The 72,089-nt window shown below is 40.1% G+C and overlaps 1 protein-coding gene across 1 annotated transcript; it reads left to right on the plus strand.

Moving 5' to 3' along the window:
• The first annotated feature begins 7,316 nt into the window (after positions 1–7,316).
• Positions 7,317–51,717, plus strand: cables2b (Cdk5 and Abl enzyme substrate 2b). The gene is made up of 10 exons (XM_039800794.1): positions 7,317–7,885; positions 35,560–35,652; positions 42,157–42,234; positions 44,339–44,447; positions 44,621–44,789; positions 46,456–46,553; positions 48,924–49,030; positions 49,161–49,280; positions 50,707–50,791; positions 51,210–51,717. The coding sequence occupies exons 1-10, from the start codon at positions 7,317–7,319 to the stop codon at positions 51,354–51,356; spliced, it is 1,575 nt and encodes a 524-aa protein (XP_039656728.1). The 3' UTR covers positions 51,357–51,717.
• The last annotated feature ends 20,372 nt before the right edge of the window (positions 51,718–72,089 follow it).

A 72,089-nucleotide genomic window follows, 5' to 3' on the forward strand; every position in this document is an offset into this window, starting at 1 on the left:
GGTTTTACCTTCACAGGTGTGCTTTGTCAGGGTTCATTAGTGGAATTTTTTCCCTTATTAATAAAAAAGCAAAGGGTGGCTACTTTGAAGAATCTAAAATATAAGATATGTTTTCAGTGATTTCACACTTTTTTGTTAAGTACATAATTCCATATGTGTTCATTCATAGTTTTGATGCCTTCAGTGAGAATTTACAATATAAATAGTCATGAAAATAAAAAGGAAACGCATTGAATGAGAAGGTGTAATGTACATTATACTTTCAATCACTAGTTTTACAGTTTTTCTCAATCGCTTTGGCACAATCATTTAATGACTATTAAACTTACAGGTCCCATGACATGGTGCTCTTTGGATGCTTTTATATAGACCTTAGTGGTCCCCTAATACTGTATCTGAAGTCTCTTTTATATAGACCTTAGTGGTCCCCTAATGCTGTATCTGAAGTCTCTTTTATATAGACCTTAGTGGTCCCCTAATACTGTATCTGAAGTCTCTTTTATATAGACCTTAGTGGTCCCCTAATACTGTATCTGAAGTCTCTTTTTTATAGACCTTAGTGGTCCCCCAATACTGTATCTGAAGTCTCTTTTATATAGACCTTAGTGGTCCCCCAATACTGTATCTGAAGTCTCTTTTATATAGACCTTAGTGGTCCCCTAATACTGTATCTGAAGTCTCTTTTATATAGACCTTAGCCCATTTCAACCCATCGGTCACAATTGTGACCGAAAAAAATATATATATTTATAAGCCTCTAAAAATGTTACTAGGGAATTTCCCAACACTCTTTCAGTAAATATTGAAATAATAGAGTGTTTCAATGAAATGTGTGCAGTGTCAAATGTTTTGAGTAAATTGTCACATGACCAGAGCTGTTTACTTCCTGGTTGCACCTTGAGAAGAGGATGGCTGCCTCAAAGCTCCCAAATAAAAGGTTAGTAAAGTATGTTAAAATAAACATAGGAAAAAGATTTTTTGTACACATGCTCTTTAAGTTGTCTAGTTATGATATATACATTTGTAATTATTCAAATGTGTTTGGTGTGTTTGCAGAATGAGTAAACATGTTAACGGTCACAATAGTGACCGGTGGGATAGAATGTTGTATCTAGATGCACACATACTTCTATACAAACAAAACTCTTGTCGTATCTTACCTACATTTTTTCTTTATTTTAGATTTACTTTAAGTGAAGTCCTTGACATGTTGGATCTAGGTGACGGCCCAGACAAGGCATGCAACATTGCAATCATACCTCAAAATGAGAAAGATGCCATTATAAGTGATTGTGATAGTGATGGGTCAGATATGGCCTATGAGGGGGAGATGGGCCATTTGCCAGCCAGGATTTTAAATGCACATGCTGAACTGTTGGAGACAGATGATGACCGGAACAAAACTGAGTATGAGCTCCCCCCCCCCCCACCAGCCCTCCCTTACCACGTGTCACCACAGAACATGGAGAGTAGAGGGCTTCTATAAGGCGTACCAGGCAACCAGAAGAGCCAACCTCTTCTTCACCACCGTCTACTGTTGAAGAGCCAAGCTCTTCTAGCCACCAAAGAAATAAGACTGAAGAGCATCCAACGTCCTCACACCAACTGACTGGCCAGTCTGAGAAACCTCCAAGATATCCTAGCCGCCAGAGAAATAAGTCTAAAGACACTCCAAGGTCCTCTGAATGCAAGAATGGCCAGTCTGAGGAACCTTCAAGGTCTTCTAACCGCCAGAGAAGCAAGTCCAATAAAACCTTAAGGTCCTCTAACTGCCAAAATCGTGGGTCTGACGAACCTTCTAGCGGGTCTTCTAGCCACCAGAGGGGCCAGCCAGAAGGGCCATGGGTGTTCAAACGATCAAAGAGGCCGACCACTGTTAGCTTTCCTGAATACAAAGTATACAGCCCAAATGCTGCTGAATGTGTCAAACAGGGCTGTCCTGATACAATGGATGTTTTCATCCTAATGTATCCGTCAACGATAAATGAGGACTCTTCTTGATGGTATACTCAAGAGGGTACATCGTTCCTCAAGTTTTTATGTTCAATGTGAATGAAGTACATGACTGTAATATACATTTTCTAGTGAATGTTGCACTAAAATGTTATGCCAACATTACAATATTGCACAAGTACAATTTAAAATGTTTTATTTTAGTTACAAATAAATGTGTCAATACATGTTATGCTACATGTAATGCTGTTGCAAGTTGTATTCAAATGAATACAAAATGTCTCAGTGTTCATACTGTATCAGTGTGGAAAGTCCCAAGTTCTTGATTTAGTAAGTATTCTGTATTCTGTTTCAGTGATTGCTGTCAGAATACCCTTATTTTAATAAAAAAAAAATTTGAGCAACGTTTAATTGAGAATACGCATATTATCCCACCGGTCACAATTGTGACCGGTAATAAAACACACTTTTTCATCTACTTTCCTTAATTTTTTTTTTTTAATAATTCTTGATTATTTCAAAGGGTGGCTGATAACACATGCTTTGCATATTCGCATGACTGTGAAAAATTTGGGCTTAAATGGGTTAGTGGTCCCCTAATACTGTATCTGAAGTCTCTTTTATATAGACCTTAGTGGTCCCCTAATACTGTATCTGAAGTCTCTTTTATATAGACCTTAGTGGTCCCCTAATACTGTATCTGAAGTCTCTTTTAGTGGTCCCCTAATACTGTATCTGAAGTCTCTTTTATATAGACCTTAGTGGTCCCCTAATACTGTATCTGAAGTCTCTTTTATATAGACCTTACTGGTCCCCTAATACTGTATCTGAAGTCTCTTTTATATAGGCCTTAGTGGTCCCCTAATACTGTATCTGAAGTCTCTTTTATATAGGCCTTAGTGGTCCCCTAATACTGTATCTGAAGTCTCTTTTATATAGGCCTTAGTGGTCCCCTAATACTGTATCTGAAGTCTCTTTCCCTAAATGGTGCAGAATTACAGCCACTAGAGCCAGGATCAAAAAGAACTTTCCTTAGGATGTGCCATTTCTGTGTCTGTAGCTATTGAGGAGGTGAGAGGGGGGGGGGGGCAAGGTGGAGGGTGTGGTGTGGCATTGACCAACTGCCACTTTGCCTGTTTGAAAGCCATGATGTCTCTCTCCTCTCATGGGGGGGCAACCAATTCTCTGGGCGGGCAAAGCAGAGAAAGGGGAGGTAACCTTGCTCCTTATGACCTCATAAGGAGAAGATTCCTGATTGGCCCATCTGAGCTTTTATTTTCTCAAAGGCAGAGCAGGATACCCAGGGCTCGGTTTACACCTATCACCATTTCTAGCCGCTGGGGGACCATAGGCAGGCTGGGGGAACGCATATTAATGTTAAAAAATGAAATGTTCATGCCATGGGACCTTTAAAATCAAACTATATCATATCATATTGTTTATTCGGGACACAAAACAAAAACAGCCTATAGCACAATACAAAACACAGCAAAAGACAGACAAATACAAGACAAAACACATGCAATAAGAAATGACTACAACAGAGTTCCACAATACACAAAAAGAGTGTTTAGATAGTAGTAGGGCTGCAGCTATCGATTCTTTTTGTAATCGATTAATCTAGCACTTTATCGATCGATTAACCGATTAATCGGATCATTTTTTTTTTGCGTTTTTAAACAACCAAAACAAGTAGCGTATAGACTAAAACGCCAATGGTTCCCCAATCTCGAGATGAACCTTACCACAATCAGTGCAGGCTTCACTAGTGTTGCAATTATGCTGTACATGAGATTCCTGAGTACAGCAGGACAGGTGGATACATCAACACTTACAAACATTTGGCTTGCACTGCTCCATCAAGGCCTTTTAAGCAGCAGCATCATGCAACATTGAGTTTCTGCATACTGCTTTTTTTGCTTTTTATAGCAAGTGGGCAGTGCAATTGGGGTGCAAAAAGCTTACAGACAATGAACACACTAAATTTGCGATTCCGCATATTAGCTTGTGCATACATCATACAGTATTGTCTATGAATGTCAGTTATATAGTGCCCTATAAGTGTCTGACCTCATCACACATTTTAAGGACAGTACCAGACAGAGAGAAAGCAGGAAATTACTATTTATATGAACATCTGGTCAGTTGTTCACATCATTTCTCATTGCTTTGGCACAAAATGCATTGAGAAAGCCTTGCAGATCAAGGCATAGCATTCAGCTCATTCAACTTAACCTAGCATTCAGTTGCTATTGAATCATATTACTCTCAAATGCAACTATACACAGGTTCATTGTGTAAATCCCTACATGCAAAATAGAGCAAGCAACAATCACAATAACCTGTCACACATAGTTAGATAGATAGATAGCTAGATAGATCGATAGATAGATGGATGGATAGATGGATATAAATCAATAAAAATGATAGTATAATAACATGTGATATACAGAAGTTATCTCCCCCTTTTACAATGCTGCATTGACCCGTTATCCTGACGGCAGCATCATGACCTTCCCATGGTGCACTGCTTCTCTGTGCCCCGGCCCTCTCCTCTGCCAGCATGGCTGAACATCAGAGAGAGGGAGAGTCAGTACGCCCATGGGCTTTATCGGGATCACGTTAGTCTCCTCTGTCTCGTTATGTAATAGACTAACGCTGTCCGCAACTGCAGCAGTTTTCTATTCATTTATTAGCATTTAACAGCAGGAGCGATACACATTACTGGCTGGTTTTAAACTTGTGGCCTAGATGAAACACGGGCCCTGCAGAGAAATGAAATAATACACGTAAAAACACAGTTATTTCAACAGGATCCGTGCATGTCGAGCACTGGGAGAGAGAGGGAGGAAGAGAGAGAGAAAGAGAGACATCCCATACCATCAAAATACTGTTCGTTTTGACCATGACCACGTGTTTTGGGCTTATTGCACAGCAACAGCAATAGTGTAGCAACTCGTTGGACTGCTTCTAAAGGTCAAATGTCACGATTAAGATTAAGAGTTTCTATGAGTCAAAATGATACCAGGAAATGCTATGAGATCATGTTCAGTTCTTTTATCAGGACAGGAAGTATAGGAGAGAAACTCTGAGGTCAACTTTCTAACTTGAAAGCTGTGATAGGCATTTTATTGTTGGCTTTATTGGGGGAAATAACCCATAATAACCTTTAAGTAAACTGTAATTCAAGTGCTCTGAGAGAAAACTAGACTTCTGCTCCTCCTCTTGGCTCTGGTTTCAGGCTTTAGAAAATGTAGCCCGTGACAAGAGACTTTGGCCAATCACAAGTCATTTCAGAGAGAGAGAGCGTTCCTATTGGCTGTTCTACAAATGCAGATGTGCATGCATGTCCCTTCGGATGGTGAAAGCCCAATTGAATGGCGGAAACCCCCGCTATAACTGCCGAACACTGCAAAGCAAACCCAAAACAGGAAGACAGACTTCTCAAAGAGAGTCTAAAGAGGAGGCTGACCAATATCCGCGAAGCGTTTCATAGAATGAGAGAAAATGTTGCTATCAGTTTAGCCCTCTGCTATGATCCTAAGGTCGCATTTGAAAAGAGATGATTGTGTGTGTGTGTGTGTGTGTGTGTGTGTTTGTGTGTGTGTGTGTGTAGAGCAGGCACTTTGTATAAACTCTATCCTCATCATTGGATTACAGCTCTGTAAGCTCTGCAATCATCCACCCATGTGGCGGCATTTACAATCATATCATCATCATCATCCCTTCTCACACACACACACACACACACACACACACATGCATACACACACACGCACACACATACAGCGATATATAATATTATATATTTTATCTATGTTTAAAATTGCTCAATATTCATATAAGTAATATTTATAAAAAATGTTTTTATAATAATACAAATCATAATTCTTAGTTTTTTAAACCACTGTCCATTATTTGTTTTATTTCCACTGAACTACAGTTGTATTATTGTATTGTAAAAATGTATTTCACAGTTTTATTTTGAAAGCATTTAGGTTAATATAATGTGTAATGTACAGTATGTATAATGGTTGTTATATTCAATACATGTAGTGCTAATTTGGAAAAAAATTCAAGTTTTTATTATTATTATTTTGAATGCACCACAATGTAATTTCTTTATCTCGATCAAACACACACAGCAATTGAATAGCAACTTCATTTGCATTTAAACCCAGGCAAATTCTCTGGTTTGTGATGCTGTCTCCTACGCCTACCATAGGCCTATGATAAAACGTGACATCATGCAAATGAAAAATAAATTTCCAATGAGATCAAACTGATTTGAATGATGTCTTTTTTTGGATTTCCATCCTGCTGTTGTTCCAGCTGGAAGGTCAGGCGTTTTTTTTTTTTTTCATTTGTTGCTCTGCAGAAGCACATGCAGGGGATCAGTGGGTGGGTGATAACAGACTCCCAGTCTGCAGGGATTACAGTGTGTTGTGTCCGGCGGGTTATATTTAGCAGGCTAAAACAGTCATACTTCACAGTGCGGTCGTCCTGCCGAGCTGGCCAGGTGCCACTGGGCCCAGTGTTGGTGTCATTGCAGGGATCAGTGCAGAGAAAATCCACTGAGGTTTCATAACAAAGTGCCTGCAGCCAATCAAAGCTGCTGTCAGGTAGAGCTGCAGTGACAGCTCAGTTAATGCCTCAGCAGCCCTGATACTGCAGAGAGACAGACGCCGCAGAAAACAGGTAACACAAAGAATAAAACACATTATGAAATCATAATATCCGGCTTGGAGCCATATGGTGTCTTTTGTTGCGTAAAAAAAGTGAACCAGCCACCGTGACAGCCACAAATCTAAACCGCAATCCAAATGCAACATTTCATCACTGTGAGAATTTCAGACATACTGTCAATGCAGGCCAAACAAGCAGTGTACTGTACACTGCTATTTCTATAATCCTAATGGATACCTAACTTTTTACAACCGGATTCAAAATGTTTAAAAGTACTACCCCTGTGGTAAAATAAAATCAACTGCATGGCTTTGTGAAAAGACTTTTGACAATATTTAAAAAATAATAAAAAATAATAATAATAAAAAAATATATATAGAGAGAAAAGTAACAGGTAAGTAATTTAAATGCACTCTTCATTTATTTTGATTTGAAACAATGTTATACACTAATAATACCAGTATTTGGCCTTGTACATTCTACCATTTATGGTCAGTATATTTACATTTTTGTAAACTACAGCGTGATGGGACTGGCTTTACACGTCATTGCGTATTCCCGTCTGAGCCAATGAGAGCCGAGGAGAGCGTAAAGCGGTCTCGCGCCGGGTAAAAGGATTTGACAGTTGCTGGTCTCGAGCTCAGAGCTGAGCTGATTTCCTCAGTGGGAAGGAGACCATGGCGGCGGCTGCTGCCTGCGGCCAGCACAGCGCTGCGATAACGGCCGCCGTTAGCGGCAAAAAGACGCATAGTAACCGGGAACACAGTCGGAGGAACCGGGAGAACTCTCGCCGGAGACAAGCCGCTCTTTTGTTTCTTAGTAACATCTCCCTGGACGGACGACCAGTCCAGAGTAGTTCAGCCGTGCATGTAGGAAGTCGCCACCACAAAGAGACCGACTTGGAGGGAGCCGACCCCGGCAATGCCAGCTACGGGACATTCTCCGGTCTAGCAGCGGCCGCGAACTCCGGGAATGTCAACCCCTCCCCAGCACCGAGGACAGGACTCCTCAACATACCGCCTATCCTCGTCCTGCCGTCGGACACAGAGTTCAACGATGTGGGGAGCGCGGAGGTGCTGCTCGAGTGCTGCAGAGGCTCGTTCCCTTCGCCGGGGCACAGTAACCTGCTCTCGTCGTCCCCATCCAACACCAGCCTGCTACCGTCGCCGCTGGGACCGCGGAAGTCTTCCACACTGCTGTCAGTTCACAGCTGCAACTCCGTGTCCTCCTCGGAGCCGCGACAAAGGTGAGGGACACACGGCTGTGTTTTTATGCATTCCTTTGTGGCCGCATTCCCCCTTGAAACAGCGCACAGCTAGCTGAAAGTTTGAGGGAGGAGATTGTTGTCATCGGCTCACACAGAACTGGACTGTGGCTGGTCCTGGTCCGTCTCGCTAAGAGACGGTTTGACACTGGTTTTGACGCAGGGTTCAACATTTGCACCAATCGCCTGCCAAAAATGCTGGCAGATGTAGATTTGCTTCACTCACCAGCCCAAAAAAAACAAATAACGGTAGCCTAATCTATTGAGTGGCTGGTAAAATTGAAACATTCATTAGCCATTTGACTGGTGGACGAAAAAGTTCATTTTGAACCCTGCTTTGATGCCTAAAGTACCTTGGTTCCAGTGACATTATATGACACTTACAACCAAGGGCATAACTTTGGGTTTAACATTTGAGGTATTTTGAGCAAAATTGAAATTTTGAGCATATCAAACACTTCATTTCCTGCATTGTGGTGAATTTTTCTGCAACACTTTGTGCCTTTTCTACATCAATTTATGGTGCACATCATGCATTTAATTAAAGGAAATTGTAAGTAGATATTTGGGGGGTTGTACTGGCCAGTTTTGATTATTAAGGGCGGTTGGTAACCCCTCATCCCCCGGTAAATTACGCCTAGGTTCAACATTTCTCTGTATCCACAGTTACTGTTACCTACCTGTCTAGAGGTCAAAGGCTACGTTCAGACTGCAAGCAAAAGTGGCACAAATCTGATTTTTTTTTTTTGGGGTCAAGTGACCATGTCAGACTTCTACAGCACTCATTTTTTTTCATATCAAATTTAGACCACTTCCATATGTGGTCCTGGTTTCAATGTGGCCGCAGTGTGAACAACCAAGGTGGATTTGATGCGACTTTTACGTCCGTCTGACGGAGATAATCAAAAGTTGCCCTCGACCTCCGAAGGTTTTGAATAAACTGCGTCTCTGTGAAGCTATTCACAACGCAGTCCCACCACTCCTGGCTTCGTCTCTGCATCCACACAGACCTCTGTAAGTGAATTTGCAGCCATAACCCCGCAAAAGGCCAAAATAGCCAATTTGGCTCTCTTTCTCTTCATTCTTCTCCTCCTCCTCAGCACCTGCTCATTAATGTTATGGCTGCCATTATGCAAACATTTTGAAATAAAAGCGAAAATGCTTACTTCCTCCATAACCTCCCCAACGTTAGTGCAACAGCGTGCTGCGTCTAATGTCATTGTTATTGTTCTTTTGCGCATGCGGGTCAGTTCGAAACCGCGAACAGTTCACACTGGAATCTGATAATAGGCCACATTTTAAAAGGTCATGTGAGCAGCCAAACAAAAAAATCGCATCTGAGCAAAAAAAAAAAAATTAAGAATTAAAGGTGCCCTGCCACGCGTATTTCATTACTTTGTGGTAATGTCTGAAGTTCTACCGTGGACTCTGTAACATTTTTTGTTTTTGTAAAATGCCTTGGTTACCTTGTTTCAAGCCATTCTAGGGTGGTATAGAAAGTCTGCAGGAAGACTCTGCTAGATTTCTGCCAGTTCTCATTAATATTCAACAAGCAAAGCTGTTTGAATCTGATTGGCTAACAGCTAGCCAATGAGAGCCTGGACTACAAGACTGACCAGCTTTTGTAATTGGCCTGGTTTCTCTGCTTATTTCTTTTCAGTAGCTAGAGCTGACAAAGGAGGTAGCAGTTCATTTTCACATTCAAATTCACAACATAACACAAACACATATGGACCTAACATATTTCAAAAAAATGCAAGTAAAACGGTTTTGTATGGCAGGGCACCTTTTAAGACTAGCCAACGTAGCTAGTGAACGTAGCCAAACTGAACTCAGATCATTCACTGTAGGCTATGTAAATGTACTGAGTCATGTCCTGAGTCACTACAGCCCGCATGCTCAGGTGATGACTCCTGAGGAAAATGTCTTATGAATTACATGACTAATACCTGTTGACTTTGGGAGGTAGTGGTGGTGGTGTGGATTATTATACCTTTTAGGCTATACAAGAAATTGTTGACGTCAACTTTTGTGAAATATGACTAATGTTGGCCTGTGCTCACTGTTGCTGTCATAATTGAAATGAGAGAGTAACTGTTAAACCACTGGATAGGAACCTCCTTTACATAAAGACTGTGTCCATAACATTGGGTGCTAGAAACCTGTTGAGTGCTGGGTCAGATCCCTTTGGTCTGGTTTACTTATTCTGGTCAGATGTTGTCTCGTTTAAATTGTGATTTTTTTTTTTTTTTTAAATAGGTAGTTTAGACAAAGTCAAACCAACATTTACTTTCATTTTACAATAATAGTAATCTAGTCATTATTGTTTTGATCAATCCTTTATTCCTTAAAATAAGAAGAAAAAATGTCTTTTGTCTTAACTAACAGTTTCCTTTAGGTGTTGATCAATCACTTTATTTGTCACATGAAATCGTATAACAATTACAATTTCAGTCAAATGTAATCCATCAGCTCTTTCAATTTATGCATTAAAAAGAGTGATAGTAAAATAGTGTATTTCATTCATGCAACATCCTTCTTAGTCTTTAATAAGACCTGATTTAAATAGTATTGCATTTGAGAAATTAGGCATATTTTGTCCATTTGTCATAATATGCTTGTATGATAAAATGTTTATACTTAAATGTGTAGGTTTACTTTAAATTAGTGTTTTCCTCTAGAGCGCTAAAACTCTGAGTCGTTTTTTCAAGACTTGTAAATTCACTTTTGTATTCGCATGAGTAGTTATAAGAAAGTTGGACTGAAAAGTATCTGCAGGTAGAGACTTTGAATGCCGCGACCCTCCACTTCCCCCTTTTGCAAAAGCACAAACCCAGACTTGCCTTTTTGAACTTGCATATTTTTGGCATGTATCTCAGAAAACAATGTAAGAATACCAATCGTAGGTTTATTCTCAGCCTTGTTAGTAACTTTGAGCTTGGTTGTAGATAGGAAACATTTTAAAAGTAATACCCTGCTGGAGTAGCTTGGTGGCTTTGTAGAGAGGAAGTGAACGGAGGACGGTTTAAAACCACTAACCGACAACATGAAGTCAAGATGTTTTCTGTGGCACAGTAGTCTCGCATTGCCAGCACATCCTCCACAGCGCCGCGGAGGAAGGTCTGGCTAGTCCACACAGCATTCCTGGACGGGAGAAAAAGGTGCTCTGGTTTATTGGCACTTCTTTAAACCAATCACAATCGCCTTGGCCGGCGCTAAGTAGGGCGGCACCATATGACCTAAAATCTATTAATTGCATATTTTACCTCGATAACGACAAATGAACGATAATTGATGAATTAGGTTATTTAGAGCAATGTGATTACATTGTTCTAAATAATCTTTTCTGAAGCCAACATGTTCCCAGACGACGGACACTGCAGTTTTTTTTGGCACAAGTTGCTTAGTTCAATTTTATTTTATCAATCCTATATCACCATAAGACATGGTCTCAAAACACTGTAGAACAGGGAATTCAGTAAAAGTTAGGATTAAAAATACATTAAAATCATGTGCGGATATATAGGTACATAAAAGTGAAATAGAAGTGGTACAAGGGTAAAAGCAAAATATAAGAGAAAGTTCTAATGATGGTCCATAATGTTTGGAAAGAAGAAATGTTTTGAGTTTAGATTTAAAAGTGGTGATGGAGCTGGCTTCTCTGACGTACAACGGAAGGTTATTCCAGAGGTGAGGTAGGCTAGATAAGAAAAGGCACGGGGGCCTGCCGATATCTTTTTGACCCTAGGAATTTCTAAAAGATTAGTACCCAGGGAGCTGAGTGGTTGTGCAGGGGGTCTAGGGGTTAATCAATTCGGCTAGGTATGAGTGTGAAAGGCCATTTGTTTTTGTTTTTGTTTTTTTTATAGGTTAAAAGGAGGATTTTAAAATCTGCTCTTGCCTGCATGGGTAGCCAGTGGAGTGAGGTTAAGACAGGAGTTATGTGGTCATATCTCCTGGCCCTTGTCAGTACCCTGGCTGCTGCATTTTGGATGAGCTGCAGGCTTCTAAGTGAACATGCAGGGAGGTCTGAAAACATTGGTATGCTTTCCATGCGGGAAGTCACGTGACTACACATGCAATAGAATGTTTTTAAGGAGAAAGTAGGCCTTTCAACAGGAATACATTATCCAAATTATCGTCATGGGAAAAATACGTTGATAACAGCTTCAGAATTTCGATGTCGATACATTTTCGATTAATCGTCCAGGACTAGCGCTACGTGCCGGACTGTGCAACGGCGCCTCTGCAAAATAGCCTCGGGAAGGAACTTGTTTTGGCGGAACATGTGTACGTTCAAAAGTTGTTTTTAGTTGTGCAACAGAAAACTCAGATTAGACAAATAGTCTAGCTAGCTGTCTGGATTTACCCTGCAGAGATCTGGGGAGCAGTTAACCGTAGTCCTCACAAATCCACCGGAGTTTAGAGCGCCAGCACAAAGAAAGAGGAAGGTGACGGACGTCCGGCCGAAATGAGGCTCGATGGTGTTTTAAGCCCCCAGCCTCTCCTTCCAGGCGGTGCTGCGACCGTTGACTTCAAGGCACCTAACCCTAACCATTGCCTAATCGACTTCAAGGCAGCACTGCGACTGTTGACTTCAAGGCACCTAACCCTAAACTTGACTCTAACCATAACCATTCCCTAATCCTAGTGCCTTCCAGGCAGCACTGCCTGGAAGAAGACGTTGGGGCCTTTAAAACACCAATAAACCAAAATGAGGGACATCCTGTGGAATTTCCGGGCGGGACCTGAACAATCCCGTAAATGAAAATGTATCGATATATAGACTATTGGCACAGTAACCCCGAATCATTGTCATTTGGGTGTTTACTGCAGTAACTCTAACTCTACTCTACTAACTAGTTTGGATTTTCTCCCCGGAGAAATTCCGACAGAGGCAGATATGTGCTGACTGAGAACAGGAGGATGCAATGGGAAAAGAGTAAGAGATCCATTTCATAAATATTAACCGTGTGAATAAATTTCAGTGACAGAGTGTGTTTGGACGAAGCATACTCATCTGGCGGCGGGTTCACACTTGCAGCACTTGCGCGAGTGCTGATGGACGGATGAGCTTAGTCACCACGTTGGCAGCGTGTCAAACCCAGAGAATGTCAGCCCCGCTGAGATAAACACTGCTTAACCTATTTACCGCCAACAACAGGCCGGGAAATTAGCGTCAGATAACAGCTCATCAGTCAGACTGCTGCACCGCCCGTCGGATACAGCTCCTGCTCTGGGACTTGATTTAGTTTCTTTACTGTCTGTGTGACGCTGCATTTATACAGTATTTCATTGTTTTTTTTCCTTTTATGCCAAGATGGTTGTTATCAGTGCTACTAACTAGTGTAAATTCACACAAGAAGACTTTGCAATGCGAGGTTTAAGAGGTGTTCATTTGCAAAGGACGGAAACTTACTATTATTGATTGATCGAGCGATTTTCTTTAAACAACTTGATTGATTGTCAAGGTCAGAAAATACAGAAAAATCTAAATTTGTTTTCAAATTGCTTGTTCTCCAATAGTCCAAAACTACATAATATCCAAGATATTCAATTTACAGTGAAAAGAGAGAGAATCAGGATATTAGTACCTAGTAGTAATAGGCGGCAGCCCTAATTTATTTTAATAACATTAAAGACAAGCAGCTCAAACCAGTATATTAAGGACATTTTTGGATAAAACAAGACTCAATGATTCATTGGTTATCGAAAGAAGTTTCAATTTCATTTTCTGTTGACCGACTAATCAATTAACGGACAAATTATATAAATCTAACGATTAGCCTATATCAGCAGATATTCTTTTTTTAAATAAACTAGGGCTGCAGCTATTGATTATTTAAGTAGTACTAGTATTCTTCAGATTATTTTGATTGATCCGATAAGAAATATATTTGTTTTATTAAAGAGCAATACTAAATGTACAAAAGAAACATAAAACAGGTGTCCTAAAGAGAACAACTAACCCAATCAGCTAACCAGCTCTGTGTGACCGCAGTGTGCGAGCTCCCCACTCACCAGCCGGTGTGGGTCCCCGCGCTTTGCATCATCCAAGTGGACTTTTGCAGGCGGGTGAGCAGTGGGAGTTTTCATTAGTTATCATACGTTACTAGGGTCGGGCATCGAGAAAATAAACTAGTTTTGGTTTCCATAGCGGTAAATAAAAATGTTCCTCTTATCACACATGAAATAAGCATAAACATTGTAATTCCCCTTGCGGGATTAAAAACGTATACATTATTATAATTATTATTATTATGTGATACATTTCAACTCCACCTCTCAAAGAATCGAGAATCAAGAATCAAAAGGAATAATCCAAAGTGGAATCCAAATAGTTAAAATCCAAACGATCCCCAAACCCTGAACGTTCCCTTGTGTTGGCTCTGCTCCGTGGGCTGGGTGGCAACTGACGTTGCGCTACTGTGCTAAGCTAGTTGGGTTTTACAATGGAAACGCTGTACAGAGTTTCTGTTTATATTTCAGCTTGAAATGATCCCAAACTTTGTTTCCTCTGGTCTGTCTCTTCTCTTCGCCCCTTGCTCCTCCTATTTCTGAAGTGCAATTTCTTGTCGGTTATTGGCAGACATTTATGCACGTACCAATATATTTGTAATTGGTTAATTAGGCCCTTAATATTGGCTGACCGATTTATTGGTTCGACTGGTTGATGTAAACTGTATTTCGATTACAAAGTCATAAATATGTTAATTTCCATATGTCCTATGGTATCAGGGCTAAATGTTTCTCATAATTAAAGCTAAACGGCGTCTCTGCTGCATTACTTATGTATTGATGTTGAAATACGGTTACATTTGGACAGTAGCACCATTTGCTGCTGCTGAACCTAGTTCCCTGTGTTAGTCATTAATCATGAATGCTAAAGATCTAGCCAGCTGGTTAAAGAGTAGTCTGGATCAATGGAAGTGCATGTCCAGGTTAAAGCCTGACAGCCGGCGCGTGACGTCAGGCCTTTGTCCCTCACTTTTCTGCTCTCTGTGTGTGTGTCGTTCTCAAACTCTTGTTCGCTTCGGGAAACGGCAACTAACTTTGGAATGTGGATCAAGGCAGACCTGCTTGGTTCTTTCGGGGAATGATTGTAAAGATTTACAAAGAATATGTTTCCTCTCTAACTGGGACGTTTTAGGACCGATTGGTGGGATTGTTGTGGATGAAGTACACACGGTTTAACAATGTATCCAGCTAATTTAAATAGCTCCCGTTACTGTATTGTGTGAACAGTTAACTTAATTTAATATTGTATGTGGTGCAAACGTTCCACCAAAACCAATTCCTTCCCGAGACTATTTTTAACAGAGCCAGCGTCGCTGCGTCCGGAGCTCAACACTGCCCAGGACCATTGTGATTGGTTTAAAGAAATGCAAACAACACTTAAAGTGTTTTTTTATTTTTTTTCTCCTATCCCAGAATGCATCTGTGGTGTAGCCAGACTTTCCTCCACAGCGCTGTGAAGATGGCAATGCGAGACTAGTTAAAGAGGGAAAGTGTTTAGAGATGTTGCTGCTAAAGATCCTGCTGTAGCTGGTGTTTTCCTCAAGTTTCCTGTTCGCTGGGACCGAAGCAGCTGAATTTAAAAGCGGCCTTTCTCTGCACCTGTAAACACTTCCTGGTGTAATGAATTTGGCTGTGGTCAGATACGATCATCAGTCACGCTCTGTTTAGTCTCTCGGTCTGTAACAAGGCTTAGTGTGTGTGAAGTTGTGCCAGCCAGCGGCTTCATTAGCCTAGACACACACACACACACACACACACACACACACACACACATACACACACACAAACACACACACAAACAGTTTAGCTGTTTAACAGATGCTCTTACTGTACAGTGAGTAAGCACACCTGGCTTGTAGTGTACACACTTTGGCTGCAGGTTTTTAAAATAATTTATAGAAATATTCCTTCGCCATCTTCCAGACAATCGGTTACTTCCTAGCACATTTTTATATATATTTTTATACATCAACATTGAAATGAACAGCTGATGAATAATAACTGCAAAACAACAAAACAGAACAAAAATACAAAACAGAAAAGGGCTGAATGATTTGGGGGAAAACAAGTCTAATTGCGATTTTTCTGCCAGATATTGTGATTTTTTTTTTTTTTTTTTAAGTTTAGCTAAAGTTCAATATTCACTGTGTAACAGATAAAACATGTCATGGAGCATTATAACATGAGACAACATCAGAACTGCTCTATATTGTTATGCAGAGATGAGAACATAGATATGAATTGCCAGCAATAGGTGCTTTTCTTTTAATAAGCATGGAACATCTGTGATATGTAACGCTATTCCAGCATTTATCTAATATAAATATATATAAATAACAGTAACTATAATGACAAAAAACGGAATACATTTTTTTTTTAAAGCAAACATTCCACTAAATATTGCACATTCGATTAATCGCGGTCTTCAGGATTAACTAATCGCATTCTTTCAAATTGCGATGTCGATTTTGAAAACGATCATCAAACAGAACAAAAACCAGCTGCAGAAGGGTTTGAACTTGTGACCTTTGACAAGATTTGGCACTTTCGCCTCAGTCAGTTGAGTGAATCCTCATCTTTAATTTGGTTATTGTATTTCCCTTGCAAAACCAATGGTGCTTTCATAAGCCTGTCGCAATATATCAATTAATCGCATGATAAATAAAAATGAGCTCGATAATTTTTAAATGGAAATTATCGTGGCCGGAAAAAATTCCATTTTATTCAATTCAATTTTATTTATTCTATATTATTCAATTAATCATTTTGATTGTGTTTGGTTTTTATTCCAGTGCACTTCTTCTTAACAGAGACTGAGAGTCCATTTTATTTATTGTTTTTGGTGGTTTTGTTCACTTATTGTGGATATTTAAAATGTCTTCCAGTTCCAGTGTTAAAATATTCTTTAGAAATAAAAGTTTATTGATCTTTGAAAAGGTGTACCTGCATTATTATGCCATTATCATTATATTAGATGAAAACGGTCTCAGAACGACAATATTATCGTTTATCGCAATAATTTCTGGGACAATTTATCGTCCAGCAAAATTTGTTACAGGTGACAGGCCTACTTTCATATGAAATAAATGTTTACAATTGTACAAGGTTCCCTCTAACCTGCCGCACTATTCAAAGTATCAATGTTTACATTACAAATTGACCCCAATGCGGTTACATTAATGTACGTTTATTTCACATGAACACACAATACAGTGCAGCTCTACAGACTCTACGGTCAGTAAGTCTGGAGTGACCGTTCATTCCGATATCTTGAGGTCAGAGGTCAAGGGACCTGTTTTAAAATAGCCATGCCAGTTTTTCCCTCGCCAAAATGTAGCCTAACTTTGGAGCATTATTTAACGCCCCTTCCCGACAAGCCAGGACATGGTCGGTACCAATGGATGCCCTAGGTCTTCTAGTTTTAATATGATACAGTCAGAGCTCCATTCTGGATCTTATGAATCAATATTGGATAGGGCTCTGTATTGGCAAGAATCTGGCGATACGATACGTATCACGATACATGGGTCACGATTCAATATATTGCAATATATTTCGATACTGTGCGTAAGGCGATATATTGAGAATCTTTTTTAAGTATAATTTTAGAAAAACCTAATATTAAAAAAAAAGACATGATGTTCATAAAAGTCAAAGAAGGTTACTTTAGGTAAACAATTCAGTACACAGAAAATCAAACGGCCAGTTTGGGATTGTGGTTCCCAGGTTCTTAGTGAGCTAATGTTTATATGCTAAAGTAGGCCAAAGTTCAGCCATAGCTACATTGTTAGCTTCTAGCAAAAAGTCAGACACTGTAAAGCCTGTTTTACACTGGACAGCTGGCACGTGCAAATGTGACGTCATGGGATCGCCGTGACTATTTATACCCGCGCTGGTGGTCGCGACACTAGTTGCAGTCTTCTCCTGAACAGAGGTGGCGCTAATGAGCAAAGGCTACCGACGTTGCTCTTTCTACGGACTAGAAGAAGAAGAAAAAGATGAACAACTGCAGAAATGGCAGCAGCATTGCCAAAAGATATTTCCTTTTTGAAAATCGTACAGTATTGCAAAATAAAATATCGCAATATTCAAACCCAGCCCTATTGCTGATATTGTGCAATGGGTTCATGTGTGAGAGAAGTGCTAGAAAAAGAACTCTCAGTTCAGGGGGCCCGCAGGATGTTATTTTTTTTTGCTGTTGTACTGTGTCTGCTTTCAGAATTTGGAACAATGAGATGTCTCTACTAAAGTGGACATTAAACATTCATGAGTTTCATGAAAACTACAACAGCCTCCAACACTTCAGGGGACAAAGGCGGGGATAATACGTGCACACATCTGTACTGCATTTAAAGTGAGGACATGATGATGTAACCTCGACAGCCAGACAACTCCATGCCTACACTTAACCCTTACTCTAACTGTGGTCTAAACCTAAGTCTAACCATAACCCTTGAACTGCAATTTTGATGTGCATTTATAATAATCTGTGTGCACATAACCGATTATCTTTTTCCTTTAGTACTAATACTACAGTGTGCATGTGTGGCGTGATGGTAAGCTTGCACAGACTGTGTGCGTGCATGTGTGTGAACATGATGGAGAGATCGTGATTAGGAGAAGTTTACAAAACTGTAATAACATCTGTATTTTCAGGTGTGTGTGTGTGTGTGTGTGTGTGTGTGTGTGTGTGTGTGTGTGTGTGTGTGTGTGTGTGTGTGTGTGTGTGTGTGTGTGTGTGTGTGTGTGTGTGTGTGTGTGTGTGTGTGTGTGTGTGTGTGTGTGTGTGTCAGAGAGAATAGGAAAACATGATAAGTGTATGTTGTGCTCCATGTTTATCTCTACATGAGTCCAGGCCTAAGTGTTTATCAGTGGGGACGTTTTTGTGTGATTATGTCAGAGTGTGTGTGTGTGTGTGTGTGTGTTTGTGTGCAAATGTGACGCACATTTTTACCCCTTTATCGAATTTTAGACACTCGTCTTTACCCAGGAGCATTTATTTTTGAGCAGGTGCTTAAAATGTTCTGTAGCTCATGAATTGATTATGATTTCCAAGTTTAGCCACTATACTTAAAAAAAAAAAGTAAATAAATAAATAAATACCCAGTCCAGTTTAGTTGGATATTGGGGGGGGTGTTATTCTAGTAGGGACTAATATAGCCTCCAGCTGCTAGCCTCAATCAGAGATGAGGAGTGGGCTACAGAAGGTCTTTCTAACTCCCCACACCCAGAACTTGTAGTCTTCAGAGTAGTCAAAACTACACCGACCGGCCACTGAATTAGTAAAAATGTAACAACGTAATGTTTCATTCACACGCTCTTGTCACAGCGTAGGAATGCACAGTGCTCTTGCCAGATGACTGACAACTTGTTCGGCTTAAAGGAACACGCCGACTTATTGGGAATTTAGCTGATTCACCGTAACCCCCAGAGTAAGACAAGTCCATACATACCCTTCTCATCTCTGTGCGTGCTGTAACGCTGTCTGACGGCTCCAGCATTAGCTTAGCCTAGCACAGATCCTGCAGGTGAATGGTTCCAGTAATCCTACTGCTCTCAATTGTGACAAAAGTGACAAAATAATAACGTAACATGAGACACAGCCGTCTTCTAACCGTAAACAAACCGGGAACTATATTCTCAGACAGGCTTGCTGCGAGCATATCACTCCGCCCAAGTACTATATTCTTCCGCGTGAGAATATAGTTCCCGGTTTGTTTACGGTTAGAAGATGGCTGTGTCTCATGTTACGTTGTTTTTTGTACACGCTGTGACTCTACAAATCACAACATGTAAATAGGAACATGTTGGCGTTATTTTGTCACTTATTTGGAGCAGTAGGATTACTGGAACCGTTCACCTGCCTGTTCTGTGATGGGCTGATGCCGCTGGAGCCGTCAGACAGCGTTACAGCATGCACGGAGATGAGAAGTGTATGTATCGACTTGTCTTACTCTGGGGGTTACGGTGAATAAGCTAAATTCCCAATAAGTCGGCGTGTTCCTTTAATCTCTAACCAGTGTCGCTAGCTAACTAGCATTATCCAGCGGCCGCAGCAGGGGCTGCTCGGTCCCTCCACTTTTTTGCCGAGACACAGCGTTGACAGCCCCAGAGATGGACAATCTGTTTCGCTATCTCCCTGGGTTTTCCGCTGCTTCATCGGTGGGGAGTAAAACAGATGGCCAGCAGGCTCTTTGCTGCCGATGGCCCGCTGATTCAGGCATCGCTGTGTGTTGTATGGTATCTACGTTTCACAGCGCTGGCGGATCATTTCTGGTTTAAAAACCACTCCATGCAGAGTGGGGAGGGGCAGTTGGAGCACAGGCTTAACCCGATCTTACCCCGGTTAAGGTGTATACATACAGGGGTTATCTAGGTCTGTAAACCGGGTTATGAGAACTTTTTATCCGGCCTTAACCAGAACATAATGCTTTTTAAGCTGCATGTAAACGCACTGACTGCCACTCTGCTGACCTACCTGTCGTCTGACGTAGGCTGTCACAGACTCGAGATGTAATGAGGGTTGTTCCTGGTTTAAATTAGGATTTGGCTTTTCCTCTGATGACATCAGGCCCACAAGACTCTCTGAGCTAAGTTGCTTATTTAAAACAGTTGCTGGATGAGCTTCAGGCTCTCGGCATCATGGTTCATCTAAGGTTCTTCTATTGCCAGGAGGAAATGAAACCAAACAGCAGTTAAAGACTGATAAGCGTAAAACAGAAAGAAAAGAAAGAGGAAGCGTGGGTCAGTATGACTGAGCTTCTCAGTAAATAGCCAGTGTTGCCAACTTAGCGACTTTTCAGACCCCCTTAGTGACTTTTTTTTTCATAAAAGCGACTAGCGACAAATCTGGCGACTTTCTGTAGAAAAGAGTATTCCCCAGCGAGCACGCGAAGGTATTGCTCTCTTGTGGTCGCCAAAACGGTCTCCTCTCTCTTCTGTTCTGTAACGGAGGAGCAGCCCCTCCACTCTCTGCTCTCTCCTCATGAGCAGCAGCACTGAGCAGGCAGGTAGAAGGGGAGGGGGGGACAGGGTGGGCGGGGGCCTGTGTAGGTAGGAGAGACAGTGGGACGCGACGGGAGAAAGACGCCGCTGAGCTGGCCTGGCCCTGGCCCTGGCCTGGCCCTGGACAAGCCAGCCTTCTTTGAGAATTCTTTATTGATCTTTCTCCCTCCCTTTTGTAGAATTTATTTTGTTTTACTTCAAATATAGGCAAATAAGTATATTTAATATCTATCTATCTATCTATCTATCTATCTATCTATCTATCTATCTATCTATCTATATATATATATATATATATATATATATATATATATATATATATATATATATATCTATCTATCTATCTATCTATCTATCTCACAGTATTTTTTAAGATTCTGGTGGTTTTACGGTATATCACGGTCCTTTTGCTTGACTGTGCCTTTACGTCAGTACATAGAACATAAAAAAAACATTTCATGTCATGTTTACTAAAAGCTTTGATTACTAAAGGGAGGGAGAAAGATCAATAAAGAATTCTCAAAGAAGGCTGGCTTGCAATATGAAGGAGAATGCATGAAACAGTTACAGAATCTAAACTATTTTTATCGTGCAAAAGTAGTAAATACACTTAAATTAAATAAATACACATACCAACAACTTTAACATTGCTTCCTTTTCAAAACCTAATAGTTGGAAGTAGGGCTGCAGCTATCGATCATTTTTGTAATTGAGTATTCTACCGATTATTTCATTGTTTAAAGGTGCAGTAGGTAAGACTTATAAAACTAACTTTCTGTCATATTTGCTGAATCTGACCCTATGTTCCAGTACAACTACATGAAGCAGATCATTTAAAAACCTAGATATTATAGAAAAGAGAGATTATAAAGACTGTAGCGTTCGTGTTTACATTCGGGCGCCATCTTAGAAAACAGTCATGGGCAGTCGAACCACGAACGCCGTGCAACCAGTAACCAGTAACATTTTCTATAATCTAACCTAGGGGTTAATAACATATTTGTACCCATTCCACCGTTCTCTGGGACATGTTTTCATGCTAATCGAATGCATCTCTAGCTTTAAACAAGCTACCGCAAACCGGTGATTAGCTGCTAACGCTAGCTTTCGGGGCACTTGGTAAATCACTATTTCTACACTACTAACAAGGCTCAAAACAGCACCACACTTAAACAGTAGCATAATGAGGGTCCCTACATGTAAACCGAAGCATTGAGAACTTTGTACGAACTTTGTACGTGTTTATTAAAAAGATAGATTATAAAGAACGTAGCGTTCGTGTTTACATTCGGGCGCCATCTTAGAAAACAGTCAGGAGCAGTCGAACTATGAACGCCGTGCAACCAGTAACCAGTAACATAGCTCAAACACGCGTTCGTGATTCGTCTTTATAGTCTGTCTTTTTAATAAAATGTCTGTACACGTACAAAGTTCTCAATGCTTGGGTTTACATGTAGGGACCCTCATTCTGCTACCGTGGTAGCAGTGTGGTGCTGTTTTGAGCCTTGTTAGTAGTGTAGAAATAGTGATTTACCAAGTGCCCCGAATGCGTTGGCAGCTAATCACCGGTTTGCGGTAGCTTGCTTAAAGCTAGAGACGCATTCGATTAGCATGAAAACATGTCCCAGAGAACGGTCGACTCGGTACACATATGTTATTAACCCCTAGGTTCATTTTGCGCCGGGATTGTCCTTTTAAAGGGGGCCATTGACCGCCAGAGAAATGTGTTGCATCTCTCTCTCTCTCTGCCCCATTTCCTGTCATCTGTCTGTAATAAAACCATAACACGTTATATTTACAGCTAGCTTATCTGTAAAGTATTTTGCTCTTTGAGTCTGTTCTGTTTCTCATGGTGTCCCTCCCATATTTTCTCCCAGCAGTGTAAACAGCGCTTTAAGGTTTGGTTTTTCAAACTTAACTCAACCTTTCTTTCATTCTCTCTCTCTGTCTCTCTCTCTCTCTCTCTCTCTCTCTCTCTCTCTCTGTCTCTCTCTCTCTTGTTTCTATCACTCTACCTTTCTTGTTCGCTTGACAGCTTTGGAGTCCTTTTTGGAGTTCATTTTCCTTCTCCCTAATCTTTCTCTTTTCTTTATCTCGCTACCTCACACATGGGTTGAAGTGATAGGATACATTTGAAGGTGACACGGATAGATAATTTGGCTGACTGAAGCTCCTGAAAGTTTGTGCTTAATATTCATCAGCATTTCACCATTTTCAGGCGAAGACTACCTTGAAATGTCTGCCGTGTTTTGTCTACTAAAATGGCAATATCAGAGTGGTTGATCAGTCTCAACACTCATGTACAAGCAGATATCGTACATTTTGTCTGGATTCTGGCCCTACATGTTTTGTCAAACTCTGTCCCCTGTCTCATTCTTTCACAAACACACACACACACACACACACACACACACACACACACACACACACACACACACACACACACACACACACACACACACACACACACCACACACCACACATCACATCAACATTGACTGAAAGTAAGTTGGAGTTGTGAGCTGCTCCGTGCACAAAAGGTTGTGCTGAACTTGTTGCTTGAAGCAGAAAATGTATCAAATTCATCACAAAACGCTGATTTGACACACCCTCTGGACTAACACACACACACACACACACACACACACACACACACACACACACACACACACACACACACACACACACACTCTCTCACTCACACTCACACACACACACACTCTCACACTCACACACACACACACACTCTCACACACACACACACACACAAGATGGAATCTGACTGACATCATCTGTATGTCTTGGTGTGTGCGTGTCTAAACCTGCATGCCTCTCCAGAGTGAAAACAGAGCTGAAGCCCACTCCCCTCCACACCCTCAACACACACAAGATTCATCTCTTTCTTTGAGTCTGAACAACTTTCCTTCCGACCATGTCCTCACGAATATGGCTAAATCATGAAACGTCCTTCACCTTCACCTGTCTATGGTGGTCCTGTCTGCACACAAACCTTTTCATCAGGGCTGGGCAATATATCAATATTATATTGATTATATATATAGTGATATGAGACTAGCTATCTATCGTCCTAGATTTGTGATATGGTAATACATATAGGTATATGACACAAGTATTGTCTTTCCTGGTTTTACAGGGTGCATTACAGCGAAGTGATGTCATTTTCTATACTTACCAGTAGCTGTTCTATTATTTGCCTTTACCCACTTAGTAATTGTATCCCCATTATTGTTGATTATTTATCCAAAATCCCATTGTGTTAATATTTTATGAAACACCAATAGTCAACCCTACAATATCATCGCAATATCGATATCGAGGTATCTGGTCCAAAATATTGGGATATTTGATTTTCTTCGTATCGCCCAGCTCTAACTGTCCGCACTGAAAAGGCACGGTTGAATCTTCTGTTGGTTGGCAAATGGTTCGGAAGGAGTGCAACAGGCGGGGTAGTTGTTTTAGACAGATAACGGCTGGAGGGTGGGGGGACTTTTCTTCACTCAAGGTCCAGTCTGATTCTCTGTGCCCCTGTTATATTCTAGGCAGCCAGTCACACAATCCAGATGCTGTCATGACTCTGTGTTTCTGCTGTCAGACTTCCAGCTAACCAAGGCTAACCATAAGCATGGCTGCTGCACTGAGACCCTCCATCTTTATTTATTTACACTTTTTTGTGAAACAAAAAGTTTGCCATTTGAGATTAGGGCTTTATGGAGAAAGTTTCCTAATATATCGACATTGTGACGATATCGTAGGGTCGACTTGGTGCTTTTTACTAAATATTTACACAACTTGATTTTAGATAAATAATCCTCAGTAATGTGAATATAATGACTAAGTTGGTAAAGGCAAACATTAGAACAGTCTGGTAAGTTTAAAAAAATGACATCACTTCACTGTAATGCAGCCTTAAAAACATGGAAAAGAGAACACGTAGATATGACGATATCCAGAATCTAGGACGATATCTAGTCTGATATCACGATGTTGATATAATATTGATAAATTTCCCAGCCCTTGTTGACATACTAAGTGTAAAGACCTCACTCTCCTGCAACATGAGCATGATAGTAGGGCTGGGCGATAAAACGATAATGATATGTATCGCGATAGACACATAATCAATATCAATAGAAAATGCGGTCGATAAAACATTCGATAACTTGTTTTTCTTCATCAGAAGAAACCAGAGGTTGTGAATCAAGTTTGGTTGCATGAACAAAGGCCCTCACTCTTTGGCAACCTAGCAACGTAGGGAGTGACACTCTAACAGCCAATCATGTAACAGTATCATGTTTGGTTGCGCCACATTGCTGTCTCGTGTTCTTCAATAACAGAACCGGCGTGGAGTGGAAAGTGAGTGCCGCAGCGAGCGAGGAAATCGTTGATAAAACAGGAAAAGTCAGTATGGCAGTTTTGGGGATTTTATAAGTCTGAACGTAGTCAGACCAATGTAGTCAGACCGTAGTCCCCACCAACACTGGTAATACCATAAACTTGTTTTACCATGTTAGCCGCGCTCACACTTTGGAGCACGGCCGTATTCGCCATCAACGTCGAACAACATCTGCAGCTGCTACACGGCACAAGCAGCAGACCGCCATGGAGAGGTACTCTGCATCAGCGCCTTACTAAACGCTACAAAGAAATAACGAAGGCAGACGTGCTGAGCACTGTCCAGAAGCCAGGTTACCAACCTAGCACTAAATCTGCAGAAAATAGTTCCTTCTCAGGTTTCTTATATTTAGCTAACACTTTGCACTATTTTATGACACTTTATTAAGCATTTCTTACTTATTCTTTAATTTTGCACCTTAATGTTAAGAGATAATTGTTAAGTGTTTTTAGACATGTTTACATTTTAATTATTTGAGTGTTTTCCATGGTTGTGTTGACATTTCTGCTTTTATAACTGAGGGGATTATAATCAGAGCAGGGTTAAGTTTAAAATAAAAATGTTTAAATTTAATATATTTTTCTCCTGGTCCTTATTTTAAATAGGTCATAAAAAATATCAATAATTATCGATATCGACCGATATGAAAAACGTATATCGTGATACAGTTTTCAACCATACCTACATGATAGTTCATTGTGGATTATACTTTAGAAAACCATCAGAGAACTTTTGACCGATGAATACGGTTTAAATATACGGACATCAGTGTGACCACCACAGTCTTCCTGTGACATGTGTGGTCTGGTTAGATAACATCACTGTACCACACACACACACACACACACACACACACACACACACACACACACACACACACACACACACACACACACACACACACACACACACACACACACACACACACACACACACACACTCAGTCTTCACACATCCAGTTCTCTGAGAACATTTAAATGTTCCCAACAGGCTGATGAAGGGACATTTCCTCGGCTCGAAGATTCACATCATTATCATTATATCGAAGAAGTAAAGTCATCTGAACGGGCATTTCGTTCTCCAAAGACAGTAGTTCATATTCATACTGCGTGTTTACATGCACTCAAATAACCTATAACCAGATATAATTAATTAATCTGGTCCGTCACATAAACACCTTACCCATGTAATGTCACATTCGGATTATAATCAAAGGTGTGTGTGTGTGTGTGTGTGTGTTTGGGTTCTTACAAATCTGCACCTGCACATACCATGTGGCCCTGCTTCTCACCCACTCTCATTTCTGACCCTTATATTGTGTTATAGTTCTGACGTGTGTGTGTGTGTGTGTGTGTGTACACTCAAATAACTTCCATTATAACCAGATTTAATAAATTAATTAATCTGGTCTGTCACATAAACACTTTACCCAGGTAATGTCACATTAGGATTAGTGTGTGTGTGTGTGTGTGTGTGTGTGTACTTCGTATAAACTCTATCCTCATCATTGGATTACAGCTCTGTAAGCTCTGCAATCATCCACCACTTCCCTAAAACCCTAAATGTGGAACCTTTTGAAGCTGAAGCAGAAGTTTTAATCAATCTTGTGTGTGTGTGTGTGTGTTTTTTTTTTTAACACACTACACATGTTAATCCTCCTTTCTGTACAGCCAGAACTTGCGACTTTTGTGCTCACACTGTACGGATGAGTTGACCGGCCAGTGCCATCCACAATCTTGACAAAAAGAGAGAAATGCCACACCACTTTCTGCAATTCTTCCATCAGCTGAACGTAAGCTGTTCTGCAGCGAATATCCCAGCAGCCTCAGTAGCCACAACGTCAAATATACTACTCCAGTTATATCAGAACAAGCTCCCTACGGTTCAGAACGTATGTGAAAAATTGGTCTGTGGAACTGCTGAAACGGCAAGGTAGCCGACTCCAATTTCAATATCAAAAGTCCAACTGAAAAACATGTTATTGTTCAACTCAACGAACCGTTAAATCACGTCATGTGAGTGATTTATTTCACTAGAAATCCAGTTATTGATTTTAGTATCATTGCTGTGTGTGTGCAGAATGATACTTTAATGTCATCTAAAACGTGTGTGTTTGAAGAAATGTGAAGTTGGGATGTTTAATATAGCCAGAGACCGAAAATGCAGCAAGTGACGAGAGGGGGGAATAAAGGAACCGATGGTAAAAAACAGAGAGAACAGGCCAAAAAAAGTTCCAATAAATGCTTTTATACTATTTTAAGCATTCTGACAGTTCTGACAGTGTGTTTGCACTGGTTTATTTTAAGCTGAAACAACAGCAGCTATTACAAGTGTGACTCTGATGCTGTTCACGACTCAAACTGAATAAAAATGACTCTGCGTCCTAGAAAAATCCATCACTGCAGTCCCCTAAAACCATGCAGGCCTGCAGCTGGTTCTTGGCCCTGACCTGCAGAGTCCCGCTTTCCTCTGTGATTTATTGGAGCTGCTGTCGGTGCTGGAAGGTCATGTCTGTCTGAATCACATCTCACTGCCAACAGTGCTGCAGGGATGAGTCGGAAAACCCGCAAATGAGTTTGCATTTTTGCACTTCCGGTTCCCTTGTCCTTGTATGTGCAAAAAACTTACTTGGCAATAAAGCCCTTTCTGATTCTGATTGAAGGCAATGGGTTTTTTGAATAGATTAACACAGCATTAAATTACGCCAGTAAATATGCCTGTAAATACGGTAGTAAAGACGCTAGTAAATATGCCAATAAATATGCTACTTGTGAATTAAAAAAGGGGGATTGCTAACAAAATCCTAAAGAAATCTAGACGCACCCTAGCGGCAGCAAATGCAATTTGCAGCCAGGGGGTCTAACAACTCTCCGGTGGCTCTGCTTGGTTGTAGCGCTATCCTTTTGCGTGCAGAGGGAATTTGAAAGACAACCGTTTATCCCGCCCCTCGGATTGAGCCCTGTCAATGGTGAGTTCCCAGACCCAACATCTTGATGTGGGGCTGGCCTGTCAGGCTAAACAAGTGACTAACTTAGAATATGAACGTCATCATGGCGAACACGCAAAATCTGTTGGAAGTGTTTGGAAGCTAGCGGTGGTGACGTAGTCATGCGACTGTGGTGTAGTTTGATTTTGGCTTAATGTTAGCTTTTTTACTTCCGGCGATTGCATTTACACTTAAAAAAAAATAATGAAAGTGGTGTTCATTTGTGAAGATTATCTTGCTGAACAAAACATGTAGGTACCATACACTTTTGTTTGCCTCAGAGCTTATTTTACACAATAATCCAAAAGCCAATGGAAAAATCCCTTTTTTTTTTTTTTTTTTTTTTAGGCAGCCCGGGCGACGCTAACTTTTTGTTCGGCCTACAGAAATACGTCATTCCTGCAACATTCTATTGTGAAACTTGTAGAAGTTACTCTTTAATATTTTAATCAAGTACTATTAATTACTATTAATCAGTGGTGGAAGAAGTATTCAGATCATTTACTTCAGTTGAAGTAGCACTACCAAAGTGTAGAAAGTCCTGCATTCAAAATGTTAGGTAATTACACAAGTATTAGCATCACAATATACTAGGGCTGAAACGCTTCCTCGAATAACTTGAATAATTCAATTACAAAAAATCCTCCATGCAAAATGACTTGCCTCGAAGCTTCGTTAAATCAATGTTACCAACGTTGTATCGCTGACGGACGGTGTTTCCGCACGGAGCATTATTACTGTCGCACAGACGCGGCTCAGTCTGCTGCTGGCGACAAATGCTAGAGCGTAGGCGCTAAGAGAAGAGACAGGCTGGAGAAAACAACAGAAAGTCTCCAAAGTTTGGAATCCGTTCAAACGTAATTAAAACTAAAACTCTGTACAGTGTGTCTACTGCAAAATCAAACAAACTTACCACAATAATAGCACGACGTCAGTGCTTTAGCATCTCAATAGAAAACATGGAGTCTAACTTAATCATCCGTTCCACGAAGCGGACCCGACAAAAGTAAATCACAGAGTCGTATGGACGATGAAACTACACCAAACACAACTACTACCAAAATCAAAGACAAGAAAATACGTAGTGGTGACCACGATCTGATCTAAAGAGCTGACGCGTTGACTATCCCTTCGGAAAAACAGCTGATTGTTGAGCATCTCTCTCTCTCTCTCTCTCTCTCTCTCTCTCTCTCTCTCTCCCTCTCTCTTTCTCTCTCTCTCTCTCTCTCTCTCCAGAGAAACAGCTGATCAACGACCTAATAGCATAAGTGTAACAGAGCTGTGTGACATTATAATCAAATATTTAAATGAAAATAGGTTGAGTATATCTAATATTTACATATAGGCCTACTGTATATACAGATCAGTCTCAGGTTGAAACTTGTAGTTCTGAAAGTTAAGTTGCACAACTTAATGTAATGTTTGTGTATGTTTAATGTATGCCTTAGTTGATATCATTTGAAAAAAAAAATCTTTAAAAACAATGTAATATGGCACTTAAATGCACTTAATATGTTTAGTTTTTCGAGAGATGATATTGTAAGCAATGTAGGTTGCTTTTTTCCAAAAATGTTGCTTTTTTCCCTAGTTTGGGTTGTTTAAAAACGCTATATAAAGTGCTAGATTAATCGATTACAAAAAGAATCGATAGCTGCAGCCCTACAATATACACAAAGAACTAAAAGTAAAAGTACTCATTATGCAGTATAGCCCATTTCAGTATAATATATATCATATATTATAACTATGGTTATTGTTTTGTATGACAAAAATTGAGATCTCAAAAAAGGTATTTAGTTTGAAAATGTTTTTTATTTTTTATTTTAATTAACTGATGAATCAAATTTATTGTCGGTATTTTGTACTGATCAGATAATGATAAACTCAATAGTCAGTCACTAGATTTATCCACCAAAAACAAAGGTTTCAGCTCTATAACCTGCTGTTTTCTTTCATTTACGCTATTTAAATATTCATGTATTAATTCACTCTTGCATTTGTTGTTAGATAGCACAGAAATGATTTCAGAGCTTTTGTGGTGCAGGGGCATCATCCAAACCTAATGTGACTGCAACGTAAAAAAGCTTGTTGGCCTTTTTCAGTTCATAGCACAGAGATGAAGATATTTACAGAATAATGTCACATATTCAGAAAATCCTTCCAAGTCTAAAAGTAGGTTATCTTGTCCTCCTCCTCATCATACTGTGCAGCACGGCAGACTGGATTTTTCCGTTCCCACAAAAACAGAAACTTTCCACAACATCCCAGAGAGATGTTGCCGGCCGGTTCTCATGGAAATGTGCCGCTGGTCAGACTTTTTTTTATTTTTATTTTTTTTTGTAATGAGGCTGCAGATCCACAGCTCAGATACTGGGACAGATTTAGAAAGACTGGGAGAGCACTGGCGCCAGCTATCACGTTTTTATCCGGATATTGTTGATGCTTACGACAACAGCGTTTTCCCAACAGAAGCATCCCAAGCTGAGAAAATAATTTAAAGAGAACAGCTATGTTTATTGTAGCAGTTTAGCACTCGCTATCGTAAACCTATCCTGTTAAATGTCAGTCACTGTTGTAGAATTTTATCATCGTAACTGTGTGTGGGTGTTTGTTCGTGTTCCATCCAAACATGTTGTTAAGTCCTAATTATTATGTGTAGCTGCCAATCTTAAGATGAGTTAACTACTGATTACTGCAGCACTTAAAGACACTGGTCATTATTCAGCTATGTAACCTCGGGGGTGGGGCTGGGTTTTGGTACAAGCACCTAAAGTCGGCAATGAATGTCTTGTTGGATTTCTAGTGTTGTTTACTTATTCTTGTATCATATAGTTCCTAATTTTATAGGGGTTTCACGATTTTGAAAATCGATTTGATAGGAACTTTCAATTTCAACTATCAAAATCAAAAGCAGGATTCGTGATTCCTTCATGATGTGTTCATGTGCACCTCGTTAAACTAATGGAGCATTCAGTTGCACTTAGCCTAAACTTTGAGAAACTGAAAGTGCCCTTCTTCCATCGAGTGGCTCATTGCAGTCACTGCTGAAAAGAAAATGTTGAAATCGAAAATTTAATCGAATTGTGACCTCAAAATCTAAAGTCCAATCGAAACGTGGATTTGGAGAATCGTGACACCCCTACTGGAAAAAAATACTAATTTTGCAGACATGAGGCAATTTACTGTTGGCAAAGGTGTTGTGTGGCTGCTTTTGTTTAGACAACGTTCAGCATGTGCGACGGAAGGCTACGTTTGTTTAATAAAAACCGTAGACTGTAAATTAATGAACCTCCTTCTGTGTTGCAGAAGACTTAAAACTAGCGATTGAGACCATACACTCATTATGAAGATGTTTACTGAGGTAATAAATCAAGTGAGAAGTGGGTCACTTTCTCATAGACTTCTACAGAAACCGAACTCCTTTTGCAACCGCACGTGTCGCCCCCTGCAGGAATTCAGATAGAACGCAGGTTTAAGGCACTTCCGCATTTGCAGCACTTCGCCGAACCGGACGCGTTGTCCATTAATATTAAAGGTGCTCTAAGTGATGTGACGCGTCTTTTAGGCTACAACATTTTTTGTCACATACAGCAAACCTCTCCTCCCTATCTGCTAACTGCCTGTACCCTGAACACACTGTAAAAAAACGCGGTCTCTGTAGACACCCCAGGCAAAATGTTGTAGCCTAAAAAACGCGTCCCATCACTTAGAGCACCTTTAACAGTCTATGATAAAAACAGATGTCTGTAGAGAAACCTGCTCATATTTCTCAAAGCAAAAATTATGGTATCAAAACATTTTAAACAACAACCAGCCCTACTTGTTACTACTTGTTACTACTTGCTGATGTTAGCATGGTTGCACAAACTGAGAAGAAACACATTAAGGATGTCATATAGAGGGTCAGGTTGCATATAGAGGGTCAGGTTGCAGCAGAGACTGCTGTGTTGGCTGTGATAACGATTTAGACATTGGAACCTAAATGGGTCCCCGTGTCGCCCTATTTGTCTTTTATTATCTTATTATTATCTTAAAACACCAGCCACTATCATCATAACGCTCACCACCACTATCATAATCTGCCAGGGGCATTGCCCAATGGGCTCTTTTCATTCCCACACAATGGGAACATTCCACAACATTCCGGAATGCTGCAGAATGACGGTTCCCATTGGAAATATGAAGGCTGAGAAGATTCCATCATGTGACCGTGGTTACAGTAGATACTAAAGATAGAATCATTCGAAAATAGACTCTTTGGTTTTAAAATACTGCAGAGGTGACAGCTGAGACTGGGGAGGCTGACTGATCCACATCTTCACTGGAACAGTTCAAAATCTACATTCCAACACTGTGACACTGTTGACATCATCTTTGTGGTGTGGTGGAGTTCATTACCAGATCTGAATGTGTTGCTTTAATTTGATGCTGTGCTCCATTTCCATCAGAACATCTAGGCCCTAATTCAATCTTTCATATTTCCCCCAGCACTGACAATGACTCCAGAAAGAAGCCCTCACTCTCCAGAGGGACACAAAACCAGATATTTACACGATGATGTTTCAGTTGTTTCTGTTTTAGAACGCAAGAGACGTCACCGGTTTCAACAGCCAATAGAAAGGTCAGCTACAATAAAATTATCAATAATCCATTTTATTTTCTGTTACAAACTGTTAACGTCACAGTAGCTAAGTTTCCATCCACTTGTCAATCGAATTATCTGAAGTTCGGTAAAAAAACTCATGCGAATAAAGCTGGTTAAAATGACGTTGCATGCTGTTTTGCGATTAAATTGGTATATCGAATTGATTTGAGACATTTTAAGGTGTTTCCGTTCATTTTCGCACTGAATCGCACAACATTCAAGCAAACATTTGCAACAAAGTTTTGCTAGACAAAAGTAGTTGTTAATATTAGAAGCCAAGGAAGCTCCGATGGGCCTTTGGCCGAGGATCTGATCCAGCTCATCAAAAAGGTGGAACTTGCCTTTTATTTTCCCTCCGGCACTGCTGCGAGACAACTCTCCTTTTTTGAGACGTGTATCGCTGTTTGAGCGCCTTCCATTTACTCCGGAGGACGTCCCACGGCTTGTCGTAACCTTTGTTGGTCATTTCCTTCGCGAGTTCCTGATAAATTATGGCATTTCTTAGATTTTTGCTATCTAAAATAGCCGTTATATTTTGCTCGTAAATTAAATTCAAAAAGTCTCTTGTCTCCTCGTAAATTAACTAAAACTTCTTCTTCATCGTTTTGTGGCGGGTTGCGACCATAAAATGACCTAAAACTTAATTGCAATTCATTAATTTATTTGGCAAATAACGTTTCCATCAGCGTTTATCGCATAAGTCGTATAACTGATCAAGATAAAATCCGATGAGACCGAACATATTTCCTTTGACTCGATATTCATGAAATTCAATCTAATTTTACTTTTTCCATAAGGCATTTTTCATTCGATATCACTTAATTCGGATAAAAACGTGTGGATGGAAACCTAGCTCCTGATGGTACCACTGGCGGCGTAGAGTGCATGAGCCTAAACTGCCATGTGCTGATGGGAATCATGACACCACTGTAGTCTCTGACGTATCATAATGTGAATTCCAGTGAAATGTTACACTAATTTAAAGAACTCTATGACTATATATGATAACTGTTTGGCTTTTTTAAAGAAATAAATACTGTACATTTAGGGTGGAATTTCCTTGGGAAATACTGTCAGCGAGAATTGTGTGTATTGTCGTTTCGGGGTGGAATGTTAAAGGACCAGCAGACGGCAGAACTTCCTGTTAAGTCAATGTGACTGAATGAGGAGGCTCATCTAACTACCCAGATGTCACTACTGAGTCTCTCTCACACACACACACACACACACACACACACACACACACACACACACACACACACACACACACACACACACACACAGCTCCCTCAAACATCTGCTTCACTACTTCCCATGTGTGGTGTGGAATCACCAGGTCAGCCATTAAAAACAGTAACAGATGCTGCGTGCGTGCGTGTGTGGAGTACAGTGATGAGCAGAAGGTTTGTGTTCCGATCTGCTTTTGGTGTATGTAGATTTAAATTGTTCAGTTTAAAACTGTATGTGTCGTCATGTTGTCCTTCACACATCCCAGGGAATGGTGCACGGCTTCTTGCCTGGTGGTAGTAACGGCATTCTTCTTTTGATTATTGAAAGAAAAAACAGACAAAACATTTTTTGTGGATGGTGTTTGCTGTATGAGTTTACAGTATATGAGAAATGTGTGTGTGGTGTTAGCTTATGTTTGCATACGTGCTGAAGAGTGTGTGTGTGTGTCTCTCTCTTGCTGCTGGTGTTGTTATGTTATGTAACTGCTATGATGTCACTGAGCTCAGCTTCTTGGCCTGCTTTCACTGCTGTTGTCTAAATCCACAAGGTCGACACAACCGGGCTCATAATCTGACCTTCGACAGACAGACACACACACACACACACACACACACACACACACACACGTACACACACAGCCTCAGCTTTGGTGTCACAAATCAGTGGGGGTTTTTACAGCTTCGAAACAAAGAAAGATTTTCTTTTTAATCACATGAAGAAATAAATTCCATAAAAATACTGCTCTGTCATTGTTTGGAACATTATACCATATCATTTGTTCAGTATGTAACAGTCCCTCACAGAGAGGTTTGTGTGTGTGTTAATGTTAAAGAAGAGGTGTATGCTCTTTTATTTTTTTTTTATTCTTTTTTTTTTTTACTCAAATGTGTCTGGTGCCGCAATCGATTAATCTTGCGATAATTTCCTGGATGAATGGATTAGTTGTTGTCAGAACATGGTGAAACATGTGGATCAGTGTTTCCCAAAGCCCAATATGACGTCCTGAAATGTCTTTGTTTTGTCCACAATTCAAAGCTATTCAGTTTACTGTCACAGGAGTGAAGAAACTATAAAATATTCACATTTAACAAGCTGCAAACGGTGAGGTTTTCTCAAACCGAAGGAATCTATTGCCAAAATGGTAATTAGTCATTTAATAGTTGACAACTAATCGATTCATCGATAGATTTTTTGCAGTTTCAAATGTGTCCTCTGGAATCCGAATTCTTGATTTTCTGAACTGAGAATGATGCTCTTCATTAATCCCTTTGTTTGTCTCTCTGTCTGTCTGTCTGTCTGTCTGTCTGTCTGTCTGTCTGTCTGTCTGTCTGTCTGTCTGTCTGTCTGTCTGTCTGTAGGACTCGTAACCTCTCCGGCTCTCCCAGACCTCGACACACCAAGAAGATCCACTTCATCAAAAACATGAAACAGTACGACACGAGAGGCAGCAGGTAGGACACGTTCATCTGTAGTTACAGGTTTACACACTACACACAGCAGTCTTGATACAGTGGCACTCATAAGTTTATGAACCCATGCTAAAGTTGACTAAAAAGAGGAATAAAAAAAAATCATCTTTTGGAAATTGATCCTAATGCCTTTTAATAAAAAAAAATGAGGAAAAATCCAACCTTTAAGGACATACATTTTCTTTGTGAATGAATAATGTATCGTTAATAAATAAATGTTCTTCCTTAAAATACAGGGGGCATAAGTATACACACCCCTATGTTAAATTCCCATAGAGGCAGACAGATGTTTATTTTTAAAGGCCAGTTATTTCATGGATCCAGGATACTATGCATCCTGATAATGTTCCCTTGGCCTTTGGAATTAAAATAGCCCCCCCATCATTACATACCCTTCACCATACCCTGAGATTGGCATGGGGTACTTTCAATAAAGTAAAGACCTGCTTCATGTAGTTCTACTCAAACATAGGGTCAGATTCAGCACATATGACAGAAAGTTAGTTTTGTAAGTAGGGTTGGGCGATGTCCCCTAAATTGGAAGTTAACGATGTTTACAGTGGAACCATAGACAGTATATAAGAATGGACCAACAGATCCCGTTGCTCTGGACAGAGACCAGTGAAGGATATTAGAAGCACTTTTCCAGTGAGCGCTGAGCGTTACTGAGCAGCCTCCAACTGAGCTTGAAGACGTAGATGTGACGTGAGCAACGTGTCTGAAAGTGTGAAGTCTTCTGGTAGCTGTGCCAAGAGAAATCTCAATCATTCCCAATCTTACAGAGACGGAGAGTGTAGGTATATGTAAGGAGATAACATGGGCACAGTCTAATTATTGCTAACTAAAATGCTAGTTAACATTAATTAAACCTAAACAGCTAACGTAAGTCAAAACTGCCTGCAAGCTTCTCCTGTACTATACGGTAATTCCTCTACTACGCGACAGTAAGTCTTGTGGTTATGACACAAAGTTTTTACAAAAGCGTCTGCTACGGAGGCATAACGTGAGATACAAGGTAATGGAGCCTTTTATACATTGTCGCGTTTCTTTAGAAATAAACAATGGACAAATAGAGTCTTTAAACGCTTCAGATGTAAAGTTATTCGCTGTCAAAGTGGCGTCAAAATGAATGGCAGTCAATGGAATGCTAACGGGAGGTGATCGCTTTGTAGCATCAAAATGGCGCCATAGGAGGTTAGAGTTCTGAAGCGAAGCTTACCCCCTTGAGTAGAACATGGCGATGGACAGTGATATTGTCATCGCGGGGGGGTTGGGGGTAAGCACTTTCTATTTTACTATATCTCTCGCTATGCTGCCCTGCTGGTAGGGGCAGTTTTTTACAGCTTGACCTACTTTCACTTAACTACGGTGCAGTAAAGTCAATGAGATGTCCGTGATCTGCATAACGACAGTACAGCGCTAACAACCTAATATACCATCATTACTGAGATTAATCTACATTCTCGGTTATGTTTGCACTGAATAACGCATTCAATAAACAGAAACCTAACTCTTGCAGCACACATGAACAGATGCGCAATATTAGCTCACACATAAAATAGCACCTTCGTACATCGTCCCGTACCTACAGGACATCAGACTGACTTATTGATCCACGTACACTAGGATTAGCGTGTGTCTGACAGGGTGGGGGGGCTTGGCATTGCGATGGTGGCTCTCCATCGTGATGAACGATGATATCAGCTGTTTTCACTGTTGATTTGTTTACCTGTTCCACTATTTTTTTTTTTAAGGTTAAGAAATGCAACATCTTTCCAATAGTCAATGAGTAATCGTTTTAAATAGTCTGGATTTCAATATTGACCAAAATAATCGTGATTATGATGTTTTCCATAATCGGGCAGCCCTAATCCAACCGGAGAAAAAACCCCTGAAATGTTTTAAATTAGGACCGCAAACTGTATTCCCTGACCTGGAATATTATACCTTCTTTTTATAGTCGTTTTAATGTAATTCTTTTTTTTTTTAATTTTCTTAAATGTCTTAGGGGTCCTAACTCAGATGTTTGCATTATGGCTGCAGTCTGTTTAACCATGAACCTCTACACACTGGGCTTAACGTGCAGAAGTGTGGAGCCTTTCCTCCAGCGGAGGAGGACAGGAAAGTGTGGACGGCTCTTCCTCTGTAGTATTCTATTCTTGTCCTTCCTTGCAGGGTGTACAAATCAGACCTGTGGGTCAGAGGAGCAAAAGCATACTCCGATCAGATAATAATAGACTGAGGGCTGATAGTTTTTCGAATAGATCCAGCTAAGAGCGGTTGTTTGAAGAGACCGCAGCTTCCACAGATTCCTGCCTCACACTCTGGGGTCCTAATTTAATTCAATTTTATTCCTAGCGTCGAATCAAAACAGGAGTTATCTCAGGACACTTTACAGATAGAGTATGTCTAGACCACAGTCAGCTGTTAAACAAACAAACTCCTTTTTTTAACTTTCTTGTGGCAGCGATAGAGGCAGTGATGTTTGCGGTTTCCTGCGCGGGACTCAAAACACAGACAGCTGTCAACAATCGCCAGCTACGTGATTGGCCACCGCAGCGTGACGTGGGGTTGCGTCTCTCCAAAAGTTGAATTGGTCTCATCTGTTCGCTGCGGGCTGTTGTGGTTTATTTTAGGACACCCCCCCCCCCCTGCCCGCGACACCCCCGTTTCAACAATAATTCCAAAAATAGACATTTGGGGTTGTGACCGTGACCGTGCCATAAGCCTGTAAATAAAGGGAGTTAGAATTGAACAAACAGCCTACGGTTAAGAAAAACCCACTTCTCCGGAGCATCCATTCTGTGTGATAATAAATAAAAGTTACTGTCACTGGTCACAGTTACTCTAGTGGACATTGCTGGATTGTCTCACCCTTACGTGTTTTCTGCATCAGTGTAGAGTTTATTTTAAAACAAAAAAGATATCAGAATATTTCTCAAACGTCTTAGGATGTTTGACTTGTTTGCCCTTGGTTTTCTTTGTGTGTGATCAGTTGTGTAGCTACAACCCCTGGGCCATGGGTCAAGGTCCCAGCAGGGTTAGTCTGGTGTTTTTCTTTAAGGTGATCATGAGTAATGAGCCCCCCAGTGTCATGAAATATGTGGTAATAAATGGATGTGTCGAGGGGACAGAATCCCCAGCGGAGTCACATTTCCAGCGGGCCTGTTGTGATGCCTCTGCCGTTTCCACTGGAGTCCCTGGCCGCTTCCTGCTCTTCACTTTCCCATGCATGGGGAAAAAGCTGTGTGTGTGTCTGTGTGTGTCTGTGTGTGTCTGTGTGTGTCTGTGTGTGTCTGTGTGTGTGTGTGTGTGTGTGTGTCTGTGTGTGTGTCTGTGTGTGCGTGCGTGTGCGTGACAGCATTAAATCCCAACCCATAACTTGTCTCATGGGATGGATAGAGGAGGAGCACCGGGGGAAGAAGAGGACAGTCAGTTTTTCGCAGTACACACAGTTCTAGAGACGTGTCCAAATTTGTATTCGCAGGAGAATTGTCCTACTGATTAGTACATATTCAGCTTGGGTGAGAACTAAACTTTAAACCCCAGCGCTACTCGGGTCAATTACAGCCACAAAACGAGGTTGTCTCCATTTATTCTTGGATTGAAGTGTAACGAATCCTCCACTCCTCATGAAAAAATGTCTCGATTTGATTCATGTCCTGCCTGGAAAAAAAAGAACGCAGCGTTGGGATTAATTTAGGGCTTTTTTTAATCATTTTTATCTTATTATTTTTTGTTGTTAGTTGAATGAAAATATCAGTAGAAAACTGCACTTTAAAATGTAACTCTTAAATCTTCTTTAAAGATGATTATTTTTTGGGGCATTTTAGGCCTTTATTATATAGGACAGCTGAAGATGTGAAAGGGGAGAGAGAGAGAGAGGGGGAATGACATGCAGCAAAGGGCCGCAGGTCGGAGTCGAACCTGCGGCCACTGCGACAAGGACTGAGCCTTTGTACATGGGGCGCACGCTCTACCAGGTGTGCTATCCAGGCTCCCCGTAACCGGAACTGTAACTTTATTTATCGCAACTAATATCGTTATCGCAATATGCGACAACATTGCTGCATATCGCACATTGTCCTCTCATCGTGCAGCCCTAGATTCACTGCTATCTTCTTTTTTTTAATAACTTTATCCCAGTGTGATGTAAACAAACTACAGTAAGCTGCACGTTTTGATTCTTTTCAAAGATCAGATTCTATCATTCAGTCTGATGTCGGGATTGGTGGGAACTGAGATAAGGGAAGTGACTACTAGAGCACATAAACAACCCAGTCTGCCGGCGGTTTAAAGGACAGTCAAAGGCCCCGATCAGACACAGTGTGTGTGTGTGCGTGCGAGTGTGCGTGCGTGTGTGCGTGCCTGCGTGTAGTGTATATAAGAGAAAATGATTCATCACAAACGTGATCCACTTAAAGATGAGTGTGTTTATGTTTTGACACCCTGTGAATCATCTCCCAGTCTCTTTGGTGCCTGAGCCAAATATACTGAGTGTTAACATTTTCCTCTGAGAGACAGGCCAGGCCATCGCCGTGCTGGCTCTGCTGCGCAGGGCTTTATTGTACTCCAGAGGAGCGGTCATAAAAAATACACATATACTGTATATACATACTCTGTCCCATTGAAACCCCATTACAGTATGACACGTCGTCGTCAAGCAGTCTCTGCTAAAGGTCCAGGTCCATATGAAAACTTTTTACACAACATATAATGCAGGCAGTGATGCTTATTTGTTCTTTATTTTGACTGCAATTGACTGACACCGAACATGTTTATTTAGTTATTTATTTCATTCATTCATTTTCTCGGTGTTCATTTCTAGAATTGGTTAACAATGTAATACATTGTATATATGTAGAATATGAAATATTCTTTAATAGCGCTATGTTTGTTTAGGAAAGCAGCTCTCGGAGTACCTCTGCAGAGTCATATCTGTGCAAAATTGGTACACAATCCACATTTCACTCCAGCTCAAAAATTCACTGTATCTGCCGCCATATCTTAGTCTGGCTATCACCAGAGCAAGCTCAATCTTTTTAAGATCAGACATTAGTCTGGGGAGTCTGCTCTGTATTTTCTACTGCAAAAGAGGCGCGATCAACCGGCATAGTTCAAATGACTCTGGATTAGAATTGGATAGTCCCTCAACCAATCCCCGGAAAAAAGAACAGGACAAAGGGGGGGGGGGTTTTTTGGGGTGTCGCCGTTTTTTGTTTGCGGGGTTTTTTTTTTTTTTTTTTTTTTTTTTTTTTTCTCTCTCCAAAAACGCCATATGTTTTTTTTTTTTTTTGTGGTTTTTTTTCTTTTTTTTTTTTTTTTTTTTCGTTTTCAACAAGGCCAAAAGTAGGGCACTGCATTTCATTTCCTGATTAAGAGAGATATGAACCCTCAGGGGGAAAAAAAGAAACTTGACTTCAATTTTCTGTTCTAAAATGTGGTAGTTTTATTTTTCGTTGTGGTCTCGTAGCTTCGTTTCTGAGCTCAGCCCTTCCTCCGGTTTTATTTCTACTTGCTGAACATATGCCAGATGTCTCGCATGTTTTAGTACAATATTATTATCAAACGCACACCTGTTCCCTTGAGATCTTTACAGATGGAGTCGGCTGTCGAAAACAACAGTTGAGATTGAAACAGAAACAAAATTAAACCAAGATGAAATCCGTTTTATTGCTTGTTTTTCGCAAGAGGAAGGCAATAAAAGGGTGAATGCTATACATGCAGTTCAGAAATAATAAAATAAAGAGCCAATATATTAAGTAACTGCAACAAAGTAGAACAAGGATAGAATACAAAAAAAACAGGCTGTGTCAGCAACTGATAGATAAACAGATTGTATGTTAATTAAGTGTGTTTATTGCACATGTAATAAAACTATAAATCAACATTTTAATATGATCTTGTATATATTAAGTCTGTCATCTTTGTCCAGTGGGGCAATATCACCTAAAATCAATATCATTCATGGTCACATTCACCCTAGGTAAGACTTAATTAAAGATATGTTATTAAATGCACCTGTCCACAAGGAGCTCTTATTAATTATTTATACTGAAAATGAACTGAATTTCTCAGTATTGTCTATCCGAGTTAGAGATCATTTACTGCCTTGACGTCAGAAGGGACCGTAGAGTTAGGTTGTCTGTTGTACTCATATTAACAGTCTATGGTTGTACTCGATAAGTAGGCGGCAGCCTGTATGAAGTAAAGACTTCATCGACTACATCAGTATGACTAAATTAGGTCAGTTAGAGACTTAACGCCACTTTTCATTCATTGCACAGCCCTACGCTGGAGTTGGGCTTTCTGTGTTTTGTCGGCTAAACTGTGTGACAAGGACGGCGGCTGCTCACCAGTGATTTTGCTGCCCACCTCGACAATATTAATGTGGCCAAGATCCCTGTTTTTCACCTGGAAACCGTCACCTGGACAGATGTTTTAGCACCATAACCCGCTAATGCTGTGTGTTTGGTTGTCTTTCAGGATCGTGCTGATCTGTGCAAAGAGATCTCTGTGTGCTGCCTTCTCTGTTCTGCCCTACGGAGAAAGCTTCTACCTTAGGTAATCAACACACACACACACACACACACACACACACACGTTTAGCTCCATGTAAGGCAGGCTGGCCACAGAAAGAAAACCGAGTAGAGGATGTGATTTCCTCTACCCAGAGACATGGAAAAAGGAGAAAGGAGTTGCTTATGGAGGAGAACATGATTTTCCCATGTGCCTCAGAGCCTCCTGACTTGACCTAAGGGCTTTTTAGCGTGTCACACACACACACACACACACACACACACACACACACACACACACACACACACACACACACACACACACACACACACACACACACACACACTCTGACATAATCACACAAGAACTTCCCCACAGATAAACACTTGTGTTTATAGACTAATGTAAAGATAAACATGTAGCAAAACATACACTTATCATGTTTTCCTATTCTCTCTGACTCTAACACACACACACACACACACACACACACACACACACACACACACACACACACACACACACACCGCACATACTCTGATACTGTATCACACAGCTGAAAATACAGATGTTATTACAGTTTTGTAAACTTCTCCTAATCCCGTTCTCTCTATCACGTTCACACACATGCACGCTGTGGTATCAGTACTAAAGGAAAAGATGATCTGTTATGTGCATACAGATTATTATAAACGCACATAAAAATGTATCGATCTTTCTCTGTTGTGACACACACACACACACACACACACACACACACATACACTTACTGAGGCAGCGTGAGTAACATTGCTCCTCTTGGTGTTTTTTCTCCCACAGAGGAAGTGAGTTCAGGCATCACATTTCCACTTTTATCTGGTAGCTGATGCTGTGGTTTGTAACTCTGAAAGTTGAGCAGAACATGCGGCTGCGGTGGGAAGTGACGTTTGACCTTTTACGAACACCACATGTCTCTCTCTGTCCCCTTTAAAATGCTACAGGCAGGCAGGGAGACGTTGGGTGGATGATAAAAGATAGTTCTGTCTGTAGTCATCTCGGATCGTTGTGGTTGCAGCTCGTGTCGTACGTCTCCTTTTTTGGCCATTAAAATATGAAAGAGACTGCTAAATACATTGTAACATACTATATTGTTAAATTATAAGTCTTCTTCAAACTAAAGTAGAAATCTAAAGCTCCAGTAGCCACCCCTAGAGGCTGCAGAGTTCTCCACATCCAAAGATGAGAATTTTTGTCTTGAAGGTGGTGCTATAGGAAACGTCATGGAGTTATTAAAAACCTTAAAGGTGCCCTGCCACACAAAGCCGTTTAAATCTGTTAGGTCCATATGTGTTTGTGTTATGTTGTGAATGTGTAAATGAACTGCTACCTCCTCTGTCAGCTCTAGCCACTGAAAAGAAATAAGGAGAGAAATCAGGCCAATTACAAAAGCTGGTCAGTCTGACGTGGTGTTGCCTGAGCTCATTACTATTCATGAGCTCGCCCAGTTGCGCTGGGTAAAGGATTCTGACAGCCAGGCTCTCATTGGGTAGCTGTTAGCCAATTGGATTCAAACAGCTTAGCTTGTTGAATATTAATGAGAACTGGCAGAAATCGAGCTGAGTCTTCCTGCAGGCTTTCTATTACATGCTAGAATGGTTTGAAACAAGGCAACCAAGGCATTTTTTCCACTAAAGATGTTACAGAGTCCACGGTAGAACTTCAGACATTGCCACAAAGTCATGAAATACGTGTGGCAGGGCACCTTTAAGCTTTGTGGAGGAAAGTCTGGGTAGTCCAAACAACATTCCAGGATGGGAGAAAAACATGCTCTGGTTTATTGGTATTTCTTTAAACCAATCACAATCATCTTGCTCTAAGCTGCAAAATAGCCTCAGGAAGGAACTTGTTTTGGTGGAACACGTGTACGTTCAAAGGTTGTTTTAGTCGTGCAACAGAAAACTCCGATTGGACAGATAGTCTAGCTAGCTGTCTGGATTTACCCTGCAGAGATCTGAGGAGCAGTTAACCATAGTCCTCAGAAATCCACCGGAGGTTAGAACGCTAACACAAAGGAAGAGGAAGGTGACCGACATCTGGCTGAAACATCGCTGATATAGACTACCTTAACCTTAAGTACTCTCCCTCCCTCCCTCCCTTCCTCTCTCTCCAGTGACCCTACATTAAACCACCCGAGGAGGAGGCATTCGTCTGGTAACATCTCCACCACCCTGGAGATGCTGCCGGGGCTGGAGGGCTTCCAACTGGACACCTACGGCAGGGTAGACACACACACACACACACACACACACACACACACACACACACACACACACACATTCAGACACACACACATTCAGACACACACAGGTAGTCGTTTTCAATGATCAGGGATAATTTAATGTGTTCAGATCCTATTAACTCATCTCACTCTCTCTGTCTCTCTCTGTCTCAGTCGGTGTCGTACGCCCAGTTCCTGTACCCCACTAACGCCCTGGTGAGACACAAGCCATCGTCGACCAGCGACCTGACGCTGCAGATCCCCGTGTCCAGGAGCGCTCACAGCATGGCGGGCAGGAGCCGCCCACCCAGCAGACTGAACAGCACCGTGGGACTGGACCTGGGTAATACACACACAGACACACACACACACTTACACACACACACATTTTTCATAGCATTGGTGAATCTTATCGCCATAACCTCAAACTTTGGATTATAGTATTTCACCAAGTCAAATCAAGGGTTGATAGTGTCCCTGCATTTAGACTAAGAGAGGGAGAACAGTGATACAGGAAGTAAAGACAGAGGGGTGTGTGTATGTGGCTGCAGTGAGAGGAAGAGAGGAGGAAGAGGTAAAGAGGGATGAGATTAGAGAGGGATGGGAAGAAGACAGTTGTTGCAGCTGTGTCGACCTTTTATATTTAAACATGTATGTGTATGTATGTACGCACTCATGTGTCTGCTATCTATGAACACACACACACACACACACACACACACACACACACACACACACACACACACACACACACACACACACAGTGACAGAGCCCTGTATTAGCTTCTAAACCTCTCTCTCTCTCTCTGTAATCCGGAACCTTTCATTAACACACACAGCTGTGTGTGTGTGTGTGTGTGTGTGTGTGTATGTGTGTGTGTGTGTCTTGATAGCAGGTTTATATTTTTAGTCTTCTTGTGACATTACGTGCCTCTTTAGTCTCACACATTGCATGTTAGCTGGCTAACTAGTCACAAAAAAACAGTAATCATGTGGTTTTGTTCAGAATTGTGAAACTGTGTGACGTCGTCAACTCCCCCACATTTTCATGCCATGGCACCTTTAAAGTTTCGCCCTCCTTCCAGTCTTAATGCTAAACTAAGCTAAACACATGACTGAGATAATCCTTGCAAAAAGGGGTATTTCTGAGTGTTCCTTTAAGAGATTCCTCGGTCTTAAGGAACAATGATATATTCAAACAAATCAAATCAATCAATAGACTTATGAGACTTATTACTCCTCACCAGACCCAAACGAAATCTGCGGATTCTCCTACAGTTTTCAGCAGTGATCCAGAATGAAAGTCCTCAGAATTTAGCGGACTTGGGGTGGAGATGTCTTAACATTCTGAAGCTACATTTACATCGCTACGTTTTTTTTATGCGGAGTTTTGAGCCAAAAGCGATCTCCGTGCACACAAGTGTTTTATAGCTCCAGTAGAAGAACTAATCTAACACGGCCAAAACCTCATAGATCATCAACATTCTGGTCTACTGGGCAGCATGTATACTCAGCATCTAACGTTTGTAGCTTAGTCGCTGAGAACGAGACGTCATGAGCCAATCAGCCGGCGAAATGTTGGCGTCAGTGTCGGTGCCGTTGAGACTGCAACGCAACCGCAGATTCCAAACCAAAACGGGTCAGAAGTGTTTTCAAATGTCCCCGGTTTAGGGGCTCGGAAACACCAAAACATAGCAATGTAAATGTAGCCTGAGTTTTATTTAAATTATTCTAATTCTTTCAAACTCTGTTAAAAATTCTTAAACATCTGCACCTGTAGATACCGTGTGGCCCTGCTTCTCACCCACTCACTTTAGGTTTTATTCTTTTACAAACAGGGTCATTTCTGACCCTTATATTGTGTTATAGTTCTGACGTGTGTGTGTGTGTGTGTGTGTGTGTGTGTGTGTGTGTGTGTGTGTGTGTGTGTGTGTGTGTGTGTGTGTGTGTGTGTGTGTGTGTGTGTGTGTGTGTGTGTGTGTGTGTGTGTGTGTGTGTGTGTGGTCCAGGTCTGGACGATGTGACAGACTACGATCCTAACCTCCTCAGTGACCCCCAGTGGCCTTGTGGGAAACACAAGCGGGTGCTGATCTTCGCCTCCTACATGGTGAGAAGACACTCGCATTAAAAGAAATCCTCTTCATAAGCGTCATCCTAATTATATTGTTGCGTGGCAAAAATTACAATGTTGATTAAGAGCAAAATTACACCATGATTTAAATTTTCAAGGAGCAGAATGAAAAAAAAAACAGACAGAGAGGAAACAAAGAACAGATGACAGAAGATGTAGAAGAGAAAGCGGGATTGAGGATTATAGACCTCTGAGAAGAGAATAATCACTACTGGGAAAACACACACACACACACACACACACACACACACACACACACACACACACACACACACACACATACATACATACATACATACATACATACATACACACACATATACATACACATATACACACACACACAGCTCTTAAATCATCAACATAATGATCCTATAGGCAGCAGCTTAATTCTATTCCTCCACTGAGAATTAAAAACTATGGAGACCCACACACGCTTTAGCTTTACTGTTTAATCCATCAGAGGAGATTACTGCTGAGTCGGGCTGCTTTGTCACTGATCGTCACTGTGTGCGTGCGTGCATGCGTGTCATTATTGCATTACACGGTGTGATCTCACCACCTACTCTAGCATCACCTTTCCTTAACCCCTACACACTATAAACAACACCACTGAATAGGCACTTAAACTCGTGTTTACCACTTGTACACACAGAGGCCTTACAAGTGTTTTCCTGGGCTTTAAAGATGTCATGTACATGATTCTACACTGAACTAACATTAACTAAAGCCTGGTTCACAATACAGGAGTCTGAAAATAATCTATGACCTAAAGGTCAGCTCGCTTTTTGTTTAAAACAGACTTTAAAAATGTGAACTTATACTTTAAAGTGACAGCTCACCCCAAAATCAAAGATACTTATTTTCCCTATTACCTCTGGTGCTATTCATCAGTCTAGATAGTTGTGGTGTGAGTTGCCCAGTGTTGGAGATACCGGCCTGTACTGTAGAGATGTATGGCTTCCTCTCTTGTTCTATAATGGAGCTAGATTGCACTCGGCTTGTGGTGCTCAAAGTGCCAAAAAAATACATTTGAAAAACTCCACGGCAATGTCTCTTTCTAGAAGTCATGACCCGGTTATTTAAGATAATCCACAGTACTTGTTTGTGAGCAGTTTCATGTTGGAACTATTTTCTTTCTACCGAACTACAGTACGTCTGCCAATCATATCACCGTGCGGGGAAATGTATTCATGGACGAGCGGCTCGTGGTCCAACATTTCTAGCTTGCAGAGATTATTTTATAGCTAACCGATACTGCTAGCTCACCTGAGTTCACTGTAACTCAGGTTAGGAACTGTATAGTATCAATAAAGTGTCAAAATGTTATAAAATACCAATATTACCAGATTATCTAGATTATCTGTTACACAGATACCTAACATGCACACTGTAAAAAAATATCGGCGTATTAACAGTAGTATGTCTGTATATTTTAACAGAAACTGTCCATACAACGTGATTCACAGTTTTTTACATTTCGAATTGCATAATTTGTTCTTCAACAACTACGTTTGACACCTTTTTTTCACATTTTGGGTGGGGTTTTTTTCAACGTTTTTGTCGCGCTTTTCAACCTCTGTGACACTTTTTATGACGTTTATGACGCTTTTTACTAGAGCCCGACTGATATGTCGGCGGGCCGATATTATCGCCAGATATTAGGCATTTTCCAAACTATCGGTATCTGCATTTATAATGGCCGATAAATGAATATTTAAAAAATAAAAACGGACGAAACCCCTTTCATGTTATGAGTGATGCCGTTGCATAGTTTGTCCACCAGAGGGCGCTCAGTTGTTGGCAACAGTCTTTTATTTTTTTATCGTGTTTTTGTTAAAAGGACTTAAAGTTTCATATCTTAAGTTTTGTATTTTTATACATTTTACTAACTGAGCAGCTATGTATGAGAGAATTTCATACAGGCCTAACAGAACATTTTCTGTATTTAAACTGTAGGTACACCCAAAATTGCTGTTTTGTAATAACGGGGCAAAGTCCGGGTAATAAGTTGCCAGAACCTTTTTTCTGTTTTTTTTTTTAAAGGTTAGTTATTTCTTAGAGTGTTATAGACGTGACTGTGCTGTTGGCAGGGTGTGCTCAGAGTGAAGCAGTAGAGAAATGTAAATACTCCGTAGTGTTTACTTCATCACGAAGTTCATTCACATTCAGGGACCGTAGTTTGACTTTTAAATGTCTCTGCTTACTTTCACTTCCACATGACTACACATCTTCCCTCTTCATGAGTTCTTCTCTTACTCCGCTCCTTTTCTATTCTTCTGTTTAATCCATTTTCTTTCCCTTTAACTACCTCTTCCCCCATTTTTTTTATCGTTTATCCTCCAGACGACAGTAATAGAATACGTCAAGCCGTCTGATCTGAAGAAAGACATGAACGAAACGTTTAAGGAGAAGTATCCCCACATTAAACTCACCCTCAGCAAGATACGCAGGTAATGTTTTTCAAAGGACAAAAAGAATACACGTGATGTGTAAGACCGTGTGCCCTTTGCTCAAACTACTGTGAAGAATTGTATCACATTCAGCACGGTGTTTTTCTCTGTGTCTCTCTTTGTCTAACAGTCTGAAGAGAGAGATGAGAGTAGTTGGGGAGGATTGCGGCATGCAGCCCGTCACCATCGCCATGGCGTTTGTCTACTTTGAGAAGTTGGTGCTGCAGGGTCGACTGAACAAACAGAACAGGTACTTTAACCTCTGGTCCTCGTACGACACAACCGCTGCACAGAGTCTCTAACGCTTGATAGCACAGTAGGTACGCTTCATATTGTTCTTCAACACAATAGATATGCAGCATGCATAGGTGGTGTTTGGTGTTTTAAGTGCCCAACGTCGTCTTCCAGGCAGCGCTGCCTGGAAGGCACTAGGATTAGGCAATGGTTAGGGTTAGGTGTCTCGCAGCGCTACCTTGAAGTCGACGTTGGGGGCTTAAAACACCATCAAGCTGCATATGCGTAGTTTAATCAGATATATCAAAACTGGGCTTTTCTGACGTTTTTTGTTCCTTTTCAATGTTTTTGGCGCTTCTTTCAACGTTTTGTTGCTTTTTTTAATGCATTTTTATGCTTTTTTCTGAGTTTTTGACAGTTTAGGTGATGGCTGAAACCTTAAAACAAAAAATAATCTTACCACAACTAGTCCCTGGAGTGCAATCTGAGGGGTCAAAGACTCCGAAGTCTTTCCGATGCTGCAGCACGGATGTACTGCATTTCTCTGCAGTGGTTCCATACAGTAGAACACAGTGATTCCATGATGGTTTGGTTTTTAGTCATATTCTTATAAACATTTCTTATATCTGAACATACAACTGGTAATTTTTCAGATTTCGGGAACATGAAACGAAACGAGCTCTGGTTGTTAAATGAGCATTAAAACGGTGAATTTCCCAGAATGCTGCTGGTTGAGTCCACAGTTTGTGGTATAGGAGTGGCTCCCTTTTGGGTTTATCTTTAGCTAATGCCATGAAGGTTATAGAAAAAAAAAAACACAGTCCGTCTGTCACTATTACCGTTTGTATGATTATTGTTCCGTCTGTGTTTGTAACACAAAGCCTGTCGCAGCACTGTTATCACTGAGCTGCCTTCAAATACTGAATTAATTCCCTCATTCCTGTTATTGTTTGGTATTACATTAATTTATACAGTTCTGTCAACCAGCTTGGCCCTTCAGGAAAAAGCAAAAGCAATAGGGAAAAGAATGATAAATAAAGGGAAACAAATACATTACATTATATAAAGATAAATAAATAATTCGTACTTATTTTCTTATTCTTTTACATATTTTTTTTAGGGCACTCCTTTGGCTCCATACTTTGGATGTTGTTTAAGCAGAACTAGCTAGCTTTTAGATGCTATCAGTTAGCTGCACATACACAACTTGGTAGATGCAGTGCAAAACAAAACGTGAAAGTTGTCAGAAGATGGACAGTTTAATCTAAACAAGGTGCTTTTGTTCTGAACGTAGACGTGGAGATATACTTTATCTGTTAATAATGTTGAACGATATGGGTTGTAAATAGTTGCTGAGGTCCAGACCCGTAAATCGGACCTGATCCCAGTCCATCAGGGATCATCATGTCGTGTGAGCTCCTATCACTGTTGTTGTTTTACAGGAAGTTGGTGTCAGCTGCCTGCATCCTACTGGCTGCTAAGATCAGCAGTGACCTGAAGAAACAGGAAGTCAAACACTTCATTGATGTAAGTCACTCTGACACACACGCACGCACGCACGCACGCACCTCAGAATCACTGCTTGACTCTAGCATCAACAGTACAAAATCCATCAATTTATAGGCCAATAAAAAAGAAAGTAGGGCTGCAACCAACGATCATTTTCATTGTCAATTAATCTGTCTATTATTTATAAAATGTCAGAAAATGGTGATAAACGTGGATCGGTGTTTCCCAAAGCCTCAAACGTCTTGTTTTGTCCACAACTCCTCTGTCACTTGGAGAAACCAGAAACATTTTCACATTTAACAAGCTTTTTTTTTTTCTTAAATGACTCAAAGCGATTAATCGATTTATCAAAAATAGTTGCCAATGAATTCAATAATTGGCAACTCTGCTGATTATGGCTGCCTGTCATGCTTTGGTTTGTGCTGTGTCTCTGTAGAAGCTGGAGGAGCGTTTCAGGATCAGCAGGAGGGAGCTAATATCGTTTGAGTTCACCATCCTGGTCGCCCTGGAGATGGCGCTCTACCTCCCCGAGAGCAAAGTCATGCCACATTACAGGAAGCTGGTGCAGCAGCAGCAGTCCTAGCACCGACATCTCCTCCCCCCCCTCCCCTCCCCTCCTCCTCCCTGCAGACTCTCAGCACCTTTCAGCATCACACTGTAGCGGTTGGACGGGTCCTCTGGGTGCCTGGCTCAGAGGCACTGATGCACCACTCTCTGCTCACAGCGCAGACACGTAGCCCATCCACACTGTGACGGTAGTGCCTGGCTCGACGGCACGGCAGCGCAGAGAGCAATGTCGGCTCTCCGCTCACCCCAAACGCCAAAGTGACAACACACTGTGACGCCTGGTGCCTGGCTCAGCGGCACCACGGGAATCACTGAAGGCCATATCTATCGCCACACTTATGTAAAGTTTCCCTCACTGGCTCGTTTGCCGAGATTTTAGAAACAGAGACTCTGCTGAGCTCGGCTCTCTGAGAGGACTGCTGCTTGAAACTTGTGCGACAGATTTAGGTCATTTCAGTTCAATTTGAGCGTTTTGGCAAAGCTCCGTTTACCAGTTTTGAGTCGTCCTTTCTAAAATCTCTGCAGTTGAGAATGTGAGTAACTATGGGCTGAAAATAAAGACCCGTCAGGTTTCCCGTCAGGTTTCCCGTCAGGTTTAACCACTGCACCGGTAGCCTGTTTCAGATTTGCAGACAAAGAGTGACCTACAGTATGTACATGCAGGATTGTTGATTCAACAATGACAAAAAATAAGATTAGAGTGTACTTACAAATCAAAGACCGAACAGTAAATCATGTTCTCAGAGAACAGATCTGTCAATTAACAATTACAAGGCTCAAGGCTTGTAGAAACTAAAATCCAAACTTCCAGAGTCGGACTGACCAATAGAAATAAAAGACTGGAAAAGCACTAAAAGGAGGCAGACGTTAGGCAGGATTAAACCTAATGCTTCCAAAAAACAGAAGTTAATACCCTTGCTTCTCATTTTTTGTTGTTTTAAATAAGTGGAGAAATTTAAACTATATCTAACCAAAAGTGCCATTTTCAAAGAACTCCCAATGGAATTGCTGCCAAAGGGTTTCCAAAATGGACTTTAATCTGATGAGAGTCTCTCTAGACCTCTGTGTGGGCCAGGTCTCCTTATTTTCACTGTGTCAAGTTTGGATTGTACTGTCTGCACTGTGGGCAGTGATAGTGAAGAAATTAGACGGAAAGGCTAAAAACAACTATTTTCATTTAAATGTACCTAAATACAAAGCTTTGTGCATTTGACAATCGTTTTCGTGCATTTGAAAGCATCTTAAATCGATAATACTGAGGTTTTTTTCAGCAACTGTAGCAAATATATTGCCAACATCCGCGTGTTTTTGTAGAAACGTTGCGTTGTGAGGGTATTGATCCATCACTGTGGTGACCACAGTTTCCTGTACTTCCTTCCATACTATGTCCCCTAGCTGGACTGGTTTCACAGTCACAGGTCAGACTCTTGTTTGGACTCTGACTCGCATTAATGACCTGGACACTTCTCTGTGTGCAGTCCTGATGTTCCATCCTTCCATCTCTCTGCGGGAAGCCGCTTCACGCAGTCTTCTAGGACGCGCCGCGGTGCAGCTGGTGGATTATCAAGCATTGACTTGAAAGGCTGTGGTTGCTCGTGGCACCTCCAGAACGCAGCGCAGACGAGCCCGGTGGAAAGTAGGGGTTAGGTCCCCTGCATACTGCCTGCGTGGCGTGAGCGTGGCGTTTCTGTTGCGTGCCGTTTCTGTTGCGTGCCGTTTTCTGTCTGACACGGCACACGCAGGCTGCTAGCCTTGTCTGTACACATGTATGTTTCCCATAAACATAAATATATACTGATTTGATTACAGCAAAGACGTCAGCAGTAGTGACGGCAAAATAGGCTACAGAATATTTTGTTCTGTATTGACAGGTGCAATATTTGAAAATCGATAATTATTTATTAAATTACATTTATATCTGCATTTATGTAAAAACATGGAGACTTTCAAACATCAAAATGTCATTTATTAAATGTATTCTTGTCAAAATGAAATATAGACATCTTTTCGTATTCTATTTTACACCTGGAAACGCTTCCAACACGCTTGCGTGTCGCATGAAAAATAGACGTCGGTCCTATATATATATATATATAGCATGCACGCGTTTTCGGCACGGCCTGAGATGTATGTGTCATGTTGGCAGTGTGCAAGCTCTAACCTGTTAACATGGGAGCCGAAATAAAAAACGGACACGCCAAGCAGCTGACATGCTCACGCCACGCAGGCAGGAGCCCTTACACTCCCACCCAGTCTCTTCTTCACTGCTCTGATCATACTTTAATTTATTGAGGGGGAGGTTCCCCGGTTCACATAAGCTCTACTTTACTGTAAAACACATTTAGATGTTGAAGTGCCTTCACTAAGGGCACCTGGAAAGTAGGAGTTCCTATTCTGCCTGGGACTCAAACAGGCAACTTTATTTTGACCTCTTGTCTTGCTCTCCTGTTTCCTCCCTCTTCCTGCTGGCTTGGTGTGAAGGATCAGCAGACTGCTGCTCCCTCTGGTGGCCACAGAGAAGCAGTGCGTCCCTTTAGAGAAAATGCTGTGATGGAACCAAGTAGTACAGATAAAACCATCCCTGTTATCATTGTCTCTACTGCAGCAATAGCTGCATGGCTGAATCTCACCTCGCTTGCTTCCCTTCCTTGTGTCTTATAGTCCGTCCCACCGAGGAAGCATGGGAAAATCCAGCGATGAAAGAGGAAACGAGGAAATGTGTTTTAGAGGAATGAGACGTCCTTTTCTTCTGAAGTGTCCCGTGAATTTCTCAGCTGTATGGGCGGAGTTAGCAACGGCTTTTAGCTGCACAACTTCCAGGAAGGCTGCTCATGTCTATCCTCCCTCACAGCTCCTCAGAGATCTTCTCCTCCGTCCTCGATAATAGCTCCTCAGAGATCTTCTCCTCCATACTCGATAATAGCTCCTCAGAGATCCTTCCTCCATCCTCAATAATAGCTCCTCAGAGATCTTCTCCTCCATCCTCGATAATAGCTCCTCATAGATCTTCTCCTCCATCCTCGATAATAGCTCCTCAGAGATCCTTCCTCCATCCTCAATAATAGCTCCTCAGAGATCCCTCCTCCATCCTAGATAATAGCTCCTCAGAGATCCCTCCTCCATCCTCGATAATAGCTCCTCAGAGATCCTCCCTCCATCCTCGGGGCAGGAATAAGAGCTTTGAGACGGCCCTTACGAAAGAGAGCCAGAACCACTTCCAGTTCAGCCAAGGAGCGGGGAGACATCAAATCAGGGAAGTGAGATTCAGCCATTGTCTCTACTGCAGCTCCTTCTGTCTTCATATCACTGTGGCATCCTGGGAAATAAGCTTCCCCATCCTGTTTGCTTCTTTGAAGTCACATAAACACTGTGTCCCATTGCAAAAGTGGCAGCCTTCTTTTGCCCAAGGTTAAAGGGACGCAACCAGGGTTTCCTTCTGAGGGTCTTTAATGTCCCAAAGAGCCGGGAATCCTTTTGATACGATGTTAAATCTTGAACGCAACTCTGCTGATGAAAGTTCCTTGTAGAAACAATAAAGTTGATGAGTCGATAGATGGAAAATGAATCGGCACGTATTCTGATAATTTGGTTAAATTCACTGATTCCAGCTGCTCAAATGTGAACATTTGATGCTTTTCTTTGTACTGCTGGTCGGACAAAACAAGCAGTTTGAATATGCTAACTTGAGCTGTGAGAAGTTGTGATTTCCATTATTTTTACAGGCCAAAAAATCAATTGATTGAGAAAAGAAATGACTGATTTATGATTAATTTAATTCAGGATTTAAAAAAACAATTGCATCTGTAAAAACAGACTGAAAAGCCCTGACACGGACACACCAGCTCCCACACGGTACAACAGGCGTAACCACGGAGATTATTCTGGGATGTTTGGGACTTCAGACGTCCTCATTCTGTCTGCACTGTGGAGCAACATCAACTACCAAAAAGACCTTTCTGTTCGTGAAAAACTGCTTTTCAATCAAATATTATTTATTCTGTTTTTACTGTATCATAAAGGGACAAATATTTAACCAAGCGGAGGCCTCAGACAGGATGTTTGTGCCTGTTTTTCCTCCATGTTGCAGCAGAAAAACCGCTGTCAGGACACTGTGGAACATTTGATCTCCTTTACCCAAAAAACAAAGTGGGTATTTTCTTTCAAAAGTGGTTACCATTGGTTACATGAGACAACGGCACAACCATGTAGGGCCTCTGTTGTTTTTGCACTTTGCCTTTTTGCTCCAGTCTTTATTTTATCACTAAGTAACTATGGTTAGATGTGTGAAGTATGTTATTGTATATAAAAGAAATGGCCGTGTCACTGAAATGTATTTATTGTTAATAATCCTCCAGATGAAGAATCGTGTTTTGAACTGTCAGAGCTTGTGATGCATCTTCACACCACATCACTGAGTTGAAAACAATGTTTTGGATTTCAAACATTATTCTTCATCTTGAGGTTTCACATCAACGTTCTTCCACTGATGTTATTTTCTCTGGCGTGTTAAAGGGACTCTGTTGTATTGTTGAGTCCGGGTTCATCTGAACTGTAGTGTTGGAGCAGGAGAGCTGATGGTGTTCTGTGGAGTATGGTTATTTCAAACTAAATGTATTCTGAGCCTCTGACTGGGCCAATCATCTGCATCCAAGTAGATACACAGCGCTCAGTGGGAAAGATGGAGAGACCGTTGAGTTAGCCTGCTGAACTAACTAACTGTTGATAATTTAAAGAGCCCCTATCATACTCCTTTTCAGCATCATATTTGTACTCTTGGGGTCCACTAGAATAGGTTTACATGATTTGATGTTCAAAAAACATATGATGTTTCTCATACTGCCCATTGCTGCAGCTCCTCTGCCTGAAACACTCTGTCTGAGCTCTTGGCCCCGCCTTCCTGAAAAGCCCAGTCTGCTCTGATTGGCCCGCTGGCCCACTCTGTTGTGATTGGTCAACCAAATTCAAACAAGCCACTGGGCAGGCTGTGCTTGCTCAGACAGCAACTATGAGAAACACGTATGAAAAACTGGGCTGGCTTTCTCAATCAGTGACATCACTAACTGAGGAATTTCAAACAGGAATGTGGGCGAGGCGTTTTCAGGCAGAGAAGAAGTGCTGTCTGGGGGAGAGGAAGCTCCATTTGGAGTGAAATGTGTTTCTTTTAGTCTTTATACATCTATTATACACTAAACTCTCTAACATTTTGGAAAGAAATTAAAAAAAAGCATAATAGGGGCTCTTTAAAGCAAATATGCTGAATTTTTGCTGGTTTTAGCTTCTCAAATGTGAGGATTTGAATATCTTTAGACAGATGGTTAAATACAATAAGAAATTTGAATACAGGATAATTAAAACGGGCATGTTTACTGTTAACTGTTCACTGATAAAATGATGAATTGACTGCAGATTGCCAGATAATAGAAATGCTACCTAGCTGTAGACACTGTAAACTGGGATGTATTACAGGCAAGTTTCAAAAGTCTGCTAGTTGGTTTTTGTAAATCTGTACCGGTAAACAAACCAGCGGCTGCCTGAAAGATGGGAAAATTTCATTACATTTTAACGATGGGGGGTTGGGTCTCAGTTTCCTCTCCTGCTCTAATTAAGGTAGTGAAGAAGAACCCAGCGCTGCACAGTTTGTACAGAGACACCCCAGAGCAGAGGCGTATATTTATATTGTTATCTTTGTGGGAAAAGTAAATTTTTGGCAAGAAAAAAGCAGAAATTAATGAGATATGAAAGATGGTAAAAGAAGCACTCTTACTAAATAACTATATGTTGCAATAAGACTGTTTGAGAGTAAAAACAGCACACAATGGTCCAAAGTTTTCTTCTCTACATTAGAGATTTGTGATATTTATTCTATGCAGCTTTTATTCTGTCATCCTCCTCCTCGGTGTGTTTACCTGAAATGTGCCACAGCATTGATTTCCACCTCCGTTATTTAAAAATCATGCGTTGTGTTTAGTTTTTGTATCGAGTAATTATCATTTTATTCTTCTTCTCAAAGGGAATTATTAACCAAGTGTTTGTCTTCTATTTGTAATGATTGTTTTTTACATTTTAAGTTATAGTTCATTCTAAGTTATGTTAATTAGATTTTTATATGTTTTTATTTCTTTTGGCCAGTATGGGCGAGCAGCGCAGCAGGCTTCACAGGAAGTTGATGTGTGTAAATATGATTTCTGTAGTTTTGGGTTCAGCTGCTGTTGCCATACGCAGCAATAAAGATGATAATAATAGCGGGTAGGGACATTAACTTGTGACAAAAGTAGAATATATATTTTGTAATGTGAAATCTATCAGCCTGTTTGCAGTGACTTGTACTGACTACACTGTAGGGCTGGGTAATATGGAGAAAATCAAATTTCACGATATTTTTGACCAAATACATCAGGGGTGTCAAACATACGGCCCATGGGCCAGAACCGGCCCTCCAAAGGCTCCAATCAGGCCCACTGGATGACTTGGCAATGTGTGAGAATTGCAGAGAAGTAATTTATTCCAATTCCCAAATTTACCACTTAAATCTTTTAAATTGAGTTTTTTCTCAGTATATTACCCCCCTCTCCTGAGTCCGTTACTTTTTTTTTTTTCCTACAATGGCCACTTACGTTTGCCAACATCATGCTGACAAGAAACTCTGTGACAGATAAAGTTTCTGATCTTTCTGGAGTGGTTTACTGATCTAGCCCACTTAAAATCAGATTAGGGGAATGTGGCCCATGAGTAAAAATGACACCCCTGAAATACATGGATATCAATATTGTAGGGTGGTGCTTTCACAAAATATTAACATAATGGCATTTTAGATAAATAATCCTCAGTAATGTGGATAAAATGACTAAGTGTTAAAGGCAAATACTAGAACAGCTAGAACAGTCCTACAGTAATACATCCCTTTACTGTAATGCAACCTGTTAAAGCATAAGACAACACTTGTGTCATATCACAATATTACCATAATTGGTTACACTTTACTTGAAGGTATCTACATAAGAGTGACATGACACTGCCATGAACATATCATAAACATTATAAACAAGTCATAAATGTTTATGACATAACACTTCTTTTAGTAAGTGTCATTCGATTTTTGTTATGACAAGTTATGGTTAGGGTTAGGGTTCATGTGTCATGACAGTGTCATATGTTCATGACAGTATTATGTCACTATTATGTAGATGCCTTCAAGTAAAATGTTTCCCAATAATCTAAGAATATATCTTGCCTCATATATGGATGTGGATACAATATCCATATATTGCCCCGCCCGACTACACTGCCAACAGCTGCTGTTTAGTGTCGCCAGTCACGAAGCAGGACAGTTTGGTATCAACACACAACTAGAGGAGATTAGAGGATGGGAATATTTATATTATATATTTTGTAAAAGATAAAGACCATATACTGTTTAAACTGCCAATGTTCAATTCATGTCAAGTTTATTTTCAATAAAAGATTGAAATGACTGTTTACTGTAGTTTTCTTTCACTTCAAACAGATGTTTGAGTCGGAGTCTTTACTACGAGACAGCAGCTGCTGCTAGGAAACGGTTGACTATTATCATAATCTATTATACTATGTGACACTTAATTATGACATCTCTGCACATTTTATGACATACTATACGATAACTTTCATGACTTTTTAATGACCTGCTACTCTATGAATATTTAGACAATTGTTGACATACTATACTATGACTTTTTAATCAGAAAGGTTTTTATTGCCCAGTAGCTTCGCACATACAGTACAAAGAATTTGGTGCATAACAATCAACAGTGCAAAGGTCCAGATACATAATAGAAAATATAGAAATTTACAATAGAAATTATGAAAAACAAAAATCGGTAATATTATACATAGATTTTACATACTATGCTATGACGTTTTTTCTGACATACTATACAGTAAAACTTTGTATGACATGCTGTATTATGAAGTGTTTTTAGACATTGTTTATTATTTATACTGTACCATAATCAAAAAGGTTTTGGTCTAGTCTTTGGTGCATGACAATAAACACAGTGCAAACATCATGAGACATAATAGAAAATAGAAACATTAACAATAGAAAATATGAAAATAAAACAATTACAACAATATTTGTCAACTTAGAGATATTTTAAATAGTTAAATCCAAATATTAAATGTTACACCTAAACGTTAAATGTTAAATCTAAATGCTAAATTTAAATCTAAATCTAAATATTAAAGCTAAATTTAAATGTTAAATCTAAATGTTAAATCTGAATCTAAATGTTGAATCTAAACGTTTCGAGATGCATTTTGAATTTGCATATTAGTTAAATATTTAGTTTGACCCGAAACATTTAGATCTAACATTTAACATTTAGATTCAACATTTAGATTTAGATTTAGATTTAACATTTAGATTTAGATTTAACATTTAGATTTAGATTTAACATTTAGATTTAGATTTAACAATTACATTTAGATTTAGCATTTAGATTTAGATTTAGATTTAAATTTAACATTTAGACTTAGCATTTAGCATTTAGATTTAACATTTAGGTATAACATTTAATATTTGAATTTAACTATTTAAAATATCTCTAAGTTGACAAATATTGTTGTAAATGTGCAAAAAAATGTGACCCTCAAAAATTCACACGGCACCCCACATTTTATGACATACTATGTAAGGGATACTGTAGAGCGAGCAGTTTTGTTTTATTCACAAGAAATGACCCGCTCGCTCTACCTTATCATCTCAGTTTCTTACCAAAGTAATCAATAATGTGATACAAAATATGAACTTAATAATAATTGTGTCAATTTTATAAATGATTATCAGAACTGCAACTATGGCAACTGTCTGTTATTCAGAACGCCGTAATTGACCAATCAGAATCAATTATTCAACAAAGCTGTGTAATTAACTATCATATATCTATGACATACTACGATTGTTTATAACATACTATGGCATTTTTGAACATACAAAACTATTATATTTTATGACATACTATATTGTGAAATGTTTCTGACATTTTTGATGACATATTATACATTTTAAGTTCAGTTTCCAGTCCAATCAGCCTGCAGCCAATTCAGATCTGGATCCGAGGATATCATGGAAAATGTTTCTTTGTCATGGCTGTTGATATGTCTTCATCTTTTGTGCTATATGTGTAATTGTTTAACTTTGTGTGTGACTTTCTTTTTTTTTCCAGAGCAGCTGATCGGGAACACAAAGTGAATTTCAGTATAAACTGATAATGAAGTTGTATTGTTTCTGACATCGTACTACACTGCCAACAGCTGCTTGGAGATGAGTGGATGAAAATATTTATGAAAAGTATTTTGTAAAAGATGAAGACCCTATACTGTTTAAACAGCAAATGTTTTATTCATGCCGAGTTAATTTTCTTTAAAATATATATATATATATATATATATATATATATATATATATATATATATATATATATATATATATATATATATATATATATAGAACAGTACAGGCCAAAAGTTTGGACACACCTTCTCATTCAATGCTTTTTTTTTATTTTCATGACTATTTACATTGTAGATTCTCACTGAAGGCATCAAACTATGAATGAACACATATGGAATTATGTACTTAACAAAAAAGTGTGAAATAACTGAAAACATGTCTTATATTTTAGATTCCTCAAAGTAGCCACCCTTTGCTTTTTTGATAGCGCTGCAAACCCTTGGTGTTCTCTTATATATGTTCTCTTATATATATATATATATATATATATATGAGTTATTTTCGTTCACTTTAAACCTCGAACACTCTTTACACTTAGAGGAGCAAAAATAATCCACCTCACAGTAGTAAGTTTCCTCGAGTCCTCTTTAGTCTGCAAGGAAACAAAGAAAAGTTCAGCTCTTACGCTTTTTTTTATGTTAACTCACCTTGTTTGTCACATCAGCATCATTTCAGCGTGTGCTGCTTCATGTAAACCGTTCACAGGGTTTTATCTCCAAATCTATTTTTTTTCATTACATTGAACTAAATATATTTGTATTTGTCTCTGTTCACACGTTCCGTGTGAGGACTTCCTAAAAACAATAGAAGTTTGTGGCATAAGAAGTTATCTCAAACTGATCTGGTTCCTGTTTCTTCAGAAGGCAGCACGCTACTCAGAAACATAAAGTTAGTTTAAAACCACATTTGAAGAACGTGACTACAATCTTCTCTGTATTCTGCCACTGCGAAAAATGTTTCCTCTGCTGTACAATGAAGTTGTTACCCAGTCAAGTTAGTCTGAAGACACTGTTTCCTGAACACAAAGCTGTGCTGCTTCATGTAAACTGTTCACAGGGTTTTATCTCCAAATCTATTGTTTAATATTGAACAGAACATCTGTACCTATATTACTTTCAGTCTGAGGACTTCCTCCTAAAAACAGAAGTTTATGGCTTTAGATATAGTGGCCTCACATACTGGCCTGCTTCCTGTTTCTTAAGGCAGCACGCCACTCAGAAATATAAAATAAGTGTGAAACAACATTTATGTCTACAATCTTCTCTGTAATCTACCACTGCAAAAATGTTTCATCTTCTGTACAATGAAGTTGTTACCCAGTCAAATTAAAGTCTAAAGACACTGCTTCCTGAACCCAAAGCTAAAATCCCATCACAGGTTTGACTTACTTTCTTCTGAGAACTGGCTTCGGTGGAAAGTGTAAACTGTAGACACTTCTACAGGAGGAGATGTGCTCTGTCTGTCCTCTCTGATCTCCTCATACACTTGGTTGGCCTGCAGGAAGAGAACAGGGCTTTGTATTAATATCAGCTGGTTGATAGTGACACTAATGATGCTGAGATGTCCAGATGAACCCAAACTCACCTCTGTAACATTAGAGTACTCAGTTTCCAGAGGAGGTTCTGAAAAACATGCAGAAGATTAGTCACAGCCTAAACATACGTTGTAAAGTGTGCTGTTTTGGGGTTTCTGTGAGTTTTCGATGTTCAGGTGCTTCTGTTATGTGTGTGTGTTTCCTGTAGTCTCACCGTTGGGTTTCCTGGCCCTCATCCTGCGGAAAATCAGAGCAGCCACTGATAATATGATGACCAAGACGACCAGGAGGAGACGCACATACAGCAACAGCCCTGTGGTTGTTTCAGTGGAAGAAAACGTGGGTTTTACACTTCTCTGGAATATGATGGTATACGTTACTACAACACAGTCTCACTCCCTACTCGTCAAATGTATGACGCATGGCCAAGGACCCCTGGCGTTAAATTTCAACGAAATAGGGGTACCCGTTGCGTTACTTTTCGACGGGATGGTCAGATAGACATTCATGTTAACCCCTCACAGTCGGATATCGACGAAAGGAAAAACACGCCCCCTTAACTCAAAATCTGTGACAGTTTTATTATTGGTATTTTTAGCCCAATAAACACTGTTTTAATCGACATTATTCACGAGATATTATCATGGTTTATATGTATTTCTTTTATTGTTACTATTTCAGTCTATTTCGGCCAGGGAAGCTGGGTTGCTTTTTTGTTTATTTATATTTTTAAAACTATAACGCTAGATCTATCAACATTTATTTAGATGTTATCATGGTATTCATTTCTTTATTTTAATAATATTATTTCGGTCTTATTACTTATTATGAAATATTACACTATGCTGTAATACAGAACATTACGATATGTTCCGAGCTAGACTCATTCAAAGCTGATATCCCCCAATGCAATGTGGGCATTCATTTCAATGAATCAGACAGCGATCAGCGGGTCTTTAACGACAGTATCGCTTCAATGTATATATTATGGCATTCCGCTTAGGAAATTATATATATATATATATATATATATATATATATATATATATATATATATATATATATATATATATATATTTGAAGTTTGAATATATTGAATGAAAGTCTGAATATTTTGAATGAACTTTGAATATACTGAATGAACATTATATTGAATGAAAGTCCATATATATTGAATGAATGTCTGAATATATTGAATTAACCTTGAATATATATATATATATATATATATATATATATATATATATATATATATATATATATATATATATAAATAAGGAGGCTAAGGAGGTTTGGCATGTCACCTAAGATCCTCAACAACTTCTACAGTTGCATTATCGAGAGTGTACTGACTAATTGCATTACTGTGTGGTACGGAGCACTACTGTCATGGACCGCAAACGCCTGCAGAGAGTGGTGAAGACTGCACAGAAGATCACCAGGACTCCACTGCCCTCTCTACAGAACATCTACCATTGCAGAGTCCACAGGAGAGCTGCTTCCATCCTCAAAGACCCCTCCTACCCCCAGCACGGACTGTTTACACTTCTACCCTCAGGACGGAGGTACAGAAGTGTGAAATGCAGGACCTCAAGATTAAAGAACTCTTTTTTTCCCCTCTGCCATCAGACTCCTAAAAAGCTGATAGGAGTTTGCAACCATGGACATAACTGTTTAATTTTATTGCCTTATTTAGAACTGCACTACCTCACTTTTTATTGCTTTTATTAAGAAATGCTTAACTTAACTTTACTGCCTTTAATTGCTTTTATTGCTCCTTTATTATTTTTTTGTTATTATTTTTTTGTATGATATTGTATTTATTGTATGACATTTAGTGTGGACGGCAAAGTAAGAATTTCATTGTGCAGGGAAACATGCTTTCTGTCTGTGCATATGACAATAAACTTTTTGAATTGAATTGAAATAAATGAAATTCTGAATATATTGAATGAAAGTCTGAATATATTAAATTAATTTCTGAATATATTGAATGAAAGTTGAAATGGAATTTGACGTCATTGTCTGCCACCATCTTGTGTTTTCGTTGTGATTAATCCTAACTGAAGTGTGACACTATGAGCGAATCAGCAAGAAATCTAGTGTCAGCAATTTTGAGCAATGAAGAGATTATTAAGACACTGGCGAATGCATGTAATGGCCAAAACACTGGTAACGGTAACCATGTCCAGTATCGTTCTCCCTATGAAGAAGTTTATTCACTTTTTCATCATAGAAGACTAAATTAAAGGAACCTCTTTGGTCAGGCAGGTCCCTTTCATCAGGCTCACTCAACATGCCTTTCATTCAATATATTCAGACATTCATTCAATATATTCAACGTTCATTCAATATATTCAGAAATTCATTCAATATATTCAACGTTCATTCAATATATTCAGACATTCATTCAATATATTCAACGTTCATTCAATATATTCAGATTTTCATTCAATATATTCGAGGTTCATTCAATATATTCAGACTTTCATTCAATATATTCAGAATAAGATTCATTCAATATATTCAGACTTCCCCTGTATATAATAATTTCCTAAATGGCATGCCATAATATATATATATATATATATTATATATATATATATATATATAATCAGTGTTTTTTTTACCAGCAACAACACGTTGCTCAGCTTTGTTCCAGTAAGTTATGCACCATAATAATGTTTAAACGAATCCGCGGAATACTCCAGAATATTAAAATACATAATATTCGTAATATTGATGTTTTGGTCTAACATTGTATATGAGGATTTAAAAAATAAAGAATAATAATAAAATACAGTTTCATGTATTTGTCTCATGTACTGTTTTTTCGGTTGGCCGGCGGGCGGCAGCAATCTGAAATGGAATGAAGCCCACTCACGGCAGACGGCAGAAACCACAGGAGCCGAACATGTCCTCCCACCCACCCCGGAAGAACTACAAGTGCACCAGCTTTGTAACAGCTTCTGTGGCGTCTCTTATGGGAGTTGTAGTTTTAAAGTATATTGGTATATTTCTCATAATTAGAAGTTGGCAGTGTATAATTTTGGATACACCCTGGGGGTTTTGGGGATGGGGAACACACTGGTGTCATTAGATTTTAAAGATCAAATCGTTAAATAGGTGAAAATAGCTTATTACCATATTTGACAGTGCTTACAGTGGGTAAACTTTGGAGACCATCTCTACATGATAGCTGAGGTCCAGAGCTTTCTATAACAGCTGGTCTTATGTGTGTAGCACCTTCTGTTGCTAAATGACAAGCCTTCAAAGCTGTACTGGGTTCAAGGTTGAGGGGTCAATATGTCAAAGCAGGAGTGATGTATGCTCTCCAGACTGACTGACTGATGTTACTCTCCAGGTTGAGACCTTTCCAACGATGTGTTTGCTATAGTCCAACGACAATGTTTTAATTTTTACACATCATGGAGACCACTTTGCAGGCAATAATTGTCCCCAGAGGGATATTTGCCTTGAGTTCACACATAAAACTTGACATATTGTTTTATCATACAGCTGACATATAGTTACAATAAAAAACAACATAAACAAAGTGATATGTAGTCAGACTGAAGCACATCACACAGCAACAATATATTGTTCATCTTTCACAAACAGTGACAAGAGCAACACACAACCATATGCATCATATCATGAAGCACAACACCCGCAGCCTCAAGCACCATTATTTCAAGGCAGGTCCAAATTAGGCCTATAGTTTAAAAATGTTAAGTTTACCAATATCTTCTGCCAGAGGAAAAGAGCTCATACTTGGCATGGAGAAGAAAGATAGAGCAGACCATATTCTGTGTGCTTGCCTGGAGAGACTGGTTGGATGGATTGGTTCATCATTTATGACCTCTGATACCCTCTGACCCATGTCACGACCCTTTTCTCAGCTTGTGAAATGGTTGAATGAGATGTGTGAGTTGTGTCTGTGTGCAGTATACAGGCTGAGGTAGAAGTGTGTCAAAAATGCCAAAACACATGTTGTATATGTACACATACCCACACAAAGCTAAAAAAAAAAAAAAAAAAAAAAAAAAAAAAAAAAAAAAAAAAATTTTTTTTTTTTTTTAAAAAAAAAAAAAAAAAAGCATTATATACATCTGAGTTTGGGAACAAAAACCTCGGCAACAATCTGATTATCTTTTTAATTTCCTGAAAATGCTTCCTAAAACTAGTCCCTTCATAATTTTGAAAAGGTAGTCTCAGTAAAGGCTACAAAGGTTAGGATGGCTACAATCTGTAACCACGGTGATTGATATGAGGATCATCTTCTGAATATAATAATTAATATGTTAGGCCCATCATAAATTAATATTTCAAAAAAGTCATTTATTTAAAACAACTAATAATGCAGTGTGATTTTAAATCAAACTATGTTTTTTCCCTTAAGTCATTGCTATTAATATTCACCAACTGCAAAATTAGAAAATTTCATTTTCAAATAACTATGCATGGAAAATAAAATAAAAAATGCTTCTCTTTGTATATAGTTTATTGTTTTTTCACAACAGTACAAGTGAAAACAAATGCAAATTAGTCAAACAAGCCATTAGGTTATATTTCTAAACACTCAACTGTAGGTTTTTTATATAGTATATATAAGGCAAATCAATGTGCTCAACATAAAACACTATTTTTTCATTATTGGTATTTTATTGTGTAAATTCTCACGTACAACGTGCAACATTCTTTCACAGACGAGGGGTGGTAATAAATACGTCACTTCCGTGGATGTTTTTAAACGTTATTACGGTGCATAAACTTACTGGAACAAAGCTGAGCAACATGTTGTTGCTGGTAACAAAAACACTGAGTATATATATGTACATTGAAGCGATACTGTCATTAAAGACCCGCTGATCGCTGTCTGATTCTTTGAAATGAATGTCCGCATTGCATTGTGGGACATCGGCTTTGAAGGAGTCTAGCTCGGATCATATCGTAATGTTCTGTATCACAGCATAGTGTAATATTTCACCGGTAATAAGACCGAAATAATATTATTAAAATAAAGAAATGAATACCATGATAACATCTAAATAAATGTTGATAGATCTAGCGTTATAGTTTTAAAAATAGGAATAAATGGGGTGCCTGGATAGCTCACCTGGTAGAGCATGCGCACCATGTACAGAGGCTTGGTCCTTGCAGCAGCAGCCGCTGGTTCAATTCCAACCTGTGACCCTTTGCTGCATGTCATTCCCCTCTCTCTCTCCCCTTTCAAGTCTAATCTGTCAAGTAAAGGCCTAAAAATGCCAAAAGTTTAGACACACCTTCTCATTCAATGCATTTCCTTTATTTTCATGACTATTTACATTGTAGATTCTCACTGAAGGCATCAAAACTATGAATGAACACATATGGAATTATGTACTTAACAAAAAAGTGTGAAATAACTGAAAACATGTCTTATATTTTAGATTCCTCAAAGTAGCCACCCTTTGCTTTTTTGATAGCGCTGCAAACCCTTGGTGTTCTCGCAATGAGCTTCATGAGGTAGTCACCTGAAATGGTTTTCACTTCACAGGTGTGCCTTGTCAGGGTTAATTAGTGGAATTTTTTCCCTTATTAATGGGGTTGGGACCATCAGTTGTGTTGTGCAGAAGTCAGGTTGATGAAGCCTCAGAAATCGCGAGTTAACAGCATGCCGCACAGAGTTCTAGCAGCAGACACATCTCTAGAACAACTGTTCAGAGGAGACTGCGCGAATCAGGCCTTCATGGTCAAGTAGTTGCTAGGAAACCACTGCTATGGAGAGGCAACAAGCAGAAGAGATTTGTTTGGGCCAAGAAACACAAGGAATGGACATTAGACCAGTGGAAATCTGTGCTTTGGTCTAATGAGTCCAAATTTGAGATCTTTGGTTCCAACTGCCGTGTCTTTGTGCGACGCAGAAAAGGTGAACGGATGGATTCTACATGCCTGGTTCCCACCGTGAAGCATGGAGGAGGAGGTGTGATGGTGTGGGGGTGCTTTGCTGGTGACACTGTTGGGGATTTATTCAAAATTGAAGGCATACTGCAACCAGCATGGCTACCACAGCATCTTGCAGCGACATGCCATCCCATCCGGTTTGCGTTTAGTTGGACCATAATTTATTTTTCAACAGGGCAATGACCCCAAACACACCTCCAGGCTGTGTAAGGGCTTTTGACCAAGAAGGAGAGTGATGGAGTGCTGCCCCAGATGACCTGGCCGCCACAGTCACCGGACCTGAACCCAATTGAGATGGTTTGGAGTGAGCTGGACCGCAGAGTGAAGGCAAAAGGGCCAACAAGTGCTAAGCATCTCTGGGAACTCCTTCAAGACTGTTGGAAAACCATTTCAGGTGACTACCTCTTGAAGCTCATCAAGAGAATGCCAAGAGTGTGCAAAGCAGTAATCAGAGCAAAGGGTGGCTACTTTGAGAAAACTAAAATATAAGACATGTTTTCAGTTATTTCACACTTTTTTGTTAAGTACATAATTCCATATGTGTTCATTCATAGTTTTGATGCCTTCAGTGAGAACTACAATGTAAATAGTCATGAATCTAAAGGAAACGCATTGAATGAGAAGGTGTGTCCAAACTTTTGGCCTGTACTGTATATATCAATAAATAAACAAAAAAGCAACCCAGCTTCCCTGGCCGAAATAGACCAAAATAATAACATTAAAAGAAATACATAGAAACCATGATAATATCTTGTGAATAATGTGGTTATTGGACTAAAAATACCAATAATAAAACTGTCACAAATTTCGAGTTAAGGGGGCGTGTTTTTTCTTTCATCAATATCCGACGGTGAGGGATTAACATGAATGTCTATCTGACAGACCCCATCGTCGAAAAATAACGCAACGGGTACACCTCTTTGGTTGACCAGGGGTCCTTGGGCATGCGTCATACATTTGACGATGGGGTGGGATAGTAGTGTGCTTGTGTTAGTTTCGAGGTTTTATTGAGAGGGGGGAAGAGAGAGCGCGGTCTTCTCACACATCATAGTGGTTGCCATTTTGAAAGGACCCATCAACTGAACAATGTCATCCATGTTGGCAATATCATTCTCACTCAGCGTGCCGACATCTGTGACCCCCTTTCGTAGATCCTTGGACATCAGAGTTGCCATTATAGCTGGCTGTTGTTCAAAAAAGGTTCAAGCATTTTGAATGTACTGTTCCATCTGGTGATTATATCTTGGATCAGTTTATGTTTTGGTAAATCCATCAGAGTTTGTTTTTCCTGTAGGACGTGACATGCAATTGTGCTGTGGTGAAAATATCCAACAATTTTTCGCACTTTCCCCAACAACCTGGAAGCACGGTCCACCCCCAAAAACCTTCTGCGAGGCATGGTTGAGTGTATGTGCGAAGCCGGTAATGTGTGGACTGAACTGGGCTTCTGCACTGGCCACAATCATGTCCCTGGCGTTATCTGTGATGATGGCAGGATTATTGTTGGAGATTTTCCACTCCATGCGGCCGTAAAGGCGCCAATATTTTCACCATTGTTTTTTTTTTTTTTGCAGCAAACAAAGGTCTTCATTTTCCACTCCGGATCAATGTGATGAGAGGTAATTGTCATATACCCTTGATTTAAGCATGACGTCCAGCCATCCGTCATTATCGCTACTCGTTCAGCTTGAGAAAGCGACAGTTTCACATCATTCTAGTACTTTCGTAACAATGCAGGAATAACCTTTTCTGAGAAGTATGGTCGGCTTGGCAGTGTTGGGAAAGTTCACTTTCTACATGAACTAGTTCAAAGTTCAGTTCACAAATTTTAAAATGAACTAGCTCAGTTCATAGTTCATACTTCATAATTTTGAACTAAGTTCACAGTTCTAAAAATGAACTAGTTCATAGTTCTTTTTTTCCATATGTTGCTGCGAGCTATTATTTTTCAAAATTGAAAGGCTAGCCGGGTGCTTCAGTTCGATGTGCCGTTTCAGGTTTGCTGTGGATGTGACTGAAGTGCGGATTTTCTTTTTGAAAGCGGGCGGGTAAAGTTTGCACAGAAATGTCAGATTTTTCTCATCCTCACCGACCTTGTCATAAAACTTGTTTAAATGATCATACGACACCTCCTTGCTGCTGTCGCCTCCTTGCTGCTGTCGCCTCCTTGCTGCTTTTTGTTTTGATGACACATGCGGCGGTGCGACACTGGTGGCTGGTGTTGCCAGATTGGGTGTTTTTTCCGCCACATATTAAGGCCTGTTTACGGTGTGTTTTAGCCGGGTTTTCGTCTGGAAGGCTCTATAGAAATCTGGCACCCTATTGAACAAAGTTTAACTGAGAGCGTGCCGTTCACAGACACCAGAATGAACGAGTTCACAGTATCGTTCATCAGGCAGTAATACAGTACGTTGAGTTCACCTTCGGCCAAAATATGAACGAGTTCATGAACTATCGTTCAACGACTACGCGTTCAGGCACAAAACTGCGGCTTGGTATCGTGTACCTTGGCTCCAATGTTTGAAACATTTCACGGAACCCCGGATTTTCAACCACACTGTAGGGTCGCATATCTTTGCAGATAAACTTGGCAATTGTTGCCGTGATGTTTTTTGCCCGAGCTTAGTTTTTGCCTAGTCTCTGACTAAACATGCAGGCGAGGCCTGAGGCTTCTGCAGAGTTGACTTTACCTTGCACTGCTGCTGCAGCGGGAACGCTGCAAGAAGTGCCTGGATGGTCAGTGTTGTGTGAAATCCCATGGTGCCTTAGTAGGTGGTTGGAGAGATTTGTCATGTTGCCGTTGTACTTTGCTTGACCTTTACATATCCTACAAACAGCGAGCGATGTATTTAGAACATCTCCGTCTTTGCAAAAGCCAAAGTGTTTCCACACACTGGACCGCAATGGTGGATTGATAATACCCGCTTGTCAGCTTCTCCTCTGCCATCCGCCATGCTATTTTTTGTTGTCTTTGCGCTGCTGCTGGCGCGTGGCGATGACATCACAGATAGGCAGACTGAATCGAGTAACATTTACCGCCTTCATCATTAAAAGTGCTAAGAAAAAACATCCATATAAAGTCTGACGTGCTTAAATCCAATGCGTTATTTCCTAGTATCGATACAATCGATTGATTACCTTTTAAAACGATGTTAGATCGATATATGTCGTCCGGAAGGCTAACTTGCCGAGCAGAGATTGATGTAGTTGGATCATAGGAATATAAATCCATACATCGATGTAGAAGATGAATCCTTACACCCCTACAAGATAGAGAATACATTTATTTATTTATTTACTGATGATGCTGTGCTGGTCCTCCTAGACTCTATTTCAAAACAGCTTGCACTCCCTAAAGGCCATGCTAGAGTCCTATTCGTAGACGTTTCAATTTAATTCAATGAAGCTACACATTCTCCTGCAAAGACTAGCCAATATTAACATAGATAAGGGTCTGATTCTCTGGATCAGAGACTTTCTCTCCTGTCGCCCTCAGAGGGTATGTGTAAATGGCATTTTGTCAGGAGTGCATACCATCAGTACAGGCTGCCCACAAGGCAGGATTCTTTCCCCTTTGCTTTTCTCGCTATTCACAAATGATGTTTCTGTAAATAATACCTTTAAATTGATAAAATACGCTGATGACATGGCCTTAGTTCGCCTCTTACAAAAAACTGATCCCCTTGGTGAGGCCTCCTATCTAGCACACATAAAGGCCCTTGAAACATGGTGCAATGATAGCGAGCTAGAGATCAATGTGGCAAAGACAACAGAGCCTGTTTTACTAAATGGCCTAGCTGTGGGAACTTTTAAGAACCTAGGTACCGTTCTTGACAACCATCTGAGTTTTTCAGATAACACAGACTATATTTTTTAAGAGTGCTCAGATTACTGAGCTAGTATACAACAAACATTGAAAGTGCTTTAACCTTTCACCTCTCTGCTTGGTTTGGCCATTTAAGCTGCAAACTTAAGAACAAGCTTAACAGGATAGTGTCAAT

This window comes from Perca fluviatilis, chromosome 5 (assembly GCF_010015445.1).
Source record: "Perca fluviatilis chromosome 5, GENO_Pfluv_1.0, whole genome shotgun sequence".
Lineage (NCBI taxonomy): Eukaryota > Metazoa > Chordata > Actinopteri > Perciformes > Percidae > Perca > Perca fluviatilis.

Bases quoted from the DNA above. Each gene is read 5' to 3' on its own strand.
- cables2b (XM_039800794.1), top strand. From the start codon at position 7,317: ATGGCGGCGGCTGCTGCCTGCGGCCAGCACAGCGCTGCGATAACGGCC. The intron at 35,653-42,156 runs GTAGGACACGTT...GTTGTCTTTCAG, and splicing joins TACGACACGAGAGGCAGCAG to GATCGTGCTGATCTGTGCAA. The intron at 50,792-51,209 runs GTAAGTCACTCT...GTGTCTCTGTAG, and splicing joins AAGTCAAACACTTCATTGAT to AAGCTGGAGGAGCGTTTCAG.